The sequence below is a fragment of the Mus caroli genome, unplaced genomic scaffold, assembly GCF_978045245.1.
Source record: "Mus caroli unplaced genomic scaffold, Mus_caroli_1 scaffold_6, whole genome shotgun sequence".
Taxonomy (NCBI): domain Eukaryota; kingdom Metazoa; phylum Chordata; class Mammalia; order Rodentia; family Muridae; genus Mus; species Mus caroli.
In genome coordinates this window covers 41,125,298-41,196,552 of record NW_028227261.1, presented here as the reverse complement: position 1 = coordinate 41,196,552, position 71,255 = coordinate 41,125,298, and the positions used below count along the sequence as shown (strand labels likewise).

The window sequence follows — 71,255 nt, the reverse complement described above, 5'->3', positions numbered from 1 at the left end:
GACCACCTTCATCTCGTTCATGGCAAACTGCTACCCAATGCAATTCCTGCAACAAACAACACGGAGAAGCATCAAGCTGTTAGCTAACCAAAGTGACAGAGGTTAGTGTTCTTAGAGGCCCACAAAAAACAATGACAAGTTTGGACACACAAGGGCTGGTTGATTTGTTGATGTGGGCTTTAAAAACACAAATCTTAGGAGGATGGTAAAAAGCCCCAGTGGGTAGCTTCACATTGGGAGCTCTGGCTTGCAGTCTCTCACAGAATGAAACAGCTGTCCCGGCGGAAGCCACAGAGCTTCTGAGGCAGCCCCCTTTTCGGGCTCCAGACATCCGGGCACCTTCCCGGCCAGAGAACAGGCATCTGCCCACCCCAGGAGGAATTTGCCTCAGCATCAGCGGGAGACATCTTTGTTCGGGTACTCCACCAAAAGTAGTCTGCACAGGTGAGAGTGTGGACTACAGAAGCTAACAGCTTCTGTGACAGGCCAAAGCAACACACCTTCTGGGACAGGTCCTGTTTTGCGCCTTCATCTTTGGCCAGGAGGAAGGTCCGAATGCCAGATATGGTGTGCACCTTCCCTGTAAGAGGAGAGCTTGCGTGCAGAGAGTGCTCTGACCATTGAAACTCAGAGAAGAGAGCTAGTCTCTCAGGTCTGCTGATAGAGGCTAACAAAATCAGGAGAGGAACAATTTCTAACCAGAGACAATTATAACAACTAACTCCAGAGATTATCAGATGGCAAAAGGTAAATGTAAGAATCTTACTAACAGAAACCAAGACCACTCACCATCATCAGAACCCATCACTCCCACTTCACCCAATCCAGGGCACCCCAAGACACCCGAAAAGCTAGACCCGGATTTAAAGGCATATCTCATGATGATGGTAGAGGACATCAAGAAGGACTTTAATAACTCACTTAAAGAAATACAGGAGAACACTGATAAACAGGTAGAAGACCTTAAAGAGGAAGCACAAAATTCCCTTAAAGAATTGCAGGAAAACACAACAAAACAGGTGATGGAATTGAATAAAACCATCCAAGAAATAAAAAGGGAAGTAGACACAATAAAGAAAACCCAAAGTGAGGCAACGCTGGAGATAGAAACTCTAGGAAAGAAATCTGGAACCATAGATGCAAGCATCAGCAAAAGAATACAAGAGATGGAAGAGAGAGCCTCAGGTGCAGAAGATTCCATAGAAAACATCTGCACAACAGTCAAAGAAAATGCAAAATGCAAAAAGATCCTAACTCAAAACATCCAGGAAATACAGGACACAATGAGAAGACCAAACCTACAGAAAATAGTAGTAGATGAGAATGAAGATTTTCAACTCAAAGGACCAACAAATTCCACAAAATTATAGAAGAAAACTTCCCAAACCTAAAGAATGAGATGTCCATAAACATACAAGAAGCCTACAGAACTCCAAATAGACTGGACCAGAAAAGAAATTCCTCCCGACACATAATAATCAGAACAACAAATGCACTAAATAAAGATAGAATATTAAAAGCAGTAAGGGAAAAAGGTCAAGTAACATATAAAGGCAAGCCTATCAGAATTACACCAGATTTTTCATCAGAGATTATGAATGCCAGAAGAGCCTGGACAGATGTTATAAAGACACTAAGAGAACACAAATGCCAGCCCAGACTACTATACCTAGCCAAACTTTAAATTACCTTAGATGGAGAAACGAAAGTATTCCACGACAGAACCAAGTTCACACAATATCTTTCCACGAATCCAGCCCTTCAAAGGATAATAACAGAAAAAAATCCAATACAAGGTTGGAAACCATGTCCTAGAAAAAGCAAGAAGGTAATCCCTCAACAAACCTAAAAGAAGACAGCCACAAGAACAGAATGCCAAATTTAACAACTAGAATAGCAAGCAACAATTTCTTTTCCTTAATATCTCTTAATATCAATGGACTCAACTCCCCAATGAAAAGACATATACTAACAGACTAGCTACACAAACAGGACCCAATATTTTGCTGCTTACAAGAAACTCATCTCAGAGAAAAAGATAGACACTACCTCAGAATGAAAGTCTGGAAAACAATTTTCCAAGCAAATGGTCTGAAGAAACAATCTGGAGTAGCCATTCTAATATCAAATAAAATAGACTTCCAACCCAAAGTCATCAAAAAAGACAAGGAGGGGCACTTCATACTCATCAAAGGTAAAATCTTCCAAGGGGAAATCTCAATTCTGAATATCTATGCTAAAAATACAAGGGCAGCCCCATTCATTAAAGAAACTTTAGTAAAGCTCAAAGCACACATTGCACCTCACACAATAATAGTGGGAGACTTCAACACACTACTTTCACCAATGGACAGATCATGGAAACAGAAACTAGACAAGGACACAGTGAAACTAACAGAAGTTATAAAAAAAAATAGATCTAACAGATATCTACAGAACATTTCATCCTAAAACAAAAGGATATACCTTCTTCTCAGCACCTCATGGTACCTTCTCCAAAATTGACCACATAATTGGGCAAAAAACAAGCCTCAACATATACAAAAATATTGAAATTATCCCATGCATCCTATCAGATCAGCATGGATTAAGGCTGATCTTCAATAACAAAATAAATAAAAGAAAGACAACATTCACGTGGAAACTGAACAACACTCTTCTCAATGAAACCTTGGTAATGGAAGGAAAAAAGAAAGAAATTAAGGACATTTTGGAGTTTAATGAAAATGAAGCCACAACACACGCAAACTTATGGGACACAATGAAAGCATTTCTAAGAGGAAAACTCAGAGCTCTGAGTGCTTCCAAAAAGAAACTAGAGAGAGCACACACTAGCAGCTTGATAACACACCTAAAAGCTCTAGAAAAAAAGGAAGCAAATTCAACCAAGAGGAGTACACAGCAGGAAATAATCAAACTCAAGAGCAAAATCAACGAAGTGGAAATAAAAAGAACTATTCAAAGAATCAACCAAATGAGGAGCTGGTTCTTTGAGAAAATCAACAAGATGGATAAACCCTTAGCCAGACTCACTAGAGGGCACAGGGAAAGCATCCTAATTAACAAAATTAGAAATGAAAAGGGAAACATAACAACATATCTTGAAGAAATCCAAAACACCATCAGATCCTTCTACAAAAGGCTATTCTCAACAAAACTGGAGAACCTGGATGAAATGGACAAGTTTCTAGACAGATACCAGGTACCAAAGTTAAAGCAAGATCAGGTTAATGATCTAAACAGTCCTATATCCCCTAAAGAAATAGAAGTAGTCATTAATAGTCTCCCAGCCAAAAAAAGCCCAGGACCAGAAGGGTTTGGTGCAGAGTTCTATCAGACCTTCAAAGAAGATCTAATCACAGTTCTTCACAAACAATTCCACAAAATAGAAACAGAAGATACTCTACCCAACTCATTCTATGAAGCCACAATTACTCTGATACCTAAACCACAAAAAGACCCAACAAAGATAGAGAACTTCAGACCAATTTCACTTATGAATATCGATGCAAAAATACTCAATAAAATTCTCGCTAACCAAATCCAAGAACACATCAAAACAATCATCCATCCTGACCAAGTAGGATTTATCCCAGGGATGCAGGGATGGTTCAATATACGGAAATCTGTGGAGAGACGTGCCATGAGCAATCACCTTTGTAAGATGGCGCTGGCTTCTGCTGTGCCTAACTAGTAAAAAAGCATTGTGCGTAAGTGCAAGAGTGAACTCACGCCTGGCCACTGCCCATCTTGGGGTGTAGTAACGAGGTGATGGGCAAGTAACAAATCAGGAGCTGACATGCCACATCAGGTGCTGAAACGCCACGCTGAGGGCTATATAAGCAGCACCATTTTCCGGGGTCTGGGTCTTCCCTCCTTAAGAAGCAATAAAGCTTGCCGCAGAAGAATCCGGTTGTCTGAGTGTGTTCTTGCAGGCAAGAATGATAGCTTGGGACAAGTGGTGCTGAGAAACCCGGGAACTGCATACCATCACTGGTGCAAGGGAGATCCCCCATTTGCGGCGCCAGTTCAGAACTGTGGGACACATAAGGCTCTGTAAGGTATGTTCGGTCTTGAAATTTCTCCAGTGTTAGAGGCCTTTTTGTATGTTTTCACAGGGCTCATTCTTTTTCTTTTGATCACATACTGCTTCCACCGCTGGAACTGCTTACTGGTTCTCAGTCGCGGTCAGGCACGGTTAGATAACAGGGCAGCGAGCAGTATGGGAACTTCCCACTCCGTAGTGACTGCCTTACGGTCAGTCTTGAGGCAGTGTGGCCTAAAAATCGCCACAAAGACTATAGAGGGCTTTGTTAAAGAGATAGATCGCATAGCACCGTGGTATGCGTGCTCAGGGTCATTAACTATCGCCTCTTGGGAGAAACTGAAAGGAGATCTAGTTAGGGAACAGCAGAACGGCAAACTTAAAGCAGGGACCATGCCATTGTGGAAAATGGTAAGATCGTGCTTAACAGATGAGGATTGTCAGCAAGTGGTTGAGGCGGGGCAGAGGATACTGGAGGAGGTTCAAGACAGTCTATCAGAGACAGAGCGGGGAGAGAGATTAAGAGTTGAAACGAAACAAGATGCACCGAAGAATAAAGGCCTTTCCACGGGCCTTGAGCCTGAGGAAAAGAGAAATATGGGGGAAAATGCCCTGGGAGAGCTTAGAAAAAGGGATGGAAAGGAAGAGAAGAAGAGAGATCGAGCTGGGGAGGCACATAAGGGAATGAGCCTCTATCCGCCATTAGACGAGTTCAAGGCACTAGCTGTTAGTAGTTCAGAATCGGATAAGGAACTTAGCTCCTCTGAGGAAACAGACTTAGAGGAAGAAGCAGCTCGCTATGAGGGAGAAACATACCAGCCAGATGAAGGACGAGCTAATCAGTCACAGAATAAGACAGAAGCAGCTAGCGACAACTGTCAGTTCGCTGCACGGTCTCTGGGCCCTCAACCTCTGGGTCCTAGTGCACCTCCGCCCTATGTGCAGAGGTATAATTCACCTCTGCCCTATGTGCAGAGGTATCATTCAGACTCATTCATTCCAAAAGAGGAACAGAGAAAAGTGCAGCAAGCATTTCCAGTCTTTGAAGGTGCTGATGGCAGACGCGTTTATGCTCCGGTGGAGTATATACAGATTAAAGAACTTGCGGAGTCAGTCTGTAACTATGGAGTCAACGCCAATTTTACTATAGCACAAGTTGAAAGGCTTGCTACTCTGGCAATGACCCCAGGCGATTGGATGACTGTAGTGAAAGCTGCAGCTCCTAACATGGGAATGTATCTAGAATGAAAAGCTTTGTGGCAAGACTCCTGCCAAGCACAGGCAAGGGCCAATGCCACTGTTGAAGGGGAGCAAAGAACATGGACTTTTGAGTTACTTACAGGTCAGGGACAACCCAGACAAATTACCATTGGGGAGCATACGCCCAGATCTCAGCCGCCGTTGTTAAGGCATGGAAGGCACTCTCTAGGAAGGGAGAGGCAAGTAGACATTTGACAAAGATTACTCGGGGTGCCCAGGAGTCGTTCTCAGATTTTGTGGCTAGAATGACAGAAGCGGCAGGGAGAATTTTGGGAGACCCAGAGACAGCTATGCCTTTAATTGAACAGTTGGTCTATGAACAGGCTACGCAGGAATGCAGGGCAGCTATTACGCCTAGAAAAAGCAAGGGATTGCAGGACTGGTTAAAGGTTTGCCGTGAGCTTAGAGGGCCGCTCATTAATGCCGGTTTAGCAGCTGCCATTCTACAAGGGCAAAAACACCCTGACACGGCTGAGCTCAAACTCTGCTATAATTGTGGCAAACCAGGACACTTAAAAAAGGACTGTAGAGCCCTTGTCAAAAGGAGAGCACCAGGACTGTGTACTAAGTGTGGAAAAGGGTATCATTGGGTCAGAGATTGTCGCTCAGTCAAAGACATCCGAGGCAGGCCCCTGCAGCCAGAATTTCCTCAAGTAGTAGAGAATGAGGCCATTTCAAAAAATGTGTATCAGAGCCCAGATCTCAGGGCCCCAAAATATATGGGATCCTGGCAGGCAAAAGGTGGACCCCACAGTCCACAGGGCAACAGAAGGATCAGCTGGATTGGACCTCCATGCCACCACCCGATTCATTCTGATGCCCCAAATGGGGGTGCAGCCCATTCCTACTGACTACAAAGGGCCTTTGCCATCTGGAAGTGTCGGCCTAATACTGGGCCGGGCCTCCCTTACCTTGCAAGGCCTTATTGTTCACCCTAGAGTCGTAGATCAAGATTATGAAGGGGAACTTCAAGTTCTCTGTTCCTGTCCTCAGGGTGTCCTTTCTATTTCACAAGGGGATAGAATAATTATCAGTTAATAATTTTGCCAAGCCTACATGGCTGTTTTCCTTCCTCTGGTGTCCCTCGAGCTGCCAGAGGGATTGGTTCTACTGGAAATGATTCTGCTTACTTAATAATGCCTCTTGACTCCAGGCCATCCTTAGAATTAGTTATAGAAGGGAAACAATTTAAAGGGATTTTAGACACAGGAGCAGATAAAAGTATCATCTCTTCCCACTGGTGGCCAAAAGCTTGGCCCGTTACTCAGTCATCACATTCTTTGCAAGGGTTAGGTTATCAGTCCTGCCCCACTATTAGCTCCCGTTCTTTGAGCTGGCAAGCTCCTGAAGGTCAAATGGGATGATTCACTTCCTTTGTTTTACCACTCCCAGTAAATCTCTGGGGGAGAGACATTTTACAGGCACTAGGAATGACCTTGACTAATGAATACTCACCACAAGCTGTTCAAATGATGAAGAAAATGGGCTGTAAAGAAGGAAGGGGATTAGGGAAAGGAGAGCAGGGTAGACTGGAACCTATCCCTTAAGAAGGTAATAATGGGAGACAAGGTTTGGGTTTTTCCTAGGGGCCGTTGAGGGCTCCATGCCCATACCATGGCTTACAGAGGAAGCTGTATGGGTTCCTCAATGGCCTCTCTCCTTTGAAAAATTAGAAGCAGCCACAAAACTGATTTCTGAACAGCTATGCTTGGGTCATTTACAGCCCTCTACCTCACCCTGGAATACACCTATTTTCGTAATTAAGAAAAAATCTGGCAAATGGCGCTTATTACATGATCTTAGAGCAATTAATGCACAAATGTGCCTGTTTGGGCCAGTTCAACGAGGGCTACCATTGCTTTCTGCCTTACCCAAAAATTGGGAAATTATAATTATAGATATTAAAGATTGTTTTTTCTCTATACCTTTATGCCCTCAAGATAGGCAAAGATTTGCATTTACCATCCCAGCCATTAATCATTTAGAGCCTAATCAAAGATACCAATGGAAGGTCCTACCTCAAGGGATGGCGAATAGCCTCACCATGTGTCAACTGTATGTGCAATTGGCACTTAAGTCACTTAGAGAGCATTTTCCATCATTACTTTTGATAATTTATATGGATGACATTTTGATTTGCCATAAAAATTCACAGTTATTGCAAGATGCATACCCTATATAAATAAAAATGTTAGGGCAATGGGGATTGCAGGTGGCCACCGAAAAGGTGCAAGTTGCTCGAAGGGAAGCCTCCCTAGGGTCACTCATTTATCCTGACAAAATTGTTCCTCAAAAATTAGAGATTCGCAAAGATCAACTACATACCTTGAATGATTTCCAAAAATTGCTGGGAGATATTAATTGGCTAAGACCATTTTTGAAAATTCCCTCAGCGGAATTAAAGCCCTTATTTGATATATTAGAGGGAGATACCCACATCTCCTCCCACAGAGCACTTACCCCAGCTGCATGTTAAGCTTTACAAACTGTAGAAAAGGCCTTACAAGTTGCTCAATTACAACGCATTGACGAGTCGAAGTCATTTGAATTGTGCGTATTAAAAACTGCACAGTTACCAACAGCAGTCTTGTGGCAAAATAGACCCTTATTGTGGGTTCACCCTAATGCTTCCCCTGCAAAAATCATTGAGTGGTATCCTAATGCAGTTGCTCAACTTGCACTTCAGGGGATAAAAGCAGCCACTACTCATTTTGGGAAAGAACCTCACATGCTAATTGTGCCTTATACCTCTGCTCAAGTTCAAACCCTGGCAGCAACAACTAAAGATTGGGCAGTCTTGGTTGCCTCCTATTCAGGACAAATTGATAATCATTATCCAAAACATCCAATTTTACAGTTTGCCTTAAGCCAAGCCATAGTCTTTCCAGTAATGACAGCCAAACACCCACTTGCGGATGGGGTGGTGGTATATACAGATGGATCCAAATCTGGAATAGGTGCATATGTAGTAAATGGCCAAGTAACATCTAAACAATATAATGAGACATCACCCCAGGTTGTAGAGTGTTTGGTGCTTCTGGAGGTCCTTGAAACTTTCCCAGGACCACTCAATATTGTATGTGATTCCTTATATGTGGTTAATGCAGTCAATACTCTTGAAGTTGCTGGTTTAATTAGACCCTCTAGCAAGCTCGTTCACATTTTTCAGCAAATTCAGTCAACCCTGTTACATAGAAAACATCTTGTGTATATTACTCATGTCAGGGCTCATTCTGGCCTTCCTGGCCCCATGTCTCATGGAAATGACTTAGCAGACAAAGCTACTAGAATCGTGGCTGCTGCTCTGTCCTCACAGGCAGAGGCTGCAAGGGAGTTTCATAAACGCTTCCACGTGACGGCTGAAACTTTACACCACCATTTCACTTTAACCAGGAAAGAAGCTCGTGACATTGTCACCCAATGTCAAAATTGTTGTCAATTTTTGCCTACTCCTCATGTAGGGGTTAACCCCCCAAGGCATCAGGCCATTACAGGTCTGGCAAATGAATGTCACTCATATTTCCTCCTTTGGAAGAAATCAATATTTACATGTTTCCATTGACACCTGCTCTGGTGTTATGTTTGCTACACCTTTAACAGGTGAGAAAGCCTCTCATGTTATACAGCACTGTTTAGAAGCGTGGAGTGCTTGGGGCAAGCCCACAATCCTTAAAACTGATAATGGGCCAGCATATACCTCTACTAAATTTCAGCAATTTTGTCATCAAATGGATGTCACTCACATGACTGGCCTTCCTTATAATCCTCAAGGACAAGGCATTGTGGAACGTGCCCACCGTGCACTCAAGTCTTATTTTATAAAACAAAAAGGGGGAGTTGATGAGACTCTGCCCTCAGTGCCAAGAGTAGCCGTATCCATGGCACTCTTCACACTTAATTTTCTGAATCTTGACGAGCAAGGTCGCTCTGCAGCTGATTGACATAGCTCAGACCTGATTGACCAAAAGAAATGGTGAAATGGAAGGATGTCTTATATCTGGTCTGTGGAAAGGCCCAGATCCTATTTTAATAAGATCCAGGGGAGCTGTCTGTGTTTTTCCACAGAGTGAAGACAACCCATTTTGGCTGCCGGAATGACTCACCCACAAGTTATTAATCAAGGATGGTATGGAAGATGCTGACCTCCCGAGGACTGCTCCTGATGCTGAACAAGTTCAATGCTGAACTTGTCTCAGGTTCCTAGTATAATGGGTGAACAGAGATGGGCCATTCTCTCGGCTTTCCCTAAACCAATGCCAGTTCGCCATGATGCTATAGTTTTTCCAAAATTCTTTACTACTAATAAAACAGTGGATTTACCATATCTACCCTATGATCCCACCCGAGCACCATTAGGAGAAAATCGCTTTTTATTAGAACAGGGTTCTTTATGTTTTCAAATTAAGGGACCAGGAAAATGTATCAACCTCACAGCCCAAGCCTTGGGGATGTTTAATGAGCAGCGAGGAGGCTGAGTGACCACAACCCAAGATACTTCCAATGCAGATATAACCATTACAAATCGGACCTTCAGGCAGGAGGCAATTTGGGTTAATGGTACATTTCTACCACCTAACTTTTCATACAAAGAACGTCCCCACCAACCAAGAATAGCCCCCCATTGTAGCTTGGAAGATGAAGGACTTGGTCTGATTGTCAATCCTCCATAACTCGTTGGGCAGATCAGAGTAAAACCTTTTCCTTTTCTCCCAACATGATGGTTGACCCAGAAAAGGAATTTGCTATGAGACAGGGACTTTTCCTACAGGACTTTAGAATGCATCCCTTTCACAAGTGGGTGCTCTGTGGAGTCAATGGCAGTTGTACAGAACTCAATCCTTTGATCTTTATCCAGGAAGGATCAGTTGGGAAGGCCTCTTTCTGATGGATAGACCGGATATAATAATTCCAGTGTAGAGATCACTGGGTTCAATAAAACTTTGGTAAGCCAGATTAATTATCCACCTACCCCAGTCTGTGTTTACCCCCCTTTCTTGTTTATCCTTTCAAATGATTCATTTGAAGTCTGTTCCAATGAATCTTGTTGGACTTCTCAATGTTGGGATGTAACAAAGGACACCCGTGCAATGGTGGCCTGGATCCCACGTTGGATCCCTGTTCCGGTGAAAACGCCCTCCACCTTATCCCTGTTTCGACAAAAAAGAGATTTTGGCATTGCTGCTGCCATGATCATAGCAATTTCAGCCAGTGCAGCTGCTGCTACAGCTGCAGGGTACACTATGACTAGGACAGTCCAAGCAGGCACAAAATTAAATCAGCTTTCAGTCGATCTGACTGATGCCATCAATGTCCAAACTTCTGCTAGTGCCCAGTTGAAGGGAGGGCTGATGACTTTGAATCAGCACCTTGATCTGGTTGAGGAACAGATAGGCGTCCTATACCAGATGGACCAGTTGGGTTGTGAAAGAAAATTGGGTGCCCTGTGTATTACCAGTGTCCAATATGAAAATTTTACTCGTGCAGCTAATCTGTCTAGACAGCTCTCCTTGTATCTTGTAGGAAATTGGTCCGAGGGGTTCGATGAGACTCTTGAGGCCCTGAGGGCAGCAGTTTTAAGGATCAACTCAACATGAGTGGACCTGTCATTGACAGAGGGCCTCTCCTCCTGGATTTCATCTGCATTTTCTTATTTTAAGAAATGGGTGGGGGTAGGTTTATTTGGTACTGCCATCTGTGGTGGACTTGTGTTCATGCTCTGGTTGGTTTGCAAGCTCAGAGCCCAACAAACATATGACAAGGTTGTGATAGCTCAAGCACTTGCTGCCATAGAGCAAGGGGCCTCCCCTGAAATTTGACTATCTATGCTCAAGAATTAGTGGGCATTTGTCATTTTTTGGCTGGCCTCTTTTTTAGAGTTCGCCCTAGGTCATTTAGTAGTTACTGTCACATAGCACTGCGGTATCCAGGGACGGGCAACTTTCCTCATGTACAGATCAACCTAAGACACAGTGCCCGGTGGCGATAGGGTTACCCTATGACAGGAAAGGCTGTGACATTAGAGGAATGGCCTAAGACAGGAGCCACAGCAGATGGACATAATTACACAGACCTAGTCCAGCCTCATTTAAATAAAACAAAAAGGGGGAGATGTGGAGAGCCGTGCCGTGAGCAATCGCCATTATAAGATGGCTCTGGCTTCTGCTGTGCCTAACAAGTAAACAAGCATTGTGCGCAAGTGTGAGAGTGAACTCACGCCTAGTCACTGCCCATCTCGGGGCGTAGTAATGAGGTGATGGGCAAGCAACAAATCGGGAGCTGACATGCCACATCAGGTGATGAAACGCCACACTAAGGGCTATATAAGCAGCACCATTTTCTGGGGTCTGGGTCTTCCCTCCTTAAGAAGCAATAAAGCTTGCTGCATAAGAATCCGTTGTCAAGTGTGTTCTTGCCAGCGAGAACTATAGCTCAGGACAGAAATCAATCAACATAATCCATTATATAAACAAACTCAAAGTAAAAAACCACATGATCATCTCGTTAGATGCAGAGAAAGCTTTTGACAAAATCCAACACCCATTCATTATAAAAACTCTTGGAAAGATCAGGAATTCAAGGCCCATACCTAAACATGATAAAAAAAAAAAATCTACAGCAAACCAGTAACCAACATCAAAGTAAATGTTGAGAAGCTGGAAGCAATCCCACTAAAATCAGGGACTAGACAAGGCTGCCCACTTTCTCCCTACATATTCAACATAGTTGAACATATCCCCAGGAGAACAAGGGGATAGAAATTGGAAAAGATGAAGTCAAAATATCACTTTTTGCAGATGATATGATAGTATATATAAGTGACCCTAAAAATTCCACCAGAGAACTCCTAACCTGATAAACAGCTTTGGTGAAGTAGCTGGATATAAAATTAACTCAAACAAGACAATGGCCTTTCTATACACAAAGAATAAACAGGCTGAGAAAAAAATAGGGAATCAACAAATTTCCCAATAGTCAAAAATAATATAAAATACCTTGGCGAGACTCTAACTAAGGAAGTGAAAGATCTGTATGATAAGAACTTCAAGTCTCTGAAAAAAAAATTAAAGAAGATCTCAGAAGATGGAAAGATCTCCCATGCTCATGGACTGGCAGAATCAATATAGTAAAAATGGCTATCTTGCCAAAAGTAATCTACAGATTCAATGCAATCCCCATCAAAATTCCAACTCAATTCTTCAACGAATTAGAAAGAGCAATCTCCAAATTCATCTGGAATAACAAAAAACCTAGGATAGCAAAAACTCTTCTCAAGGATAAAAGTACCTCTGGTGGAATCACCATGCCTGACCTAAAGCTCTACTACAGAGCAATTGTGATCAAAACTGCATAGTACTGGTATAATGACAGACAAGTATACCAATGGAATAGAATTGAAGACCCAGAAATGAACCCACACACCTATGGTCACTTGATCTTCGACAAGGGTGCTAAAACCATCCAGTGGAAGAAAGACAGCATATAAACAAATGGTGCTGGCACAACTGGTTGTTATCATGTAGAAGAATGTGAATTGATCCATTCCTATCTCCTTGTACTAAGGTCAAATCTAAGTGGATCAAGGAACTTCACATAAAACCAGAGACACTGAAACTTATAGAGGAGAAAGTGGGGAAAAGCCTCAAAGACATGGGCACAGGGGAAAAATTCCTGAATAGAACAGCAGTGGCTTGTGCTGGAAGATCGAGGATTGACCAATGGGACCTCATGAAACTGCAAAACTTCTGCAAGGCAAAAGACACTGTCAATAAGACAAAAAGGCCACCAACAGATTGGGAAAGGATCTTTACCTATATTAAATCCGATAGAGGACTAATATCCAATATATATAAAGAACTCAAGAGGGTGGACTCCAGAAAATCAAATGACCCCATTAAAAAATGGGGCTCAGAGCTAAACAAAGAATTCTCACCTGAGAAATAACGAATGGCTGAGAAACACCTAAAAAAATGTTCAACATCCTTAATCATCAGAGAAATGCAAATCAAAACAACCCTGAGATTCCATCTCACACCAGTCAAAATGGCTAAGATCAAAAATTCAGGTGACAGCAGATGCTGGCAAGCATGTGGAGAAAGAGGAACACTCCTCCATTGTTGGTGGGATTGCAAGCTTGTACAACCACTCTGGAAATCAGTCTGGCGGTTCCTTAGAAAATTAGACATAGTACTACCGGAGGATCCAGCAATCCCTCTCCTGGGCATATATCCAGAAGATGTCCCAACGGGTAAGAAGGGCACATGCTCCAGTATGTTCATAGCAGCCTTATTTATAATAGCCAGAATCTGGAAAGAACCCAGATGCCCCTCAACAGAGGAATGGATACAGAAAATGTGATACATTTACCCAATGGAGTACTACTCAGCTATTAAAAAGAATGAATTTTTGAAATTCCTAGGCAAATGGATGAACCTGGAGGGCATCATCCTAAGTGAGGTAACACAATCAAGAAGGAACTCACACAATATGTACTCACTGATAAGTGGATATTAGTCCAAAACTTAGGATACCATAGATAGAAGATACAATTTGCTAAATGCATGAAACTCAAGAAGAATGAAGACCAAAGTGTGGACACTGTGCCCCTTCTTAGAATTGGGAACAAAACACCCATGGAAGGAGTTCCAGAGACAAAGTTTGGAGCTGTGACGAAAGGATGGATCATCTAGAGACTGCCATATCCAGGGATCCATCCCATAATCAGCTTCCAAACGCTGACACCATTGCATACACTAGCAAGATTTTGCTGAAAGGACCCAGATAGAGCTGTCTCTTGTTAGACTATGCCGAGGCCTAGCAAACACAGAAGTGGATGCTCACAGTCAGCTAGAGGATGGATCACAGGGCTCCCAATGGAGGAGCTAGAGAAAGTACCCAAGGAGCTAAAGAGACCTGCAACCCTATAGGTGGTACAACATTATGAACTAACCAGTACCCCAGAGCTCTTGACTCTAGCTGCATTTGTATCAAAAGATGGCCTAGTCTGCCATCACTGGAAAGAGAGGCCCATTGGACACACAAACTTTATATGCCCCAGTACAGGGGAACGCCAGGGCCAAAAAAAAAAAAAAAAAAAAATGGGAATGGGTGGGTAGGGAAATGGGGGAGAGGGGGAAGGGTATGGAGGACTTTTGGGATAGCATTGGAAATGTAATTGAGGAAAATATGTAATAAAATATATTTAAAAATTCAGGTGACAGCAGATGCTGGTGAGGTTGTGGAGAAAGAGGAACACTCATCCATTGTAGGTGGGATTGCAAGCTTGTACAACCACTCTGGAAATCAGTCTGGTGGTTCCTCAGAAAATTGGACATAGTACTACCGGAGGATCCCGCAATACCGCTCCTGGGCACATATCCAGAAGATGTCCCAACCGGTAAGAAGGACACATGCTCCAGTATGTTCATAGCAGCCTTATTTATAATAGCCAGAATCTGGAAAGAACCCAGGTGCCCCTCAACAGAGGAATGGATACAAAAAATGTGGTACATTTACACAATGGAGTACTACTCAGCTATTAAAAAGAATGAATTTATGAAATTCCTAGGCAAATGGTTGGACCTGGAGGGCATCATCCTGAGTGAGGTAACACAATCACAAAAGAACTCAAATGATATGTACTCACTAAAAAGTGGATATTAGCCCAGAAACTTAGTATACCTAAGATATAAGAGACAATTTGTAAAACACATGAAACTGAAGAAGAACGAAGACCAAAGTGTGGACACTTTGCCCCTTCTTAGAATTGGAAACAATCACCCATGGAAGGAGTTACAGAGACAAAATTTGGAGCTGAGACAAAAGGATGGACCATCTAGAGACTGCCATATCCAGGGATCCATCCCATAATCAGCCTCCAAACGATGACACCATTGCATATACTAGCAAGCGTTTGCTGAAAGGACCCTGATATATCTGTCTCTTGTGAGACTATGCCGGGGCCTAGCAAACACAGAAGTGGATGCTCACAGTCAGCTATTGGATGGATCACAAGGCCCCCAATGGAGGAACTAGAGAAAGTACCCAAGGAGCTAAAGAGATCTGCAACCCTGTAGGTGCAACAACATTATGAACTAACCAGTACCTCGGAGCTCTTGACTCTAGCCGCATATGTATCAAAAGATGGCCTAGTCGCCCATCACTGGAAAGAGAGGCCCATTGGACATGCAAACTTTATATGCCCCAGTACATGGGAACGCCAGGGCCAAAAAATCAGAATGGGTGGGTAGGGAAGTAGGGGGGAGGGTATGGGGGACTTTTGGGATAGCATTGGAAATGTAATTGAGGAAAATACGTAATTATATATATATATATATATGTATATATATACATCATATACATCATATACATCATATACATATACATATACATATACATATACATATACATATACATATACATATACATATACATATACATATACATATACATATACATATACATATACATATACATATACAGAAAGAAAAAATAAAAGAATGGGAAATGAATGTAGAAGTTGCCAGAACTTTTGGACTAAGGCACTTCTAAGGGGAAAGTTTATAACTGTGAGTGCTTACATTTAAAATAAATGAAAAATCTCAGATATTTTACATATTGAGAATTGAGATTCATCTTGGAAGATTTTACCTTTGATGAGTATGTAGTGCCCCTCCTTGTCTTTTTTGATAACTTTGGGTTGGAAATCGATTTTATTCAATAATAGAATGGCTACTCCAGCTTGTTTCTTCGGACCATTTGCTTGGAAAATTGTTTCCCAGCCTTTTACTTTTAGGTAGTGTCTGTCTTTGTCTCTGAGGTGGATTTCCTGTATGGAGCAAAATGTTGGGTCCTCTTTATGTAGCCAGTCTGTTAGTCTATGCCTTTTTATTGGGGAATTGAGTCCACTGATATTAAGAGATATTAAGGAAAAGTAATTGGTGCTTCCTGTTATTGTTGTTGTTAGAGTTGGGATTCTGTTCTTGTAGCTGTCTTGTTTTAGGTTCATTGAAGGGTTACTTTCTTCCTTTTTCTAGGGCATAATTTCCATCCTTCTGTTGGAGTTTTCCCTTTATTATCCTTTGAAGGGCTGGAAACGTGGAAAGATATTGTGTGAATTTGGTTTTGTCATAGAATACCTTGGTTTCTCCACCTATGGTAATTGAGAGTTTTGCAGGGTATAGTAACCTAGGCTGGCATTTGTGTTCTCTTGGGGTCTCTATAACATTTGTCCAGGATCTTCTGGCTTTCATAGCCTCTGGTGAGAAGCCTGGTGTAATTCTAATAGGTCTGCCTTTATCCGTTACTTGATCTTTTCCCCTTGCTTCTTTTAATATTCTGTCTTTATTTAGTGCATTTGTTGTTCTTATTATTATGTGTCCGAAGGAACTTCTTTCTCGTCCAGTCTATTTGGAGTTCTGTAGGATTCTTGTATGTTCATGGGCATCTCTTTCTTAAGGTATGGGAAGTTTTCTTCTATAATGTTGTTGAAGATATTTGCTGGCCTTTTAAGTTGAAAATCTTCATTCTCATCTACTCCTATTACCAGTAGGTTTGATCTTCTCATTGTGTCCTGGATTTCCTGGATGTTTTGAGTTAGGATCTTTTTAGATTTTGCATTTTCTTTGATTGTTGCATCCATGTTCCCTATGGAATGTTCTGCACCTAAGATTCTCTCTTACTTCTCTTGCATTCTGTTGCTGATGTTCACATCAATGGTTCCTGATTTCTTTCCTAGGGTTCCTAGCTCCAGAGTTATCTCCCTTTGGGTTTTCTTTATTGCTTCTACTTCCATTTTTAGATCTTGGATAGTTTTGTTCAATTCCATCACCTGTTTAGTTGTGTTTTCCTGTAATTCTTTAAGGGATTTTTGTGTTTCCTCTTTAAGGATTTCCACCTGTTTAGTAGTGTTTTCCTGTAATTCTTGAAGGACTTCTACCTGTTTATCAGTGTTCTCCTGTATTACTTTAAGTGAGTTATTAATGCCCTTCTTAAAATCCTCTACCACAATCATGAGATATAATTTTAAATCCAAGCCTTACTTTTCAGATGTGCTTTGGGCTGTGGTAGGCATACTTGGTTCTGATGATGCCCAGTGGTCTTGGTTTCTGTTAGTAAGATTCTTAGGTTTGCCTTTTGCCACCTGTTAATCTCTAGTATTAGATGTTTTAGCTGTCTCTGGCTGGAGATTGTTCCTCCTGTGATTCTGTCAGCTTCTGTCAGCACTCCTGGGAGCCAACTCTCTCCTGAGTCCCAATGGTCAGAGCTCTCTGTGCAGGCAAGATCTCCTCTTGCAGGAAAGGCACCAAGAAGTCTGGAGCACAGATCCACCTCCTGTGTCCTGGGGTCAGAGCCTTCCTTGGAGGCCAACTATCCTCTGGCAAGGAAGGTGCCCAAGGATCTGGTCTCAGCTGTGCCTCCTGGCTGAAGATGAAGGCCTGAAGGGACCCTATCCAAGAAGCTCTGCTGCTTCTGCTGCCCAAGTGCTCTCCTAAGTAGATTGGTCTCAGTGATCCTAAGATCCTGGGTGTGCTAGGGCACCTGCAGATGGATAGTCCTCTGGGGACCTTGGGACCCTCCAGTGGGTTCGTGCCAAAGACATCGCTGGGCTGGCCCCAACGGAAATCTATCCCAGCCTCTGGTCGGGCATGGTTCCTTTGTCCCTGTTTCCACTGGCACAAGAACCTCCTGGATTTTTTGGAACTGCTGTTGTGTTCCACTGACCAGTGATCCCAAGATCCTTGGGTGTGCTAGAGGCCTGCAGTGGGGAGAGTCCTCTGGGGACCTTGGGACCCTCTGCCAGGTTCCCACCGAAGATTGACTTGTACATTTCCAAATCACTCATGAAAATCATTGAGAAGACAACACAGCCAGCATCTAGTCACAGGCTGACCATACACCTTACATGAGCTCCCTGGAAACTTTGTGCCAACACAGATCATCTCTGACAGCTTCTGCTCTGTTGAATATTAAGGGAAACATGAAATGGTTTCTGAGAAGTTCATGGGCTGACATATGGACCAGAGGCTCAGCCTAACCACCATCTTCATTACATCCATAGCTAGCCACAAAGTCCCAAAAATAGACTGCCTTTGTTAGAATCTAGGCTGTACCTCTAACCAGAGAGGTGATCCTGTGAAAACAAATAATTTATTATATGTAGTATTTTACAAGGAAGTATGTGAAACTTTTTATTCAGTACTTGATCCTGTAATTTACTTACTCAATAAATGTGCAGTCTGACCACACCATGGGCCTAACTAAAAGTTGGTTTTTTTTTTTCACTTTCTTTTTTTTTTTCATCTTTTTGATGATTTTATACATTAGTACTGTACTTATATCATTTCCATACGTCCTGTTCCCTATTCAACTCCTCCCATGTCCCCTCTCACAGGCTCTGTCAAATTCAAGATATTCTTTCATTATATATTTGGTATGTAGATTCATTTAGGGCTGATGACTTGACCTACAAGGTTACCATCTTTGGATAAAACTAATTTTCCCCTATTCATTTGTTGCCTAAGGCTCTTTACCAGGGGATGAAATCTTGTGACATTTTCTCCATCATTGTTTGCATAGTAACTGATTAAGCAGGACTTATTTAGGTAACTACATTGTTGATATTTCACAGCTACAACTCCCCTGCCAAGTCTAAAAGACTTTGTATCCACAGGTTTCATGGTCTTCTGACTTTTACAATCTTTTCACTACCACATCTATGACGGACCCTAAGCCTCAGGTAAGCTTGTGTTGCAGATGCACTAACTGTCACTGAGCACCCTGAGCTCACTTATTCTCTGCCCTTTGACCAGAGAATCTGCCTGCTGTGAGGAGCTAGAGAAGTAGGAAAAAGAGGAGGAGGAAGAGGAAGATGTTGTTTATCTAATGAGGGATGAGAGTGACATTTGTAGGTGGGTATAAGATTAACTATTTAGAATACAGTTACAAATTATATGGGTTTAGGAAAATGGAAGTAATAAGTTCTCTCCAAAGATAACACCAAAAGACTTGCTAACATGGAAGGAGGAAAGCTCCTAATGACATGCATAGGCATACAGGAAGCTAAGGAATACTGAGAGCAGGGGAAATGGTCTTCTCCAGGGAAGACTACATTTGATTATCCAACAACAAATAGTAACCTCCCAAAACAAACAAGTAACATTATATAAACTGAACAAGTTGTATTTCTGTATTAGGCACACACACACACACACACACACAGTTAAAAACCACAGAAAAAAAGAAGCCATGAGCTTGAAAGAAAGTAATAGAATTTTTGGGAAGGAGGAAAGGAAAGGGGGAAAGTGTAAATTATAATTTCAAAAAATAAAAATAGACTATGTTTATGAGAAAAAGTTCTAAAAAGAACAAATAAAAAGGGCAAGAAGATACTGTCAAAGTGTTCAACATTGCTAATTTGAGATATCATCTTATGCCAGATAGAATAACTAAGATAAATGGAAACAACTGTCAACAAATTCTAGCAAAGATATAAAGAAAAGGGTCAACCCCTGACAGGTTGACTATGTTCCAGCGAATGGCCACACACACAGGAGTATATATGTATAGCACAAACTGGACTTGATTGGTTTAGGGTCACAAGAAGAAGACAAGGAATTCAGTCTATAGGGAAATGGAGTAGACATCTAGGAGGAACTGTGAGAGCATGAATGTAATCAAAACATGTTGTATAACATTTTCAAAGATTCTTAACAGTAACTGACTAACAGATTTAAATTCCAAAATTCTTTACAATATGTTCGTTCATATTAGGGGTGAAAAAATGGGTTCTTGGGTAAAGAAGGGAAAGGCCACAGTCTAAAAGTCCTAGGTCAGAGGAGAAGAGTACAATGTGGATAGAAAAAGTAGGCATGAAACTAGGGTAAAGTTCACTGAGATTGAGTGTAAGTTATTCCATTCCCCTTTGCTCTAGTTTTTGACAGAGCATAGGATTTGGGAGAAAAAGAAAAGACCTTTGGCCCTAGGAGTTGAGAAATAAATCCCTTGTTATTAGAAAAGCAGAGGAGAAGCCTTTGAGAGCATGTCAGCAAATTCTGGGGGAAGCTGCCTTCTAGTCCAATAGGGAAGGTTACAATACCACCATGGACTCTCAATGGTTGTTTTCCTTTGAACAATATGAACAATATCACTTGGACTCTCTGTTATCAGTTTCTTATCACTGAAATAAGGGCAAAGCTACACACAGTCATAGTGTTTGAAGGTAATAACAATATTTATACAGAGCCCATAAAGAGGGAAAAGGAGCACATAAAATCTACTGTTAAAGTTCCCCAAATGAGATCAAGCTGTAGGGAATGTATATGTCTTGGTGTCCAGCAGTTTCTGTTTGAACCACAGGCACCTAAAATATTTGCCCTTAGAAAAGCGCAAGCCCACTTTGCAGCACTGTCAGGTAATCTTATCCCTGCAGCAATAACTCAGGCCACCACTCAAGCTTCTATTGCACAACACTGTCTTGAGGTCCACCCTTCACCCAGCATCCCATGATGAATCCTGCCAGCACCAATAAACCTCCTAAATTTCCACAAAGCATACATGCATCTCTGAGTATCTCAGCTTGCCAAGGCCCTAGGAAACAGCTGAGAGACCCTTCCCCCAATCAAAAGCTCTCAGGGTAATTGGGCAGCCTACCCTGATCAATTCAGTGAGTGAAGTCCCCTATGAAGATCATGTGCAGTCAATGAACAGTATCTGGTCTCCTACCTGAGACTACTATGTATACCTCAGTCCAGGCATGATGCTGAGACTATGATGAGGATTAGCAAAACCCTGAATAAATGGACTCTTGAGTGAATGTGTGCTGTTGACACAAGTGTGACCTTATCAAGGACCCTACATTCAAACCCATGGGAAAACGGTACAGCTTTACTACCTGGTGTGAGGGTGATAGGGATAGCAAAGCTTTATGTAGATGTTGATAGTGTGTGCAGAAAGTGTCCACCATAGCCTTCTCCCCATGGAGAGCCTGAGGAACTCTCCCCCATAGAAACTGCACCTACCATGGTTAACTAACCCTACCCCCTTGATTCATATGCGCAAAAACCCCTCCTCTCTGTGTAAATAAACACAGTGAGCCTGGGGAGAAAAGCTTCAGCCTCTCCATCAGAGACCCCAGTCCACTCAAGCCCAGCTCTTTCTGGATGTCTGTTTTCTTGTATGTATGTGTTTGTCATTCCCTCATTCCCTTGCCACTCCAGTCAGGTCTGTCCTGTACAAGGTTGCCATCAAGAACAGCAAAGCTCGACATGATGACTTTAAGGAAACCTGACAAGATACGGAAGAATACACACTTCTTTAACAACAAAACAAACAAAAAGTATCACTTGAACGAGAAACTCAGAAAAAGAAATACATATCATAAAAGAGAAGCCACAGAGGATTTAATAAATCAACTAAAGATACAGTTGAGTTGCAGTAACAGATTATATCCCACAGAAGGAAGAATCCTGAGTTTAAAGACAGGCTTTTGAGATAACCCAGATATAAAAAAAGAAAAAGAAAAGAAAAAAAAAGGAAAACGAAGAGAAAGAAATAGGGAAAAGGCAAAAACTAAAGTCTATAAGACCAACAAGATACGATTAAGTGAAAAATGATGACATTATAGGAGTTACCAAATGAAAAGAAACCTGTTTCATGAGGGTTGATGGCTGGGTGGTGAGAGGCACTTGCTACCAAGTTTCATCTGGACCAAGACCTGAGTTCCATCTCTAGAACCTACATATTAGGAGAAAACTGAGTCCTGTAAATTGTCCTCTGACCTCCACACATATGCCATTCATGTGGCACAGGCATACAAGTATATCATAGGTAAAAACATAATCAAATAAAGCTGTAGTAGTTTGAATATGCTTGGCCCAGGGAATGGCACTTTTTGGAGGTGTGGCCTTGTTGCAAGAACTGTGCCACTGTGGACATGCTCTTTATGACCCTCATCCTACCTTCCTGGAAGCCAGTGTTCTTCTATTTGCCTTCAGAACAAGATGTTGAACTCTCAGCTCCTCCTGTACTATGCCTGCCCAGATGCTGCCATATTCCCTCCTTGATGATAATGGACTGAACCTATTAAATTTTGTTCTTGTAAGAGTTGCCTTGGTCATGGTATTTGTTCACAGCTGTAAAGCCCTAAATAAGAAAAGCTATTTAGCTAAATAATAGCTGAAAGCTTTCCAGTAGTTATTGAGAAATACATGGGCACCCAAGTAAAGTAAATCAAAGGGCCCCATTTAGATTCAATTGATTTGGTCCTGTTGAAGACACACTATATAAAAGCTCTCACAAGTCCAAGACAAGAAATTCCAAAACCAAGAGAAGTATGCCAAGTCCTATATTAGCAAAGCCTTGGTAAACTAACAGTAGAGTCTACAGCAGAAACTTTTCAAACATGGATTAAACTCTCCAAGTAAAAGAGTTAAGTTGGCTGAATGGATTTTTTTAATGAAATTGAACGGTAGGCTTCTACAGAAAAAAAAAAAAAAATCTCACAAGAAGGTGCTGAGGAATGGAAAGAAACCCATTAGCCCCCCCAAAGCAAAACAAGCACAAGAGCCCTTGGCATCCCCAGGCATGGACTGCCCATGAGACTAACCTACCTAGATGGATAAGAGCAGCAGTGCCTAGATGTTCTCCAGTCTGAATCCACAACCACTCACCATCCATTTGTCATGGACAATTCAAAAGAAACTATTAGATACTGGATCTGCCATGGAAACCCAAGTACCTCACAAAAACAACAAATAAAGCTATGGGGCTTGAGAAAGAGCCAGTTTGTGAGGACCCCAATATCACACAGCACTTCAACAAGATATTTATTTTTATATGACAACCTTGTTTGATGTTTAATAATTTAATAAAACTTTGCAAGAAAAGATTAAAAATAAGTGGATGAATATTTAAGGAAATTATAATTGTTCGGCTTTATTTATGCATGCAGTACCCAGGTGTTGAAATATCACACTGCATCCATAAGTGTAGACAGCAAATAAAATGAAAAGGAAAATAAAAGGGAAACAAGTCAATGTTCTTGACTGGCACAAGGAGAGGAAAGTGGGCACAGGAAGGCACTGGCAGCTGGAAAAAATAAATGTTGTCTCTGATTCCCAAGGTTAATGATTCCTGTTATTTATATTTAACCAACTGAACTTTGAGATCAAGATTGATCAGCCTCACCCATCTCCCTCCCACAGGTAGGCGGGCAATCCTTACAGGATTTAAGCAGGAGGTAGAAAGGATTAGTGAGAGTGAGGACAGCAACAGAGGAGTGGCTGAACTATGAGTGTCTCTGCTCTAAGCCCGACCCGATTTGCAGGCAGCCTCTCTGGATTCCTCCAAGTGGCCTCTGTGATTGGTCTGCTCCTGCTGCTGGTGAAAGCTGTCCAGTTCTACCTGCACAGGAAATGGCTACTCAAGGCTTTCCAGCAGTTCCCATCACCTCCTTTTCACTGGTTCTTTGGGCATAAGGTATGAAGGAAAGGGAAGGATGGGTGGGAGAGCAGGGAACTTGGGTATCTCAGACCAGCCATCAAATTCACAGGGAAAAGCCTGATATATAAAGAATCCAAGTGTCTCATAAGATGCCCAGCTCAGGCTGAGGCATGTCATCCTAACAATAGTGTTACTATCTGGCTGTTGCTCAACTCTATACTGATAGTCTTGCACTTTGAAAGCTTTGGTTGGTCCTACCTAGTCTCCTCCTCTTCTGGCTGAGTATCTTTAATATCTCTACTGTTCTCAAACAACTTTTATGTAGTTCCTTGACAAGTTACTTATGGCTATTCTCTCCCAAGCTCTGGGCTTGCCTGGGAAAGCAGACATCAGAGAGATGGAAACCTTGCCTACAGGAATTCTCGGTGTAACAATGGTGGACATCTTAGAAATTATCAGGCACAGGAAGTATTCACACTGCTGGGAGGATTGAGAGCCTACCCAGACTAGAATTTTCAGGATAGGTGAATTACAAATTGAAATCCCACAATCATGGCACATTAAAAGGAAAGGGTGGGTAGGACCCTCATATGAAAACACAAATGTTAGTATTTCCACAGGGCCATTTAGCTCCTCTTCCTCTTTCCACACACCCTGCAATATAAGCTACTTGGATTTAAGCACAGCATCACTTTCTTGCACACAGGGTTCATCTCAAGAGCCTGGCGCAGGTGTATGAAATTACCCAAAAAGGCAACTGGGAAGGGACAGTACTGACCCATTGCACTATCACCCCAGAAAATAAAGTACAGAGCCAAATAGGAGGATACATGGAAAGGTGCACAACAAAGGATTGTGCAATAGAAAGACATAGGTGTTCTGTGCCGATCTGAGGATCTGACACTGTGATTCATCTGAGGAACACAGGTCCATCCAATAGGACTCTCAAATCCAGCTCAGGACCCGTACACATATAGCAAAGCTATGAGTGATAGCACACATACTTCATCGAACTGCCCCACCTTCCTGGCAACTTCAGAAAAAAACAGAGCTATGTTCCTGTTCTTGCTCTACACTTGTCTCCAGTCCAAAAACTAAACAAGAGTTCTACTACCTTACCATTCCTTCATCAGCAGTTCAAAGGCGAACAAGAACTACAGGAAATTGTGTCATGCATAGAGAACTTCCCAAGTGCCTTTCCTTGCTGGTTCTGGGGGAGCAACGCCTACTTAACTGTCTATGACCCTGACTACATGAAAGTGATTCTGGGGCGATCAGGTGAGCATGACATGCTGTTGTGAAGAGATAAGCACTTTCCTCTTTGTTACTTGCCCTGTCAAATTCTGGTAGAGTATGACCCTACACACTCTACCATTCTCTCAGGCTACAACCTAGCATGTGGCCAACAACACACAGTACTGAAAACCAAATCCCTTAGCCTAATGTCTTTATCTTTCTTTGTTATTTAATCAAAGTAAGATGGTAAGTATTGCTAATTGTTCCAGGTTTGAAATCTCTAATTGTTTCCTGCCAGGACTCATAGGATAACTAAGCCACCACACACATACAGACACACACACACACACACACACACACACACAAATCCTCCCTTCCTAAGCCTGACTGTAGGACAGAGCTTGAGGGTGTTATGAGAAAATGGACAGTGACATTAGACAGTTTACCAACGGACAGTTTCTATGGGTATCATAGAAACCCATGGCTTCAACCACAGTTACCTTGGGGCTGCCTTATTTATCCCTTTTCTTGTTAAATCATTGTTTCCCTTTCAGATCCAAAGGCTAATGGTATCTACAGATTGCTAGCTCCTTGGATTGGTATGTATGTCGAAATTTGGAATGTGGTCTACTCCTAATTAGATTTTTCAAGTGTTGTGTCTCTGGTTCACAGAGAATGAAATGTGACAGACTACCACTGTCATGGTCTACCCCCAAAGATCTACTTCTGACCCTTCACTTCTCTAAACAGTCCTATATGAACATCAGTTTGATCAACCTTCCTCTTTGGCAATTTTTATGCCACAGCTGTCATAATCATAGCATGTGACACTAGCTGGGAAATTCACGTTCTGGGCTGTACTGTTCTTCAGAGTTGTCTCTACCAGTTCCACTACGTAGCTCCTTGACCCAAATTATCTAATTGTCTCTCTGATTTGTTTTTTGGTTTTATGGTTTTTGGTTTTATGGTTTTTTTAGGTTTTTTTGGTTTTTCAAGAAGGGTTTCTCTGTAGAGCGCTGGGTATCCTAGAACTCACTCTGTCGACCAGGATCGCCCTGAACTCAGAAATCCATGTGCCTCTGCCTCCCAAGTGCTGGGATAAAGGCATGTGCCACCACTGCCCGACTGGTCTCTCTGGCTTGATCCCACATATACACACACCTCTCTCTGGCCCAGGGTATGGTTTACTCTTGTTGAATGGACAGCCATGGTTCCAGCACCGGAGGATGCTAACCCCAGCCTTCCACTATGACATTCTGAAACCCTATGTGAAAAACATGGCTGACTCCATTCGATTGATGCTAGTGAGTTCATTTCACTTAATTCTCCTCTACTCCCCTCAGCTCTGCTGTCCTTTCTACATCAGCTGCTTCTTCTGCTACTACTACTCCCACAGCTGCCAGAGCTGCTGCTGCTTCTCCTCCTAATCCTCCTACTCCTCCTCCTTCTTTCTTTTCTTCTTACTGCTTAAATTCTCCTCTCTCTTTCTCTCTCAATCTCTCTCTTCACCTACTCAGTGTATACATCAACAAGCTTCATATATGTATATATATTCTACTGTGAATACAGGTTATTCAAATATAGTTGGAAAAGAAAATTTCCAGGTAGTAGGATATGGTCATACTTGCTCATTGCCCAAGGCAAAGAGCATCAGGGTGCTCTTCTGCCTCTTCAAATCTTGAACTTCAGAGACTTCTCAGGATAATACTTAGTTGTGGTTTCCCTTGGGTCTCAGTGCTTCTTTCTGCACATACTTGAGTGACTCATCAGGGAGACTCCAGATCCACATTGTCATAACCAAACCTACCATACCAAAACTTTTAACAGCACTCTGGATTAAGATTGTTTTAGTTAATTGAAGCTAGCTTGCAGTTCAAAAAGTTAGTCCATTACCATCACAGTAGAAAGCAAGGTAGAACATAGGCATACATGATATGCTGGAGAGGTAGCTGAGAATTCTACATCCTGATCCAAAGGCAGCAGAAAGAGCGTGAGACATTAGGTGTGCCTTGAGCATCTGAGTTCTCAAAGCCTACCTCCAATGACCACTTCCTCCAACAAAGCCACACATACTTTAACAAGGCCACACCTCCTAATGGAACATAGGGGACCATTTTCATTCAAACTACCAACCATATTCCACTCCCTGAATCCCCCCACCCCGCCCCATAGGCTTGTAGTCATATCCTAATGCAGGAATATATTCAGTCCAATTTCAAAATTCCCCATAGTCTATCATAGCACTGTTCCAAAGTCCAAAGTCTAAGAGACTCATGCAGTCTAACTTTAATCGCCTGTAAAATCAAAATGAAAAGGCATATCACATACTCCTGACATGTATAGGATATACTTTACAATTTCAAACAAGAGAAAAGGGAACATGGTAAAGAAATACTGAACCAGAGGAAGACTGAAAACAAGTTGTTAAAATCCAATATCTGCATTTGAATATCTTATGTCAAAGTGATCTTGAAATCTCCAACTTCATTCAGTGTTGTTGGCTTGTTCAACTCCCTGTTAGCAGCCCTGCTCAGCAGATAGCCCACAGCTCTAACATCTCCACAATCTTGGGGTTCTAAGGCAGTTGAGGCTTCACCTTCACAGATTCACACAATAGCCTCTTTAGTTCTCTATATAAGGACACACACAACATATGCCGGGCCTCAGCAGCTTTCGTTAGTTATAGAGGGAAATTCCATAAACACTTTCTTCTTTCCTTGACTCTAAAGACAGAACCATGTGGCCATACTGCTAAGTTCTAATGCTTGATAGGCCTGGTCATGGGCCCCTCATTCAATTACATTTTCACCAGCTGGTTTTGATGGTTTCCTTTACTGCCTAAGCTTGGCTGTCCTAAAACTCAATCTGTATACCAGGCTGGTCTCAAACTTAGACATTCATCAACCTCTGCATTCTGAATTCTTGGATCAAAGGTATGCACCTCCAGACCTGGCCCTAGGCTTTTCTTTAATTCTTTTCACCTTTCTTTAATGTCTTTTTACAAAATGAAAGTTTATCTGGGTGAGGTTCGGGTGTGAGGTCGCCACTTCTTTTTCCACTTAGCATCAAGCTTTCTTTAATCTGTTTATCCCCTTCAACACAGGCTTTAGCTACATTTCAACTTTCTGGTGCCTCCTTTCTCCTCAAAGTATACATTTTGTATTTTTTTTTCTTGCTCAGTTTGCTCCTTTTCATTATAGATCTACATAAGGGTGAATACTAATAACCATATGACAGAATTCATACTAAGCTATTTTAAGATATCCTTTACCAATTACCAATGCGATTAATCCAAAACTCTTCACTTTAGCCTTAGGCAGACTTTTTGAACAAAGGGAAAAAAGCAGCCACATTCTTTGTCAAAATATCACAATAACAGTCCCAAGTCCCTATACTAAAATTCTTCTCCTCTGAAACCTCTTGAGCCAGGACCCCACAATTCAAATATTTCTCAGCACCACTGTCCTTCTACTAGAATATGACACATTAAACCCCACTTAAAGCATTCAACTGCTTTCAAATTTCCAAAGAAAATATTACTCCAAACAAAGCATGGTCAGGTCTATCATAGCAATACCCTACTCCTGGTACCAACTTCTGTCTTAATTGGGGTCACATTGCTGTGAAGAGATACCAGAAAACATTTAATTGGGGTCAGCTTACAGTCTAGAGTTTTAGTCCATTGTCATCATGGGAAGCATGGTGGCACACAGGCATACATGATGCCAGAGTGGTAGCTGAGAGTTCTACATCAGATCCAAAAGCAGCAGGAAAAGAGTGAAACACTGGGCATAACTTGAGCATCTGAGAACACAAAGCCTGCCCCTCAGAGACCACCTCCTCCAACAAGACCACAACTACTCCAACAAGTCCACACCTCCTAATAGTGCCACTCCCTTTGGTCCTATGGAGGCTATTTTCATTCAAACAACCACAATTAGTCAATTGTTATCAGCAAGCTTTTGAAGAATACATAGTAACTGGAAATGCTATCCTGGCTCCTTGGGATTTTTATGTTCTATACATAGAAGTCCTACCATTATCTCAGGCTGAGTTCTGCTTTCCATACACTGATGTATCAGCTTTTTTGTTCCCTAAAAACATCTTTGTTTATCAGATAAGACATCTTAAATTGTAAACATGTAAAACTTGCTTCCTTTCTTATGAGTTTCTATATTTAATTTTGAAGAAATTTACAAAAATATAAGTGTCCTTTCACAGAGATTTGTTTTGCAATCTGTAAAATATCTGTTATCTAAGTTGAAGGACTTAGAACACAACATCTTAAAATATAGGGAAAGAATTCAGTCAATTGAACACATGTCTTCTGGAGAAATTAAGTCAATGTTTCTCTCCCACTGCAGGACAAATGGGAACGGCTGGCAAGTCAGGAATCCTCAATAGAGATTTTTCAACACATCTCCTTAATGACCCTAGACACTGTCATGAAGTGTGCCTTCAGCCACAAGGGCAGTGTTCAGGTGGATGGGTGAGTGACAAGCCTTGAACTTCAGGGCCTTTGTCTTACCAACTGATATGGACTTCTCTGTGATGCATGTGGGACATCTAGGATACTCAATAAAGAGTATTACCCCAGGCTCCATTCAATCTCTAACAAAATCCAATCTTAACTCAAACATAGACCACTGATCCCTAGCTGGGGAGAATGCCTAGACACTCATGCCACCTTTTACTGACTTGAAAATTACAAGGGCCGCAAACTTTATATGCCCCAGTACAGGGGAAGGCCAGGGACAAAAAGTGGGAGTGGGTGGGTAGGGGAGTGGGGGGAGGGTATGAGGGACTTTTGGGATAGCATTGGAAATGTAAATGAGGAAAATACCTAATTAAAAAAATTGCACCCTAAAAAAAAAGAAAAAATTACAAGGGTTATAAGACACAGTGTGTTCCTCAATGTTGTCTGTTCCTACCATATAGAAATCTCCCAGAGTCCATTCTATCTGCAAGTTAAATCTCTCTACAGTCAAATCTGTTCTTTATCTTCTTTTTCAGAAATTACAAGACTTACCTCCAGGCCATTGGGGACTTGCATAACCTATTTCACTCCCGTGTGAGGAATATCTTTCATCAGAATGATACCATCTACAGACTTTCTTCCAATGGCCACTTGGCCAAACAAGCTTGTCAACTTGCCCATGATCACACAGGTTCTGTTTGCACATTCTGTCTCCCTCATTTCCTAGGATCAGCTCAAAGGGATTATTGATGATTTCTGAGGCACATCCAGACCCTTCAGTGCACTCCCCTTTAGGACCTGGATCACATATATGCTTGATACTTTTGCACTGACAGTGTTGGGAGTTGGAACATCAGAATTCTAGGTACTCCATGAGTGTCATCATATTGATAATGTGTAGTGAGACTTTACCCAGCAAGTAAAGCAGAGCTGCCATTGCCCATGGTGCTAAAAAAGGTCTGACCTACATCAATGTCATCAGTCCTCTAATACTGCCCACTCCTTTTTCGCTGACCTATATAGAGCACATAGCTTCAGGCAAGGAGACACATGAAGCTACATGGGACTACTATAGCTCTCAGTCTGTGTGATAATTGATGTTCTGGAATAGATGGAGTGATCAAGCTGAGAAAGGATCAGCTGCAAAATGAGGGAGAGCTAGAAAATATCAAGAAGAAGAGACGTTTGGATTTTCTGGATATCCTCTTATTTGCCAGAGTGAGTATATTCAGCAAAATCCTGAGAGTCTTCCTGGGAACACACAAGAAACAAGCATAGCTCTGACAATGCCTGTTGCTTCCCTGAGATGGAGAATGGGGACAGCATGTCTGACAAGGACCTCCGTGCTGAGGTGGACACATTCATGTTTGAGGGCCATGACACCACAGCCAGTGGAGTCTCCTGGATCTTCTATGCTCTGGCCACACACCCTGAGCACCAACAGAGATGCAGAGAGGAAGTTCAGAGCCTTCTGGGGGATGGATCCTCTATCACCTGGTAAGAGTTCAAGAAGTAGAAATGCCCTTATTCTTTGGGTAGGAAGAAGCCCCTGGTCTCCAGTCTACCTGACCTTAAGGATGGACTTTATTTCAGGGATCACCTAGACCAGATTCCTTATACCACAATGTGCATCAAGGAGGCCCTAAGGCTCTACCCACCTGTCCCAGGCATTGTCAGAGAACTCAGTACATCTGTCACCTTCCCTGATGGACGCTCTTTACCCAAAGGTATGAATTTCCCAAGCCCTTCATTCCAGAAATAATGGATGGTCAGTAGTCTATGTCCTTCACCAGTTCTGAATCTCTGAGTGCCTGCTTCCTTTTCAGTAAATAAATGCTTCTTACTTATAAAGTACAATAATATCCTTAAATTACCTACTGTACAGTTAAATGATCTCCCTTTCGGCTGCTTTGCATGAATAACATTGCAAGCATCTCTTCTTGTATCCGCAAATATTCATTCTTCATTTGAATCTATGGTCTCACCATGGTGCATCCTTTCTAATTTGGGAACAGTGACATTCTTCAATTTTTATACTCGAGACTCAATTCCAGATGCCAACACCATATAATTCAAGGCTACACTTATTCTTCAGATGTCCTCACTGTCACATGTGGGTTTTCATGTTGGGGCTGAAAACACAGGCATATGTTTGTACATACATTTGGGAACCAGAGGTTCAACGTTAGTTTTCATTCCACAAGCACTGTCCAGGAATCTTGCACAGGCCTGCAAGTCACCTATTAGGATAGGTTGGCCAGTGAGTTGAAGGAACCTGCCTATCCCCACATCACCATCATGGGGATAATGAGCATGTGCCACCACACAAAGCATTTTTTTAATTAGATATTTTCTTTATTTACATTTCAAATGTTATTCCATTTCCTAGTTTACACTCCAAAAATCCCCTCTCCCTTTCCCCATCCCGCTGCTCCCGAACCCACCCACTCCCATTCCTGGTACTGACATTCCTCTATACTGGGGCATAGAGCCTTCATAGGACCTAGAGCCTCTCCTTTTATTGATGACTGACTAGGCCACCATCTGCTACATATATAGCTAGAGATACAAGTTGCACCATGTGTTTTCTTTGATTGGTGGTATAGTTCCAAGGAGCTCTGGGGTACTGGTTAGTTCATATTGATGTTCCTCCTATGGGGCTTCAGTCCCTTTCAGCTCCCTAGGTATTTCTCTGGCTCCTTTATTGGGGAATTTGCTCTCCATCCAATGGATGACTGTGAGCATCCATTTCTGTATTTGCCTGGCACTGGCAGAGCCTCGCAGGAGACAGCTATATCAGATTCCTCTCAGCAGGCTCTTGTTGGCATCTGCCTAGGGATTGGATTTGGTAGTTGTTTATGTGGTGGAACCCCAAGTGGGGAAGTCCCTGGATGATTGATCCTTCAGGATCTGCTCTGAACTTTGTCTCTGTAACTCCTTCCATGGGTATTTTGTTCCCCATTCTAAGAAGGAACAAAGTATCCACACTTTGGTCTTCCTACTTCTTGACATTCATGCAAAAACAGCTTTTTTATATGGGTTCTGCATATCGAGCTTAGGTCTTTCTCTCAATCCCCAATAGTCACATATTTTTATCATCCTCAACATTTGATATAATATGTAGACTTTTTTATAAAGAACTACTATTTATATAGAGACGAGTAAATACAATGTGACTCTAGACTCTTGCCGAATTCAAATTATTGGTTACTCTCCATAACCTGATGGTTTGATGTCACCAAACACAGAAAATGACCTGATGCCCAACTAGCAACCCTAATTCTTTACCCAAATAGTGAATACATGTTTTTGTAAAAGCTTATTTCACTAATAGTTTTACATTATACATGCATAGAACACACACACAAACACACACACACACAAAGAGCAGGAGGGACTTTTTCAAATAAAAAGAGCAAATAAGACGAATTTAAACAAAATAGACTGAGTTTTTTTCTTGCAGAACTCCTTGGAATCTTCAATTTGTCTATCTGGATGTCTGTGAAGGAAAGAATGAAGGAGTTTCCTCACTCCCTGATGACTGACTTCTTTGTCTCTAGCATATGATAGAAGTGGAACCCCACAGCTGTTTTCTGCTGACCTTTTGCAGTGGTGTAGTATTTGTTCCCTGCCAAACACATACAGCTATTTAAGTTCCAGAGTCACACATTAATGGAGTGGGGAGGGTGAAAGCTTTTGTTAATTTATGTTGATCTTGGTGGTGCTGTAAATTTTACAGAAAGATTCTTGTTTGCTAAGCATGTGCTCTATGACTGACCTACTTATCTCAACTTGAGATGGATAAACTTAGCTTGACTATGTTTAGAGGTAGATCCACTAGGTAGTGGATAGATTAGATTAGGGTTTGTCCCACATGTTCTATATAATGGCTTTAGAAAGAGAAAGAGACCTTGAAGAGATATATACCTGTCCTCACCACGATAATATGCAACCAAGGAGAGGGAACTGTTTGAACTTTCAACTCCAAATCTGTGAGATAAATAAGCTTCTTTTCTTTACAAAGTTGTGTGTGTGTGTGTGTGTGTGTGTGTGTGTGTGTGTGTGTGTGTGTAAATTCTTATCAAAGAAACCTTTGAATATGTTATTTTTACTTTATCTCTACTATTCACTAGGGTGTACAAGATAAAGAATCAGATAGGGTCTAGGAAGATGTGTTTCTTTTATGAGACAAAGTAAGTGAAAGAGATCAATGAATCCCATGTGAGTCATATGTGATCCTGTCTCTGAGAAGCACTAGGGTTGACAGCAAAGATAAACTGATCAGAATATACAAGACTCCTGCAATGTCAGGAAAGTAACCCTTGTCTCAGCTCATCATGTCAAAACCCTAGGACTGCCATATCCTGCTTTGGTGATATGTAACCCCTCCCTGAAACTTTAGTAACTTACATGAAAAACCAGACTAAATCAACTCAAGGTCAGTATTTAATATATATCTTTAGTGGAAATTCTTCATCAAATTTAGGTTCTAATGTCATTTATTCCCAAAACTCAGTTTCATCTTTCTTGCCTCTCTCTCTTACACTCCAATTTTTTATATTACTCACTTGTGCCTCAATTTCTTTACCAACTCATGCACATGTGCAGAAAGTGATGTTCTATAGCACCCAAGTATCTTGTGCAGGCATATCATCCCTTGCTATCTCAGGAACCAAGGAATTACCCCTGGGTGTAACCCATCTTCTCTCATATTCGTATCTGCCCCTACAGGTGTGCAGGTCACACTCTCCATTTATGGTCTCCACCACAACCCGAAGGTGTGGCCAAACCCAGAGGTAGGAGACCCCCAAGGAGGGCAGAGAAGTTGGTCTCAAGACCAATAAATACCTCCTATTGTTCCCACCTCTGGGCATATTGTCCCCTTGTGGGTTGCAATTGACCTCTACCTGTTCTGACTGAGGAGCTGTCTCCCTGCAGGTGTTTGATCCTTCCAGGTTTGCACCAGACTCTCCCCGACACAGCCACTCATTCCTGCCCTTCTCAGGAGGAGCCAGGTGAGATCCTGTGTATGCTGATGGAATATACTGTGGAGAATATTTGCAGTATACCTTGTTTTTGGTCTCCTGCATATATGACATCTCCAAGTATATCCTGATTGGTGGCTATGGAAGAGGGAGGAGCTTCTTGAGGATGTGTCTGTGCACTAAAGGAGGGTAGCACTTCAGGACACACTATGAAGACATTAATCCATTGGTCAAACAAACTTATGTCAGTGGATGCCACACACTTGCATGTGTTCTGATATTATCCCCACCTTAAAGGCAGTACTTTACATTGATTGATTGTTTGTTTGTTTCTTTGTTTGTTTGTTTGTTTTTTAAGTGATTTTAACTTTAGGTGTCCAGCTTGTCAAATTTTAGGGCTCTTAAAAAGCTTGTCTTTTCCACACCTAGACCTGGGCCATCACCATTCCTGGGTAATTATTTATTCTGGAATCATTGTGCAAGTAATTCATTTGCTTGCATGTCTGCCTGCCAATGACATGCAAGCAACTGTCCAATGAGATACGTGAAGTGTTACAGTGGGTCATTTGAAGTAAGGTTCATACCAGGATATGCTGATCCCACCTTTGCACTCTTTCCCAACACAGTTCTTGAATCAAAGTTAATGCTCACATCTCTCTTGCTGTTGCACATAGGCCAAAACTTGGCAGAAAATGTATAGTCTTCAAATTTACACTTAGAGGATATGTAGTCTAACTTCAGACAAAAGGCATTAAAAAGGAGGAGAGTAGTCTGCTTTTAAGTAAATCCTCTGTTTTACATATAACATAGAATTTTTTGAGGTTTCTAGTGAGTGAAATAAAACACACTCTTGAAATAGCTACTGAATTGGACAAAGACTTTCTGATGGCTTCTAGGTAAATTGTCCCTTGGGACCCGACTCACTGTAAACTTTCAAATGTGGTACAGAAGAAGGGTCTCATGGATTCATAAAGTGGCAAATCAGCTTTCACAGAACAGGCTATAAGTAAATTGTTCTTTCATGCACGGGCTATGCACACACACTTGATGTACTTCAGGATTGAATGATCTGCTCGCCACTCACTGCAAGCCATGTCTCTGCCACTAGAAGCCAAGATTGTATTGGCCAACTCAGATTAAGTTGGAATGAACCATGCTGCTGCTGGTGCTTTCTAAGACAGAGTCTCAGGCTTGTCTGGAGCTCATGGTCTCTCTCCCTCTACTTCCCAACTACTGGAATTCAGTCACAGGCTCCCCCAGCTTGCTTTGCTCAGAAGTTTTCAAATTTTTATTGTATTTCACTCTATTTTTTTCATTCCTTAAATTTAAATAAATTAAATATTAAGAACCAAGGAAAATAATTATTTTAAATGTAAAATAAAGTTTAAACCACTCCTATGTGTCGGGTGCTTTGCTACATAAAAACATAGGAATAGTGATACTATCCCTTCCTGCCTCTAAGAGTTCAAAACTGTCATCTACAAAGACAAATATATCTGTAATTAAAATATATTCACCCTCCATTCTTTCACTTGCCCACTTAGCAGTTTGCAGAACATTCCATGTTCCTGCCATCATCCCATGCCCTGATTGTGGCATGCCCTTGTATATGGCACAGATGGTACCATAGGTACTTAGAAGAACAGGAACAATCATCAAAAAAATAAGAGCCAGCTGCCCATTGACCTGAGCTTTGGAAATATGAAGCCTAGGGGTGGGGTGGGGGAGTGGAGGTGGGAGAGACATGTTCAAACACCTCAACAGCTTGATCTTAAGTAGGAAGTGGGATAGGCAGGAAAGAGATGAGAGCAGCAGCCAGAAGAGGATATAGCTGCAGTTAGGCATTTGTTGTTTTGCTTTGGATTGTTTAATTTTCTTTTTACTTATTCACTTTATATCCCACTCACTGACTCCCTTCCAGTGACCCCTCGTATAATCTTCCCCTTTCCCCCTTGCCCCTTCCCCTCACCTCTGTGTAGGTAGGGGTCCCCCTGAGTATCCCCCCTCAACTCTAGCACTTCAAATCTCTCTGAAACTAGGCACTTCCTCTCTCATTCAAGCCAGACAAATCAGCCCAGCTAGAAGAACACATCTCACATAGAGGCAACAGGGAAGCTCAACAAGAAGGAAGGCCCAAATAACAGAGCTCAAATTTTACTTAGAAGAGGGAATAAAATAGTCATAAGAAGCAAATGGAGGGAGGGAACTGGGTGGGAGTATGGGGAAGGGAAAAGAGGTTCATGATCAGGTGTGGGGAAGGACTAGCCATCAGGAAAGATGGCTAGTTGAACATGAAAATGAATGGATATTTGCAACTGACTTGGGTGGGGAGGTAGGAGCATCTCCAGGATGACACAGAGAACTGGGATAATGGGAAGAGCCTAAGAATCAATGGGAATGACCTTATCTGTGACTCACTACACTGGGGATATGTAACCTGAAGAGGCAACTAGGCACTGAACACAGCCTTACATGGTGGAGGTATAGAAGGTCAGCATGGAAGGAGTATCAGGGAGAGCAAATAAGTCCAGGAAATAAAACTGAAGAAGGAATGGTGAACATTTCTGAAGCAGAATTAGAAGGCTATAGATGCTGATGGATTAAAGGGGTGGGATACCCTAAGTAGGAGGCAGATGGGGTAGCCACTTGAAGATCCTCAACACAGTCTTCCTGTAGGAACTTTTCTACTGATAATCTGATTCCACTCTGTGGAAGCTACGTGAGAGATCTCACTGAATGGAGTAAGCTAAGCAATGATTAACATATTAAATTATCTATAAGTTTGACCTATAGTCCTTAAAATACTAGCCTAACAGATTTCATACCACTAAAAGAAGTAGGGTCAAAGTGGCCTTGAAAAATGTTGAGGCTATGTCAAAAATTCAGGAGAGCCAAGACCTAGGGTGAAAGTATGTATGACCTGTAGTTACAGCTGTTAGACTGTAGGCCCTGAATGTTGTTCTGGGCTGTTTCAAGGGTCAGCCCTTAAAAGAGGTGAGAGGCTAATGAGTTGTATTGTACCTTTCTGACCCAGGAACTGCATTGGGAAACAATTTGCTATGAGTGAGCTGAAGGTGATTGTGGCCCTGACACTGCTCCGCTTCGAGCTACTGCCAGATCCTACCAGGGTTCCCGAGCCCTTAGCACGAATTGTGCTAAAGTCCAAAAATGGGATCTACCTACATCTCAAGAAGCTCCACTGATTCTGGTAAGAACAAGGACAGACTCTATAAACATGCTGCCTGACATCTTGATCTCTCACTCTCTCTGCTCATCTTTCTTCACACCTATTTGTTCCCTGCCTCCTGTGCTCTCTCTCTCTCTCTCTCTCTCTCTCTCTCTCTCTCTCTCTCTCTCTCTCTCTCTCTTACACACACACACACACACACACACACACACACACACACACACACCTTGCTCTAGATTCCCCATTTGTCTTTCTGTCTCCAGATACCCACATCTGACTGTGCACCTGATCATGAACCTCCTCTCTCCTCCAGCCTTCTCTTCTTGCCTCTTCACCTCCCACCATCTTATTTTTCCCTACATGACTTCTCCATTTTACCAATAATAAATTGTCACAATTTAGTGATCTGAAATAATTGAAAGTTATTATCTTACAGTTGTGGAGCTCCAATGTCTGAGAAGAGTTTCACTGGCAGAAAGCTAAGTTGTTGGTGTGACCAACCTTTTTCAGAAGAGTACTCCAGAGAGTCCTCTCCTCCTCTGTTCAGTATAGATCATCATTCCTCGGCACTGGAATATTCCCCTGCTTCAAAGCCAGCACCCACCTCATCCCCTCTCTTCTAATGTCCTTCCCTTTTACAAATGCTTATGACATCATCAAGACCCCTAAAAACTCCAAGATAGTTTTCCCATCTAAATGTATCTTATTCGATCTAACCTACTAAGTCCCTTTTGAATTATGAGGAATTATTCAATTTGTACCATGGGCTCCAAAACTCAATGCCTGAACATCATTGTGAAGCCATTATTCAGCCTAGTATCTAAATCTCCCCTGCATAGTCTCTCTCTTCCTGACTGTTCCTCACACAAGTTTCTCCATCTTCCCTCCTTTCTTCAATAAAGTTCCCAGTGCCATGCACAGCATTTGTCTTCTCTTGATGGATCTGAACACAGGTTCCCATGTTGCTTGAAACTGTTCCTGGATCAGGATCCATGATGAGTTCTCTGCTTTCCCTGATATGCCATGTTCTGCTTCCTGGGGCGGGCTTCTTGTGCAGCCACTGATGCAACCAGGACTCCTTCCTATTCTCCTTACCTACCAGCATGCTGAGCTAGTACAGGCTGATTCTTAGGAAGTCTGGAGAGGCCAGACTGGATACTCAGCACCTGACCAAGAGACACATGATGGTTATGACTGGACAATCACCACCCACTTGATAAATGTTGAAATATTACTACATGTGTTAGAGAACTGTGGGTTAAAATGGGGTCCTGCATCCAGCCCACTACAGAGCTTGGACTGCTCATGGAGGCAGACATGGGGAGTTTGACTTCACACACCCCACACAACCACTGGGTGGGCATTGGGCTGTGAGAAGCTGCAGAAACACAACTCCAGGAGTGGGGAAGCACAGTCTGGGGTCCCCAAAGAACTGCCATTAGCTTGCTCATAGGTCGTCAGGCCACACAGAGGCTAGGGACAGCAGGTTCTAGCTCTTGGACATGGCAAACACTTCTGGGTGCTCAGAAAGAGCTGAGAACAGAGTGTGGGCCTGTGGGGATGATCCTGGCCTGAAAGGGAAAAGGGCAAGGGGAAGCACTCCAGCTGGGTCACAGGAACGAGAGTCCTTGGTTTGTCCAGCGGTGGCTTGGTTGGTGGAAGCTATGTCTGAGAGCACAGGGAGGCCTCAGGAAGATTAGATGCATGCTCTTTAGAGGAAGACCTGCTCTGTTGCTCCAGCACAGAGGATCCCAATGAGATGATCCTGGCCTGAAAGGGAAAAGGGCAAGGGGAAGCACTCCAGCTGGGTCACAGGAACGAGAGTCCTTGATTTGTCCAGCGGTGGCTTGGTTGGTGGAAGCTATGTCTGAGAGCACAGGGAGGCCTCAGGAAGATTAGATGCATGCTCTTTAGAGGAAGACCTGCTCTGTTGCTCCAGCACAGAGGATCCCAATGAGAAGAGGCAGGTCATACTTTTAAAGCATTTACTGTCATGAAGGCAGGGGAGCTAAGAGGGTAGTAGAGGCAGAGAAAGGCAGAGAGAGGGAGAAAGTAGAGAAGCCATGCCACATGAAGAGAGGGGGAGGGAATGTGAAGAGAGGGAGAGCAAGAGGGGAGAGAGAGAGGCAAGAGTAAGAGAATAAGAGAGTAAGAGAGGGAGGAGGGGGCAAGCAGCCCCTTTTATAGCAGACCAGGTCTACCTGGCTGTTGCCAGGTAACTGTGGAGGTTGAGTCCAGACAAACAACAGGGGCTTGGGGCATTGCCCTACATGACTGATGGCCACAGAATTGTGGAGAACTGGAGCCTCAAGTCAGGAGCCTGGTGTCTGGGGGCGTGGGCAACTTTCTTCTGTCCTTTGCAGAGTTATCTGCTGGGTCTCTGGAATTTAAACCTAGCTCAAACAGGAAACAGGCTGCCTTCATGGTCCCACAGAGAACCGTTTATCTGTGTGCTAGGAAAAAGGGGCAAGTTAGTTGCATTAAGGCTTATAGCTAATAGGCACAATATAATGGGACCTTTACAACCCAGCTTCTAGTGGCTTTAGAGGAGTTATAAAGTATCTTACGGCAGATCTTCCAAGCTATGGCCTTCTTCCAATCAGAAAAGAATTGGTATTAGGAAAGGTATATGGCACATTTCCCAAGATGCCCTAGAACAGTAGTTCTCAACCTTCCTAGTGCTTTGACCTTTTAATACAGTTCCTCATGTTGTGGTGACCCCTCCCCAGCCATAAAATAAATTCATTGCTACTTTATAAATGTAATTTTGCTACTGTAATGAATCATAATATAAAAACTGTGTTTTCTGATTAGTGTTGGTGGACCCTGTAAAGGGGTCATTCCTATCAAAGGGGATGTGGCACACATGTGAAGAACCATTGCCCTAAAACCTTTACCAAGTCTCAGGGATAGAGTTCCTGGCTCCTATTTCTGATCCTAGCTTCTGGTGCCCTCTTTCCATATGGGGCTAATTCTAAGATTTGATCCTCCTAGTGTAGTGACCTTAGACCTTGACCCCTAGTGACATAGGTACCCATAGCCATCAAGAAGCTGTTTCAGGAACTGCTAAGGCAGTACCTCTAAATCATATGTAGGCCCCAACCTGAACTTCACCTCAGAAGTACTTTGCATCTTCATTCCTTGCCTTATAGAAACGAGTTCCCTTTTTCCTGGGAAGCCCCCCCTTTAATGTTATTGTATCACCTTCCCAAGATATACTGTGATTGCCCAAAGCCCTATGTAACTGTGAAACACCAACACCTAGAAGTACCACAGAGACACATCCCAAGAAAGACATCATGCCAGTAAAAACATCTTCCATATTCTTTGACTTCGGTGGTGGGTGTTTGCTTTTTAAAGTATTATTTATTTTGTACATATTTAGTTTAAGCAATTTTCCTTATGTCTATTATATCCCAAATGCCCACTGAGATGGCTAAATGAATGCAGTTATGAGAAATAAATGAAGTTGCTCAAGGCAGCCAAACATTCAGCAAATGTTTGTGGAGTGAAGGAATGAGTTTGAGAGCCCAGGCATTGAATAATTCCACACACATGTTTACAAGAGAATGTCTTCCAGGATACTCTCAATGTGCATGCTTTTATCTCCCAAGCCCCCCAAAGGCAGGGATCCACAATGACTCCATACCCTTGCTCTCCTAAGACCTACTTTCCAGACCCAGGGCCCAGTGGCCTCAGGTAGAGGTGGATGCCATTTTTGGAGCGCAAGATCAGCTGGGGAACCTTAATGGGGATCTTTGAGGGATCTGGGGAGAATTCAAAGCGCAGCAAACAGAGGGCTGTGACCACCTTCATCTCGTTCATGGCAAACTGCTGACCAATGCAATTCCTGCAACAAACAACACAGAGAAGCATCAAGCTGTTGGCTAACCAGAATGACAGAGTTTAGTGTTCTTAGAGGCCCACAAAAAACAATAACGAGTTTTGGACACACAATAGCTGGTAGATTTGTTGATGTGGGCTTTAAAAACACAAATCTTAGGAGCATGGTAAAAAGCCCCAGTGGGTAGCTTCACATTGGGAGCTCTGGCTTGCAGTATCTCAAAGAATGAAAACAGCTGCCCCCCCTATTTCCTAGGAACAGGAAAAAAATACCAAAAGGGCCCCCTTGTTACAGAGCATTCCGAGATGATGCCATACACACACACACACACACACACACACACACACACACACACACACACACACTGATGGCCTCTACTTTTCCTCTCCAATCATGAGGGCCTGGGAATGTTGTCTCTCTACCTACCTGGGCCCTGCAGAAAAAGGCATGAAGGCAAAGGGATGCCGTCCTGTCATATTCTCAGGAGAAAAGCGCAGTGGGTCAAAGACCTAAGGAGATAAATAGGGCTTTCTTAAGTACTCACCAAATCCTGGCAGAGGGTAACCCATACCCTGTCTAACCTCCAGGCCCAGAGACACTGTACCTCTGGGTCAGGCCACACAGCACTGTTCCTATGGAGGGCATAGATGTGCAGAGAGATCAGGCTGCCTGTAAGCAAAATGAGGTCTAATATCAAGGGATCATGAAGCAGCCAAACCACCTCATTAGGCCTAAGTCCCCTAATGTCCCCTTATCTTGGACACCAACCTTTGCCTGTTTGTTCACTGCCAGTGACACTGATCTCTTGGTCACACTCAAAGTAATTTAGTAAGCAGTAGCAGCTCCAATATCCCAGGAAGTTATTGTGCTATTAGTAATAAGAGATACAATCCATTTGATGCTTACTATGTCAGGCTCAGATCTGAACACTTATGAAGCCATAACACAGAACTGGACATGTACGTGCATTGTGTCATAGTGTATGCGAATCATCTCCCTGAACTTGTCAAGGCCACAAAAGTACCACAGTAGAATAATTTAATATAGTTTTAAACATAAGAAAAAAGAGAAGGAGACAATTTTCAGGCTACAAGAACTCCTCCTAGGGCCTGTCACTATTACTGAAGCTGTGGAATGCTCACTAATATATATGTATAGGTATACTTATACCTATTCCTATATATATACATTTACATGTGTATACACACACACATATATATAGATATAGATATATAGATATATGTATATCCTCTTGTTATTTCAATCCACAGAAAAATAAATCCATATAACTACCCTGAAACCTAAAAGAAAAATAAACTTTATATTCTTTTTATAGAAGAGGGAGTTGGAGAGATGGAGGTTTGGGGGCAGAGGCAAGTTTACTCATACTCTGTGAGCCTGGTGCTTGGGGCCCAGGGCCCTGCACACAAAGCCTAAGCTCTCTTCACATGGTGTTAAGATGGTCCAGTGATACAGATAATACTTTCATTCCACCCTCACTGTTCCCAGCAACCTACCTGCAGGTAGAGAGCGGCCATCCACAAAAGTTACTGGCTTGCTGAGCTGGCGGTACACTTGAGGTACAGGTGGGTAGAGGCGGAAGCACTCTTTGATGCACATGGTCAGGTAGGTCATCTTGGCCAGATCATCCCTGCCAGCAACACAGGACACTTAGGAACTGGAAGCAGTGTGGTCCCAGGAGAGGGTAGGCCCCATCAACAACTTCACCACTATACTGTTTTCATTTCCTATCACTACCATACTTCCAACAGAGGAGTCACAGAGGCTCCAAGTGCCTAAGTGTAATGTCACACTGGGTGGTCATGTAGACCTAGCAATCTGGAAGGAGAAGGCACAGGATCCTAGAGACATTTGTGCACCCAACCCTCAAAGGCAAGGCCACTTTTGTGTCATACAGGGCCTTAACAAGTAGCACAAGAACATTTCTTTAATTTCTGCTTGGCTTCCCTGTGGGCCTGGAATGGAAAAAGGTAGCCTGATAATTTTTAGTTGAATGTTCCAACCAATTTCCATGAGTGGATAAAGATAAACTCAAATAAATACTCCTTTGGCTACCAGGAAGCTCAAACCCAAATATGAGATGTAACCATCAGAACTATATAATATCTTCTTAGAGAGCCTCAAATTCCAAATCACTCAACTCATAATCGTGACTTTTCATTTCTTGTCCTATTTAATTAAATAAGCGTCCTTGATGCTGCTTGGGATTCTGGATAAAACTAAGTGAAAATAAAATATGCATTAATCTCTGCCTCAGACTATCTACATCATTATTTAGCCAAGAATGTACAGCTCTCTTCACCTGAGGTTTAACCTTCCTTAAAGTCAATTCAAGCCCCTTTCCTTCTCACCCCTCTACCCTCAACATCCAGACAACTCGAAGTTACTCTCCTACAATGTGAGTCTGACTGTCTGAAATCTCCCACAAGAGGAACAAACTGGCTCCTCCTCTCCTCTTCTCCCTTGCAATGTGCTCCAGATAGTACTTTGTTCATGGCTGGACCCCTTGGAAGGTTTCCAACATTCAATAAATAAACTTCAATTATGGAGACTCCATCCTTCACATCTCTGACGCTGGAATTACAGATCAGTCCTCCTTAGAAGAACAGAAACTCCTGATGCCGATAGGCCAATTTCTGTATTCCTACTATGTGTCCTGTACAGTGCTGGAGCCACATCAGGAACTCAGTGGGAGGCGGTGACTGTCAGGCTACAAAGGTCTACAAAAAGGAAGCAGCAAGAGTGGTCTGGGTGCGACTCCCAGACCACTCTGAAAGAAAAGTTGTTTCTGCTAGTGTCACATTTAGGACTTCAGGCTTGAGCTGAGAAACAAAGAAGGGGGAGCCACATATAAGTTTTTAAGTATTGGTATTTGGAAATTAGTCTCCTTCGCCATGAAAAGAAATGTGGCATCTGGGGGCTATGTGCTGGCATCCAGAGGTAGGAGACAGGTAGCAGGCAGCAAGGGATTAGCCTTCTCAGCTGTCTTCTCACCTTCATCTCCTGCTTCCCCCTCTTTCTCAGCCGTCTCTACTCTATCCAAAAACCCAGTGTGGATTCATATTCTGTCATTATGAAATTCAGCTTCTGTTGACAACTTAATGTGACACTGAAAAAACCCCATTTGGGGGAGAATGAACTGGGGCAGGAGAGTATATATATATATAGTTAACCCCTAAGACAGCTATACAACAACAATAAGAAACAACTGCTGCCAACATCACCTCCCCTCTGGAATAGCTGTGTGTTATCTTTTGTAGGCACTGGCAGAGCGGGTACAAGCTGTGCCTGGACTGAGCAAGATGGGCCAAGCTCATGCTCAGATCACTCACCACTGGAAGGAGTCCCGGTCCCCTAGGATCTCACGGGCCTCCTCCCTACATCGCTGCTGGTGCATAGGATAAAGGGCCATGCAGTAGAGAAACCAAGAGATACCACTAGTGGTGGTGTCATGGCCTTCGAACATGAATGTGTCCACTTCAGCCCGGAGGTCTGCATCTGACAACTTGATCCCACTTTCATCCTGAAAGAAGGTACAATGAGAGTTAGGGATGAGAAGAATGCCCAACAGTAGCTGTTGGATACAAATCTGAGGAAGCATAAGAAAGCTATCACAAAAGGCCCCCACACGCTCCCCCACCCACTCCCCCACCCACCCACTCCCACTTCTTGGCCCTGTCATTCCCCTGTACTGAGGCATATAAAGTTTGCACGACCAATGGGCCTCTCTTTCCACTGATGGACGACTAGGCCATCTTCTGATTAATGTGCAGCTAGAGACACGAGCTCCAGAGGGGTACTGGTTAGTTCATATTGTTGTTCCACCTATAGGATTGCAGATCCCTTTAGCTCCACGGTTACTTTCTCTAGCTCCTCCATTGGGAGCCCTGTGATCCATCCAATAGCTGATTGTGAGCATCCACTTCTGTGTTTGCTAGGCCCCAGCATAGTCTCACAAGAGACAGCTCTATCTGGGTCCTTTCAGCAAAATCTTGCTAGTGTATGCAATGGTGTCACTGTTTGGAAGCTGATTATGGGATGGATGCCCGGATATGGCAGTCTCTAGATGGCCCATCCTTTCATCACAGCTCCAAACTTTGTCTCTGGAACTCCTTCCATGGCTGTTTTGCTCCCAATTCTAAGAAGGAGCAAAGTGTCCACACTTTGGTCTTCATTCTTCTTGAGTTTCATGCGTTTAACAAATTGTATCTTATATCTTGGGTATCCTAAGTTTCTGGGCTAATATCAACTTATCAGTGAGTACATATTGTGTGAGTTCCTTTGTGATTGGATTATCTCACTCAGGATGATGCCCTCCAGGTCCAACCATTTCCCTAGGAATTTCATAAATTCATTCTTTTTAATAGCTGAGTAGTACTCCATTGTGTAAATGTACCACATTTTCTGTATCCATTCCTCTGTTGAGGGGCATGTGGGTTGTTTCCAGCTTCTGGCTATTATAAATAGGGCTGCTATGAACATAGTGGAGCATGTGTCCTTCTTACCAGTTGGGACATCTTCTGGATATATGCCCAGGAGAGGAATTGTGGGATCCTCCTGTAGTACTAAGACCAATTTTCAGAGGAACCACCAGACTGATTTCCAGAGTGGTTGTACAAGCTTGCAATCCCACCAACAATGGAGGAGAGTTCCTCTTTTCTCCACATCCTCGCCAGCATCTGCTGTCACCTGAGTTTTTGATCTTAGCCATTCTGACTGGTGTGAGGTGGAATATTTTGATTTGGATTTCCCTGAGGATTAACGATGTTGAACATATTCTCAGGTGCTTCTCAGCCATTCGGTATTCCTCAGGTAAGAATTCTTTGTTTAGCTCTGAGCCCCATTTTTAATGGGGTTATTTGGTTTTCTGGAGTCCACCTTCTTGAGTTCCTTATATATATTGGATATTAGTCCCCTATCTGATTTAGGATAGGTAAAGATCCTTTCCCAACATGTTGGTGGTCTTTTTGTCTTATTGATGGCGTCTTTTGCCTTGCAGAATCTTTGCAAGTTTATGAGGTTCCATTTATCGATTCTCTATCTTACAGTATAAGCCATTGCTGTTCTATTCAGGAATTTTTCCCCTGTACCCATATCTTCAAGGCTTTTCCATACTTTCTCCTCTATAAGTTTCGTGCCTCTGGTTTTATGTGAAGTTCCTTGATCCACTTAGATTTGACATCAGTACAAAGACATAGGAATGGATCAATTCACATTCTTCTATATGGTAACCACCAGTTGTGCCAGCACCATTTGTTGAAAATATTGTCTTTTTTCCACTGGATGGTTTTAGCTCCCTTGTCAAAGATCAAGTGACCATAGGTGTGTGGGTTCATCTCTAGGTCTTCAATTCTATTCCATTGATCTACTTGTCTGTCCCTATACCAGTACCATGCCGTTTTTATCAAAATTGCTCTCTAGTACAGCTTTAGGTCAGGTATGGTGATTCACCAGAGGTTCTTTTATCCTTGAGAAGAGTTTTTGCAATCCTGGCTTTTTTGTTATTCCAGAAGAATCTGCCAATTGCCCTTTCTAATTCGTTGAAGAATTGAGTTGGAATTTTGATGGGGATTGCATTGAATCTGTAGATTGCTTTTGGCAAGATAGCCATTTTTACAATGTTGATCCTGCCAATCCATGAGCATGGGAGATCTTTCCATCTTCTGAGATCTTTTTTAATTTCTCTCTTCAGAGACTTGAAGTTCTTATCATACAGATCTTTCACTTCCTTAGTTAGAGTCATGCCAAGGTATTTTATATTATGTGTGACTATTGAGAAGGGTGTTGTTTCCCTAATTTCTTTCTCAGCCTGTTTATCCTTTGTGTACAGAAAGGCCATTGACTTGTTTGAGTTAATTTTATAACCAGCTTCATTGAAGCTGTTTATCAGGTTTAGGTATTCTCTGGTGGAATTTATAGGGTCACTTATATATACTATCATATCATACTTATATATACTATCAAAGTGATATTTTGACTTCTTCCTTTCCAATTTGTATCCCCTTGATCTCCTTTTGCTGTCTAATTGCTCTGGCTAGGACTTCAAGTACAATGTTAAATAGGTAGGGAGAAAGTGGGCAGCCTTATCTAGTCCCTGATTTTAGTGGGATTGCTTCAAGCTTCTCACCATTTACTCTGATGTTGGCTACTGGTTTGCTGTAGATTGCTTTTATCATGTCTAGGTATGGGCCTTGAATTCCTGATCTTTCCAAGACTTTTATCATGAATGGGGATTGGATCTTGTCAAATGATTTCTCTGCATCTAACGAGATGATCATGACGTTTTTATCTTTGAGTTTGTTTATATACTGGATTACGTTGAAGGATTTCCGTATATTGAACCGTCCCTGCATCCCTGGGATGAAACCTACTTGGTCAGGATGGATGATTTTTTTGATGTGTTCTTGGATTTGGTTAGTGAGAACTTTATTGAGCATTTTTGCATCGATATTCATAAGGGAAATTGGTCTGGAGTTCTCTATCTTTGTTGGATCTTTTTGTGGTTTAGGTATCAGAGTAATTGTGGCTTCATAGAATGCATTGGGTAGAGTACCTTCTGTTTCTATTTTGTGGAATAGTTTGTGAAGAACTGGGATTAGATCTTCTTTGAAGGTCTGATAGAACTCTGCAATAAACCCATCTGGTCCTGGGCATTTTTTTGGTTGGGAGATTATTATGACCAATTCTGTTTCTTTAGGGGATACAGGACTGTTTAGATCATTAACCTGATCTTGATTTAACTTTTGTACCTGGTATCTGTGTAGAAACTTGTCCATTTCATCCAGGTTTTCCAGTTTTGTTGAGAATAACCTTTTGTAGAAGGATCTGATGGTGTTTTGGATTTCTTCAGGATCTGTTGTTATATCTCCCTTTTTATTTCTGATTTTGTTAATTAGGATGCTTTCCCTGTGCCCTCTAGTGAGTCTGGCTAAGGATTAATCTATCTTGTTGATTTTCTCAAAGAACCAGCTCCTCCTTTGGTTGATTCTTTGAATATTTCTTCTTGTTTCCACTTGGTTGATTTCGCCCTGAGTTTGATTATTTCCTGCCATCTACTCCTCTTGGTTGAATTTGCTTCCTTTTGTTCTAGAGCTTCTGGTGTGTTGTCAAGCTGCTAATGTGTGCTCTCTCTTCTTTCTTTTTGGAGGCACTCAGAGCTATGAGTTTTCCTCTTAGAAATGCTTTCATTGTGTCCCATAAGTTTGGGTATGTTGTGGCTTCATTTTCATTAAACTCCAAAAAGTCCTTAATTTCTTTCTTTATTCCTTCCTTGACCAAGATATCATTGAGAAGAGTGTTGTTCAATTTCCACGTGAATGTCGGCTTTCTATTATTTATTTTTAATTGAAGATCAGCCTTAGTCCATGGTGATCTGATAGGATGCACGGGACAATTTCAATATTTTTGTATATGTTGAGGCTTGTTTTATGACCAATTATGTGGTCAATTTTGGAGAAGTTACCATGAGGTGCTGAGAAAAAGGTATATCCTTTTGTTTTAGGATAAAATGTTCTGTGGATATCTGTTAAGTCCATTTGTTTCATAACTTCTGTTAGTTTCACTGTGTCCCTGTTTAGTTTCTGTTTCCATGATCTGTCCATTGGTCAAAGTGGTGTGTTGAAGTCTCCCACTATTATTGTGTGAGGTGCAATGTGTGCTTTGAGCTTTACTAAAGTTTCTTTAATAAATATGGCTGTCCTTGTATTTGGAGCATAGATATTCAGAATTGAGAGTTCCTCTTGGAAGATTTTATCTTTGATGCGTATGAAGTTCCCCTCCTTGTCTTTTTTGATGACTTTAGTTTGGAAGTCGATTTTATTAGATATCAGAATGGCTACTCAAGCTTGTTTTTTCACATCATTTGCTTGGAAAATTGTTTTCCAGCCTTTCATTCTGAGGTAGTGTCTATTTTTTCCCTAAGATGAGTTTCCTGTAAGCACCAAAATGTTGGGTCCTGTTTGTGTAGCCAGTCTGTTAGTCTATGTCTTTTTATTGGGGAGTTGAGTCCATTGATATTAAGAGATAGTAAGGAAAAGAAATTGTTGCTTTCTTTTATTTTTGTTGTTAAAGTTGGCATTCTGTTCTTGTGGCTGTCTTCTTTTAGATTTGTTGAGGGATTACCTTCTTGCTTTTTCTAGGACATGGTTTCCGTCCTTGTATTGGTTTTTTTCTGCTATTATCCTTTGAAGGGCAGGATTTGTGGAAGGATAATGTGTGAACTTGATTCTGTCATGGAATACTTTGGTTTCTCCATCTAAGGTAATTGAAAGTTTGGCTGGGTATAGTAGCCTGGGCTGGCATTTGTGTTCTCTTAGTGTCTGTATAATATCTGTCCAGGCTCTTCTGGCTTTCATAGTCTCTGGTGAAAAATCTGGTGTAATTCTGATAGGCTTGCCTTTATATGTTACTTGACCTTTTTCCCTTACTGCTTTTAATATTCTATCTTTATTTAGTGCATTTGTTGTTCTGATTATTATGTGTCAGGAGGAATTTCTTTTCTGGTCCAGTGTATTTGGAGTTCTGTAGGCTTCTTGTATTTTCATGGGCATCTCTTTCTTTAGGTATGGGGAGTTTTCTTCTATAATTTTGTTGAAGATATTTGCTGTTCCTTTGAGTTGAAAATCTTTATTCTCATCTACTCCTATTATCTGTAGGTTTGGTCTTCTCATTGTGTCCTGGATTTCCTGGATGTTTTGAGTTAGGATCTTTTTGCATTTGTATTTTCTTTGATTGTTGTGCCGATGTTCTCTATGGAATCTTCTGCACCTGAGATTCTCTCTTCCATCTCTTGTATTCTGTTTCTGATGCTTGCACCTATGGTTCCAGATTTCTTTCCTAGGGTTTCTATCTCCAGCTTTGCCTCACTTTGGGTTTTCTTTATTGTGTCTACCTTCCTTTTTAGGTCTTGTATGGTTTTATTCAATTCCATCGCCTGTTTTGTTGTGTTTTCCTGCAATTCTTTAAGGGATTTTTGTGTTTCCTCTTTAAGGTCTTCTACCTGTTTAGCAGTGTTCTCCTGAATTTCTTTAAGTGAGTTATTAAAGTCCTTCTTGATGTCCTCTACCATCATCATGAGATATGCTTTTAAATCTGGGTTGGGGTGCCCTGGACTGGGTGAAGTGGGAATGCTGTGTTCTGATGATTGTGAGTAGTCTTGGTTTCTGTTAGTAAGATTCTTATGTTTACCTTTTGCCATCTGGTAATCTCTGGAGTTAGTTGTTATAGTTGTCTCTGGTTAGTGATTGTTCCTCTGGTGATTCTGTTAGCCTCTATGAGCCGACCTGGGAGACTAGCTCTCTCCTCTGAGTTTCAGTGGTCAGAGCCCTCTCTGCAGGCAAGCTCTCCTCTTACAGGGAAGGTGCACAGATATCTGGCTTTCAGACCTCCATCCTAGCCGAAGATGAGGCCCAAAACAGGACTTGTCCCAGAAGCTGTGTTGCTTTGGCCTGTCACAGAAGCTGTTAGCTTCTGTAGTCCACACTCTCACCTGTGCAGACTACTTTTGTCAGAGTCCTAGATCCAAGATGGCTCCCACTGATGCTGAGGCAAAGTCCTCCCAGGCCAGGCCAACACCTATCCTCTGGCTGGAAAGGTGCCTGGATGTCTGGAGCCCGAGAAGGGGGCTGCCTCAGAAGCTCTGTGGCTCCTGCCTGTCCCAGAAGCTTTTAGCATCGGGAGTGAACACTCTCACCTGTGCAGACTACTTTTGGCGGACTCATGGAACCAAGATGGCTCCCACCGATGCTGAGGCCATACCAGGTCTTTCTTAACTCTGCACAGGAATTAACTCAGGTTCGGCACGAAGTTTTGTGGAATCAAAGAAGGAGGTGAGGGAGGACAGAAAAGAGAGAGGAACTAGGGAGGCAGAAAAGATAGGGGGAAGGAGAGAGGGTGGAAGGGAAAGAGAAAGGAAGGGAAAAGGGAAGGAAGGAAGGAGGGGAGGGGAGGGGAGGGAAGGGAAGGAAGGAAGGAAGGAAGGAAGGAAGGAAGGAAGGAAGGGAGGGAGGGAGGGAGGGAGGGGAGGGGGGGAGGGGAGGGGAGGGGAGGGGAGGGGAGGGGAGGGGAGGGGAGGGGAGGGGAGGGGAGGGGAGGGAGGGAGGGAGGGAGGAGGGAAGGAAGGAAGGAAGGGAGGGAGGGAGGGAGGGAGGGAGGGGAGGGGAGGGGAGGGGAGGGGAGGGAGGGAGGAGGGAGGGAAGGAAGGAAGGAAGGAAGGAAGGAAGGAAGGAAGGAAAGAAGGAAGGAAGGGAGGGAGGGGAGGGGAGGGGAGGGGAGGGGAGGGGAGGGGAGGGGAGGGGAGGGGAGGGGGGAGGGGAGGGGAGGGGAGGGGAGGGGAGGAGGGAGGGGAGGGGAGGGAGAGAAGGAAGGAAGGAAGGAAGGAAGGAAGGAAGGAAGGAAGGAAGGAAGGAAGGAAGGAAAAGAGGGAATTGGTGAGTCTTGCCTCTGAGGTTCTGCAATGCCAAGATTGTTAGGAACCTTAGAAAACTCTGTAAGATGCTTCCATGTGATCCAGACTGCCAGTTCCCTAATGTCACAGCCCAGCCACACACATGCTGCACATTTTACCTTTGTTGATTTGTGCCATGGGTAAGCAATACATTATACTTGCTGGGCAGGGACACTGCTTCAGGAAGAGAGCCTAAAGACCTCCCTGGGAGCAGCTGTCAGACAGGGTGGGCTATGTTCACTCACCCGGGCACCCAGGAGAATGTCCAGGAAGTCCAGGTGTCTCCGCTCCTGAAGCTTTTTCTGCTCCTTCTCATCCTGCAGGGCTGCCTTCCGCTGCCTGATGACATGATCTGGACCAAAAGCATAAGTGCCGTCACTGCCTATACTGGCCCTGCATCAAGAAGGGTTCAGAGGATCCCAGAGGAATAACAAAGGCTTCCTAGCTGGGGTGGAGGGATGAAGGAAGGCTTGAGGGAAAGGCCTACCTGTATGGTCATGGGCTATCTGGCAGGCCCGCAAGAAGCGGCGGCCATGTGGTGTGAGCCAGTAAATGAAGTCATTATGGTACTGGAAGGAGTCGATGCGCTGCTGCATCAGCAGTGTGAGGTCACTAACTGCCAGGTAGTAGCTGTTGTCACTATACAGAAGAGAGTGGAGGGAGGGGCAGAGGCCTGAGCAGCTTTCTTTTAGGAATCCCTATCAACAGTACTTCCTGTTCCTCTTCTTGCCTCCTTAAGCCTCCTCACTAACAAAAGTGTCTCCCACCATGAGTAGGCTCTGGACATATCAAGGCAGGACACATCTCCTCTCCAAGCAGAGACCAGGAGCCCTTCCACCTTTCTTATCTGTGGGTCTTAGATAGAGGTGCTCCTGACCTGTGGCCTAGGCCGCTGTCTCCTTTGCCAAAGGTGCACTTCATAAGGGTGTCCAGTGCCATGTGGCCCACGTCACAGAAGATGTCAAAGCTCTTATTCTCACTAGCCTTTTTCTCCCACTTGTCCTGGAATCCAGAAAGAGAGAAGAGTAATGTGGGAAGGAGTTAGGCTGCCTGGCCAGAGAAGCAGTGAGGTTAAGTACAAATCTTTCCTGCTCCATCCTCTCCTCCAAATCCAGTCCCCAAATCTTATTCCCAGATGTGTAGCAGACTCCCTGCTGTGGTCTCTCCTCACTCTCCCCAGTTTCCAAGGAACTAAGCATGTCCTGATGGAATACCCTGATAAGACTATAAGGCCTCCTGTAGACCCTCTCACTTCTCCTAGCCCATCTCTTTCCCTAAGTGTCATCTCCCAATACCTAGAAACAAGTTTTACTGGGAATCTGTCCTCTATGGAAATATCTATCAAGATTGAGAAAAAGTCCCTACTAGGTAACACACATCTACCACACCATCTTAATTACCAGAAAGAGCAAAAGAAACCAAGGACCAAAAAACCCATACAACAAAGAGAAGACCAGGTATCAGCACCTAGAATTTCAATCTTCACAAAGTAAGATACCCAGATGCCAGCATAAAAACAAAATCAATAACAGCCAGGACATGTCCTGACTAGGCCAGCTACCTTACCACAGAGAATTGCAACCTACCTGAAGCACAAGATAAAGACCTTAAAATAGCCTTAAAGAGAAAACGAATAATTCCCTTAAAGAATTTTATGAAAGCACAAACAAACAATGGGAGAAAACAAACAGAACAGCCCATGTTCTGTAAGTAAAAATAGAATAAATAAAGAAACCTAAACCATGGAAAATCTGGAAATCGAACAGGAACCTCAGAGGCAACACTCACCAACAGAATACAAGAATGGAAGAAGAGATCTTAGTCATTTGAGACAAAATTGAAGAAATGGATACCTCAGACCAAAAAAAAAAATAAAAAGTTACATCTAAAAGACTCCTGGCACAAAACATCTATGAAACCTGGGGCACTATGAAAAGACCAAATCTAATAGGAATAGGAATAGAGAAAGGAGAAGAAATGCAGGGCAAAGACACAGAAAATATTTTAGAAGAAAATTTCTCTAACCTTATAAAGAAGACACTTATAACGATACAAAAAGGATATAGAGATCAAATGGATTAACCAGAAAAGAAATTCCCTTGGCACATAATCAAAATGCTGTATTACAGAACAAAAAAATACTAACAGCTGCAAGTGGAAAAGACTAAGTAATTAATAAAGGCAGACCTGTTAGAATAACACTAGATATCTTAGTGAAGACTCTAAAAGCCAAATGGACTTGGATAGATGTTTTATATACTCTAAGGGACCACAAATGCCATCCCAGACTACTGAACCCAGCAAATCTTTCAATCATGCTAGATAAAGAAAATAGGATCCTGTGATAAAAAAAAAAAATAAGCAACATATATTTACAAATCCAGCCCCATGGAAAGGATACTCCAATCTAAAGATGCTAATTACACCAAAAAAAAACACAAGGAATAAATAATCCCAGACCAGAAAAATCGAAAAGAGGGAGGGTGAGAAGTACATACACACATACACTCACAACAACAACAACAACAAAAATAGCAGGTATCAACAAACACTGTTCATTTATATCTCCAAAAGTCACTGGACTACATTGCCCAATAAAAAAGACAAAGACTATTATAATGGATCTGTAAACAGGAGTCATCCTTCTATTATATCCATAAAAAAACACACCTCAATATTAAGGGTAGTATCACCTCAAGGTAAAAAGATGGAAAAAGATATTCTAAGAAAATGGACCCAAGAAACAAGCCAATTTTTAATATCTGGCAAAACAGACTTTGGTGCAAAACTAAACAGAAGAGATAGCAAAGTACACTACATACTTATCAAAGAAAAAATCCACTATGAAGACATTTCAAAAACCAGGGCACATAAGCTTGTAAACACAAAAATACACCTTAAATCATATAGTTGGAGACTTCAATACCACACTCTCACTAATAGACAGATCATTCAGACAAAAACGAAACCTACAAATGCTGGAGTTGACTGGAGTTGCAAGTCAAATGGATCTAGTACATGTTTCCAGAACATTTCAACCAAACACAAAAATATATTTCTTTGCAGCACCTCATGAAACATTCTCCAAAATTGATCATAGACTCAGACACAAGGCAAGTCTCAATGGATACAGGAGAATTGAAATAACACCCTGCATCTTCTCTGACCACCACAGACTAAAGCTGGATGTCAACAACAGAAAGCTTACAAACTCATAGAAACTGGACAACACACTGCTGAATGAAAAGTGGGCCATGATAGAAAGTAGAGACTTGAATGAATTCTGGAATTGAATATAAAATTCTAGACTAGAAGGAAAATGAATTCAGAATATACCTGAAATATGGGACACAATGAAGGCCATTCAAAGAGGCAAGTTCATAGCACTAAGTGCAGACATTTTTTTAAAATGAATAGATTTCATACTATACATACACTATATACTATACATATACTATTTCATACTTAACAGCATACATCAAAGTTCTAGGATGAAACAAAGAATTACATTCAAAAGGAGTAAAAGGGATCCAGGCATGGTGGCACACACCTTTAATCCTAGTACTTGGGAGGCAGAGGCAGGCGGATTTCTGAGTTCAAGGCCAGCCTGGTCTACAGAGTAAGTTCCAGGACAGCCAGGGCTATACAGAGAAACCATGTCTCGAAAAAAAAAAAAAAAAAACAAAACAAAACAACAACAACAACAAAACCAGTAAAAGGCAGGAAATAGTCAAATTCATGGCTGAAATCAACAAAATAGAAATAAATAAACAAAAAACAGCAAGAATTAATGAAACAGAGTTGGCTCTTTGAGAAAATCAGTAAGATTTGAAAAGCCCTTACAACAGTGGTTCTCAACCTTCGTAATGTTTTGACCCTTTAATACGGTTCTTCATGTTTGGTTGACCCCAACCATAAAATTATTTCATTGATACTTCATAACTCTAATTTTTCTACCATTATGATTTGTAATGTAAATGTCTGATACACAACCTCTGTGAACAGGTTGTTTGATTCCCAAAAGTGTGGCAGCCCACAGGTTGAAAAGTTGCCTTATCCAAATTAACAAAAGGCAAAGAGAGAACATCTAAACGAACAGTATTAGAGATGAAGGGGGCATAACAACAGACACCAAGGAAATTCAGGGAATCCTGAGGACATACTATAAAAACCTGTAATCTGCCAGACTGGAAAATCTAAGAGACATAGATAATTTTCTCAGTACATACCATTTGCCAAAGTTAAAAATCAAGATCAAATAAGAAATTTAAATAGACCTATAATCCCTGGTAATAGAAGCAGTCACTAAAAGTCTACCAACCAAAACAAAAAAAAAGCCCAGAGCCTGACTTTTTAGTGCAGAATTCTACCAGATTTTTGAAGAAAAGTTAATAAATATCAATACTCCTCAAGTTATTGCACAAAATAGAAACAGAAGGAATATCGCCCCATTCTTCTGGCTAAAAGTCCCTAAGTGAGACCTGACATTGCTCTCAGTGATGAGGGTCTAAACAGGTGTGAAAATGTAAATGAATTTGGAAATGGAAAGTATTTTTTGATACTCTGAAAAACATAGGCTACCTTCAAACTCTCCAGTAGGGTACTTAGGGTACTTATGGTGGCTTCCCAGAACCAAATTCTGTAATCAAAAAGAATCAGGTCTCCTGGCAGAGACAAGCCCCAAGCTACCTCAATGCTTGGATGCCTCCACAGCATACAGCAGAGAGAGGGAGGCAAAGCAGGCCTTTGGCACCATTGCTACAGGTATAGGGATGACAGGGCCTCAGGGACTCTCTCCCCAAGAGAGCACCACTTGCCTTCACCCAGGGCAAATGGGGATGGGGATGGGGCTAGTCTGGCAGCCCACAGTGCTAGGAGCCTGCCACTGGGAGGGAACTCACCAGCATCACACGTGTGGACTCAGCAAATATGGCCACATAGGGCTTCAGCACATCATAATGGAAGCCAGGTGTGAGCAGCTTGCGGTGCTGGAACCATTTTGGCCCTTCCAGAACCAGGAGGCCTTTTCCTGAGAAGGGAGGAGAGATGGAGGCTGTGGAGTCCAGACAATCCTACTCTACCCCTGAGAGCTGAGATCAATCACAGCCTCTGACACTCCCAAGCCTGGAACACTACATGGATGGGGGACAGGCACTACAAGACCCAGCAGAGACTCTGGTCCCCACCCCAGTCTGCTAGTATCCAACATGGAGAAGGTAGCAGATCTTAACTAAGTCAATAGTCTAGGATTGTTGCCTCCCTATTAACCAGCCCTTTCATAGCTCCCAGGAAATTGCCATTGGCTTTGGTTTTGGTTTTGTTGTTTTGTTTTTTAAAGGAAGTTGGGAGACATATGTGACCTTGGGTTAAGAAGGCACAGTGAACTCTAGAGAGATGTGTCAAGAATCCTTAATGCTCTTACACAAGACCTGGCTCAGTTCCCAGCACATACACAATACCTCCCAACCACATTTTAGTCCATTTCTCAGGCATTCAACCTGCCTCCACAGCTACCTATCCATAAGTGCCCTACATCCACAGACACATACACACAAATAAATAGAAGTTTAAAAAGAATAAGGCCAAGTATGGTATTACACACCATTAATCCCAGCACTCAGGAGTCAGAATCAGGTGGATCTTTGTGAGTTCAAAGCCAGTCTGTTCTACATAGGCCAACTAAGGCAACATAGTGAGACCCTGTCTCAAAATTAAGTAATTAATCAATCAAATAAAAGAAGATGACTCAATGGCTCACACTATCATCAACATCAGTCCACATACTAACAGCTAAACTTGACCCATCTTCCCTGCCCAGCCTCATCTACTAATAGAAGTCTGCATTCTACTCAAGTCTCTCAGATACCTTGCAGCCTCCATGGCCCTACTATTATTAGACCTTTTCTCAGACCCTTCTTCTGGAAAGCACCGCCATTATAATATCCTACAGGATCAACTCTAGGGTTGGCCCCTCGAGGAAGCCACTCTTCAAGCACACATTGCCTTGCCTCTGCTTGGGAGGAAAAGGGAATGTCCAGCAAGGATATCCCCTGACAGGTAGAAGGTCTTTTATTGCTCCCCCACCTCCCCACAGAGACACTAAGCTTAGGACAGGCAGGCCAATGGAGGGGTGACCACTGTGGCAGGGCAGGATTCTGGTCACTTAGCTCAAGGGAGGGAGGAGAAGACACAGAAAGATAGACGCTTACTTACCGATCCACTGGAGGAAGAAGTCATAAACATATGCAGCCTTCGGGTCTGCAGGACAAGGAGACATCAATCAAGGAGAAATAGGACATTCTCAAATGAGGCATAGTGATAAATTAGGTAGGGATGTGGTCATTCTTTTCCTAGAGTCTAGACACAAGTCCGGACCTCTCCCAACTTCATCCCTAGGGCCATTATTCCCAGGAAACCCCACCCTCTCTCCAGGGCACCTTACCCCCTCGGCTGTATACAGCTTTAGCATAGTCAGGCTCATAGATGTTCAGGAAAACAACAAATTGTCCAAGCCAGAGTGGGTGGGCATAGGGGAACTGTTCGGTCCAAGTTACCACCTTGTCCAGGCCTCCTGTCTTCTGGATCTGAAACAATAACAGAAGACAAAGACCACACATGAGCCCAGAACTCCCTACAGACTCCAGGTTTCTGGGCAGAGAAGGAAGGATACTGTCCAGACCCCCGGAATCTACTTCCATCCTCCTGTTTCATGTACATTTCTAATACCCTCTCCAGTCCCAGAGCTGCTGCTCTAAATCCAGGAATCCTTGTCTCACCCAAACCACTCCCCTCCAAGACCCAGGAGATTATCCTACCACCAGCTGTGCCTTCTCTGCAGGTCTGGCCCATGTTCTACAGAGTTTGCTGTAATCTCCCTGCAGAATCATCTTTCTGAATCCTCAATTCCACCCAAAAGGTTGCATTATGCGTGCAATGGCAAGGAGCAAAAATGATAAAAAAATCATCTTTACCTATAGATAAAAGGAACACGCTTGCCACCTTCCTCCTTTCTGGCTGGCATCCCTGAACTTCTCCCTCCTGCCCTGTCTCTCTTCTTTTCTGCATGCACTTGAAGTGACCGAGGTAATACCATCTTGTTCTGACTTCATTTTGTATCTACTTAGATAATTCTCAACACTCTTCCCTCCCAATAGCCATGTGTGTCTTGGCAACACATTTCTGTGACTCCAAATATGACCCAGATGTATTAACCAAAATAATTGTCACGTTATGTCTAAATAACTAAATAATATTACAAGTTTACTCTGACCCTTATCTAGCATTGATGTAATTGTGGGTTTTGTCTTTAGAAGTGCTGTACCCCTGAATTTTGGCACCAAGAAGCTCTGAAGCATTAACCTAATATTGGTTGCCACTCAAAGTAAAGAACTCTGATACTCTTAATTGGATTAATTACTCTTAATTAATTACTTAATTTGATTAAATCTTCTTAATTGGATACTCTTGAATGTGTTGTTCCGAAGCTTGGAGTTCCTTACATTCTGCTCCTGTCTTTCCCAGCTCCAGGCAGCATTCCTGTGCCCATCTGTAGCAACCCAACCACAGACATGAGAACTTGGCCTCAGTCACAGACTGCCATGGCCTCCCTAGAGACAGCCTTCTCCTATGAGCCTTGATTGTCCCCAGGAGCCCATAAGAGTGAAGACAGCTCTCAGCATCTGGACCCATTTTGCAGCTGCAATCCCTCAAAATGACTGCTGAGACATTGCTCTTCTATGGGTCATGTGGTTGCTGGCAAACTTCTCTGAGTTATACAACAAATGCCTCAGATTCATCCTCTAGTGCCCTAACCATGGCTGCCACTATCAGATCTTGGACAGATTGTTTTCTCAGAAAGGAAGGAAACAGGAAAACAGGGCATAAAGATAAGTCACTGCACCCAGCTCCAGAGCATCCTGCCCCCACCCCTTCATTTGCACCAGTGTTAAACCCAGCAGCAGTGAGCAATGGGAAGGACTTGCTCTCCAATAGTCTGAGTAAGTTACACTTCAGGAATCAGATCAGAATGGGACGTCAATGAAGCTTCATTGAACCATGACCTCTTCATAAGTGGGAACAGTGCATTCAAAGGCCAACGGAACTATCTCAAGAGATAGAGCTGACCAGAAATCGTGACTGAGCTTCCTTCCTGTCAACAAATCCACTCAGGCCATTCCCTAATGGATCTAAAGATCAGTTGGGCAGTGTCCAAGGAACAAGTTCCCTGCTTCTCCAGTGTGAGGCAGCTACAGTGCTCTTGGGGACTGCTTGAGAATAAAATTTATCTGCGTGGGGAGATGGCTCAGTAGGGAGAAGCACTTGCTTCCCAGGCATGAAGGCCTGAATTTGAACTCCAGCCCTCTACTTAAAAGACAGACATGGTGGTTAGCATCTGTAAGCCAAGGGTGAGATAGAAAGATGGAGGGAGGGGCTTGCTGACCTGCCAGTGTTTCCAAAATGGAGAGCTCCAGGTTTAGTAAGAAATCTTCTCTAAAAAAGTGAGATATTCATAGGAATGAACATGGGAACCCCAATGGAGGAGGTGTGGGAAGGAGTGTAGGAACTAAAGGGGTTTGCAACCCCATGGGAGGAACAAGAATATCAACCAACCAGACCCCCCACACACACAGAACTCCCAGGAACTAAACCATCAATCAAAGAATACACATGGAGGGACCCATGGCTCCAGCTGTATATGTGGCAGAGGATGGCCTTGTCTGGCATCAAAAGGAGGGGAAGCCCTGGGTCCTGAGAAGGCTTGATGCCACTGTGTAGGGCACAGGGACAGGAGTGGGGTGGGGAGTACCCTCATGGAGGCAGGAAGAGGGAGTGGAGTGGAGGGTTTTCAGGGGTGGAAACTGGGAGGGAGACAACATTAGAAATGTAAATAAACAAAATAACCAATAAAAAATGAAATACTGATCAGCGGTTAAGAGCTATACCGCTCTTGTGAAACACCCAGCTCCCAGCACCCACAGGGGTCTGCCTATAACCTCCTGCAATCTAACTCCTGGGAATTTGACACCCTCTTCTAAACTCTGACAGCACTTAAACTCACATGTGCACATCCCCACACTACACCCACATGCACACCAACACACACTTAGGCAGTTTAATTCTTAAAAGTCTTTTCTAAGAGACTGGATTGTTGGCTCTGCAGTTAAAAGTACTGCCTGCTCTTACAGAGGATCTAGGTTCTGTTCCCATCATCCACATAGTGGCTCACAACCATTTGCAAGGTCCAGGGTCCCTGAGACCCTCTTCTGGCCTCTGTGAGCACCAGACACACATGTGATACACTGGTGTATATGAAGAAAAAACCCATATAAATAAAATGAAGTGAGTTTTCTAATCTTCTCAAAAAATGAATATGTAAGGTAGAGAGCCATAGAAGACATCCAATATCTGGTTTACACACACACACATACACACGATCATCTACGTTTGAGACAGAGGTGAATGGTTAGAAACACCAACAACTGGGGGTAGAAGACAGGGACTCCTCTTCCACAACATGCTAGGTCCCAACACAAGAGCTCAGGTATCTCCAGTATGATACCTAAACTCCTTCTCAGTTCAGTTATTTTTGGACTGTCCAGATTCTTAACAAGATCTCTCAGTCCCTGAACTGAATGGCACCTGCCAGGAACCCTTCCTATGAGTCTGTGTGGTGCCCTCTGAGGCCACTCAGGGAAGTCTTGTGGGGATCACCTTAGTAGCTCTCCTTCTGGGCGGGCTATCCCTTGGTGTTCTTGTGTGTCTAGTGTCAGTCATCCTGACCCTTTAGGTACTCTTCCTACCACATACAAGACAATTAGGGCCCAGAATGCATGAGGAGTCCCTAGTTCAGCTTTGACTTGAATCCTGAACCAATATGTGTCCTTAAGTGGACACCTTAACCCCTTTGAATTTCAACTTCCCCATCTTTTCTCACGCTAGGGAAACAAATCCACATTCTGCCCTTCACATTCTCAGGTTGAGGTGTGAATCCAACCATGCAGAGGTGCCAAGTCCTGGAGGAATGCAATGGCACTGTGCCTGTGGTTGGTTCCCTAGGAAACTTTTATAGCCCTCAAGATCAGCCTCCCACTCCAATCTTAGCATGGTCTCCTGGTGTCGAGCCAATGCCCTTCAGATAGTTATACTGGCATGAAGAAGCTGAAGCTAGGCTGTGTTTCAGGCTCTCTGTGTACTTTCAAGATAGAACACCTGGAAAGAAGAGAGCAGACAGCTCTGGCACGGAATTGTGAGAGAATGGACTATATGCTATTAAAGCCCATTGCTTGAGGACTAACTTCCCCAATCCTGAGGAAAGCAGGTAAGCACAAAGGGGGCACAGAGAAAGGGGAATTAAAAGTCCTCCCAAATGCCTCTCATGCTCTTTTAGAATGTGACCTCACCCTTCCACACTTGGCAGAGACCCTCCCAAGTCATCCTGATCCCTCACCTCCCTTCCCCACCACTCTCCATCTTCTGTGGACCTCTCACCCTACAATCTATCCTTTTGTGCTCATTCATTCAGGCATGCCTGTACTATCCCAAGTTTTGTGCTGTATCCTGAGGGCATGAGAATAAATCAGACCAAGTCCGCCACTCTCCAAAAGTCTCAAACTAGTAGAAAAGCTGTAAGATGCTAAAATTAAAAGAATGGAGCAGAAGTGGACCCCTGGGGAAGCACCTTCATCCTCCTGGGAGCAGAGAAGGCTCTAGTGTCTGTTTTCTCTCACCCAAGACATCCTCCTCCCACGCATAGTGTTCAATGGTACAGGTAAGTTCATAGGTTATCCCCAACAAGTAAGGGGCAAAAATCAGATTAGAGACCAAATTCATTTCCAGTGTCAATTCCCCAGATGGAAGAAGAAAGAGGTAGAAAGAATGACACCCGCTTTTGAGACTTCATCTCTGACATCCATGCCTGGGCTCCCAAACCTGCCTGTAGCTCAAAGCACTCCAGAAGACTTAGTCTCGGGGTCCTAGTTCCAATCTAAGATGTTAGTCTCCAGATGTTTGGGGAGGTGTGTGGAGGATCTGTTCCTCCTGCCTGATTCCAAACCCTTATCTTGTGTTCAGAAGGTCTGGATCCCCAAGACAAGAGGAGTTCCTGAGACTGGATGCTAAGGTGAACCCCTCCTGAGCTGCCTTAACAGGCGACCCAACCAGGATCTGAACCTGGGGAAATGCCAGAGTTCCTCAGCCAGACAAAGGAGAGAGAAAAGGTACCTCCCAGCTTTGGGGGTACCACCCTCTCAGACACGTTGGGATGCATCAGAAGACAGCACTTTCCTCTGTTTTTACTTTGAATGTCCTCCTGCATAGAGAAGGACACTTCGTGACTGCCTAGTTGTCGGGTCGAACTTTGAGGATTTAATTTCTCCCGGGTGTGATCTATCAACAAGCCTCCACACCGACTTGCATTCTGTGCCTCAAAATAATGGGCCGGGTGTGGTGGCGCACGCCTTTGATCCCAGCACTCGAGTGAGTTCCAGGACAGCCAGGGCTACACAGAGAAACCCTGTCTCAAAAAACCGAAAACCAAATAAATAAATAAATAAATAAATAAATGAATGAATAAATAATGGGAACGCATCTCAGGCCTTCTTAAGCTGCCACTTTGAAATGTTGCATTGCTTCTGAAGCCAGCTTGAAAGTCAGGGGTGGGAAAGCTGACTAGGAGCCGTGGTTCCAGGCCTCACCCTCTTGTCTAAATTGATGACCTCCCTTCCCAGCCCCCTCCCGGGGGGATTAGAGCCAACTCCCCCATAGCCCCACATACCTCAAGGGCATCTCCCATATCCCCACATACCTCAAGGGCATGACCAAAAAGCCAGTGCGTGGGGGGGCCTGGGAAGCTGTCCAAAGCCCTGGCCAGTTTCTGCCTCTGAAACAGCAGGCTGAAGAGCTTGAGGACAGTTACCATCAGGATCACTACAGAAGCCCACAGGCCGAGGCGGGAAAGGCTCGGAGAGAGGAAGCTGAGTGCCATGGCTAAACTCGCAGGACCCAGGCTCCAACTGCCTCCAGCTGCACCCCCTGGATTGTCTTATACTCTGGATATAGGCACTGAGCCAGTCCCCACCCCCTTTGCCACACCCAACAACTAGCAGCAGCTCAAACTGGGCCGAGTGCCATAGGGCGAAAATAGCTGCCTCAAAGCTCATAGGCACCAAAGGATATAGTATGATTAACTGCTATCAAAATGTAGCTTCATAGAAACCAGACCTAATAGAAACCAGATCATGAACATCCCACCTTGGTCTCTTGGAGCAGAGAACAGGGGGCACTTCTCTGTGTGATCACTAGAATAACAACTGCCTTTCTGTTTTATCGTGTATGTTCAAGGGACTTTATACACACTATCTCACTTAAACTCCCCAAAGAGGTCATAGGTCCTCATCCTTTATCTGTGTTCCAGATAAAATCATCTGTGCTTTCTCATTAGACAGCTGCCACCGTCCCCGTGATGTGGACCCATGACAGAAATGGTACTTTTGCCTGTTTTATAATGTTCCATGTCCCCTTTTTGAGAGATCCCCAGAAGGATAGGAGGAAAATGAACTATACCCAAAAGCACAGTACAATCTGGACAGGAATGTAGAATATACTTTCAAGATGATGAGGATTAATCATCAGATCCCTTTGGAATTGATGGAACCACTCAGGCCCAGTGATGAGTAGAGAAATACTCAGTTTCCCAGAAAGGCTGTGATTGCTCTGAAATGCCACAGCCAAGGGTTTTCTGTTGAAGGACCCACCTTGCCAGGAAATGCCTGCTGTTTCTCCCTCCAAAAGAGAATTGTACCATTCATGGCAACCACAGAGCACACTTACCACCAATGTTCGGGTAAAGGCCTTTGATGTAAGTCTCCTTTCAGAAGGGTAGATGGGGTCGTAAAGCATGAAACATGATCTGGCATGGCATGCATAAATTAACAACAAGAAGGGACAAGAACACTGTTCCCACAAACTGGTAGGACCTGCACTTGCTAGATATAACATTGGCAAACGGAACTGTGCCCCAAGCTCTTTCTTTTTCCACTTTCCAGCCTCCTACTGGTGTGCCCCATAGTCATCCAAATCAGAAAGGAAGCAGTGAGGACCTAAAGGAGGGTCAATCTGTGGGAGTCAGATTTTCAGCAATGACAGAAAGACAAAGACTGAGTATTGTACAGAGGTGACAGGGCCAAACCAGCACACAGATGGGCTTGGAACTCCAACAGCAGGTCCTGACTCAGAAAATGGTGAGTTGGTGAGTTGTCAACCTGGCTTTGTAGTCCCTTCTGGCAGAGGAGACCTGGAAGATAGCATAGCAGACCCACCCACAGGCCGAGAAACAAGAGATAATATGATGAAAGGAATTCTGAAAGCTCCTTCTTCATTGGTTTATCCCCCTTCTGAAAAATCCATATCCATCCCAATGAAAATGCAGTTCACCCAGGTCAGAGAATTAGGGACCATGATAAGCTCTCTGCTGAGTTTTCACATTTTTAGAGTGAATTTGTATATGGCATGCTGACCCCCAGGAAGTGTGATAAAGGACCTAAGGGAGCTTCTCTGAAGCTTCCATCCACTGGGATTAGCCTAGCTCTCCAGGCTACCATAGAAAACACTTGCTGTGGAAAGAAGTTTGGAGATAAGGCACCAGCCAGTAGTATGCTGTAATGGGCTGCAACTGGGACTCAATGGCAGATTACACATCTTCTCTCAACGTTCAGTTCAATGACATCACACTAGCAGCTAGGAACTGACCATTGTAGGAGCATTAACATCACAGAAATTGCAAATATTACCATGGCTTTCTCCCCTAGGAAACCAGCTATTAAATGTTTCCCAACATGCCATTGGCCCAGATCCCAGGTTTAAAGTATTGCTTATCCAGTGGCACTTGACTAAGAAACTATTATGACTCAGGCCTGCAGGGACACTGGAGGCCCCTTTATAGAGCCTCAAAAAGGACATTTGCAAATCTAGAATTGTCACTTGTCAGAGAAAGACTAAGGCTATAAACTCAGGGAAAGGAAGGTACCAGAGGGAAAGCCACTGCCTTTATCCAGTAGCTCTTCTTCTCCAGGAAGCCCCCCTCCAGTGCCTTTCTGTCCTAAAAACACCGATTCTAGCCTTGATTGGCACTCTTCTTGACTGTGTGCACTTTTTTCTTTCAAATGCTTTCAATCTGTCACATTCCGGAGACCAAGTGTGCCTTTCCCTTGCTTTGCACAGAACAGAAAGGCACTCAGTGGGGTGACAACCATATTCATGAAACAACCTCAAAAAGCTGCACTGTGATGTAGAAGTGGAGACCACAGGGTCACCAGCCACTCACAACATGATCATGTTTTGTGTGGTGTGGTGTATGTGCGTGTGTGTGTGTGTGTGTGTGTGTGTGTGTCTGTGTGTCTGTGTGTGTGTGTATGTGTGTGTCTGTGTCTGTGTGTGTCTGTCTGTGTCTGTGTGTGTGTCTGTGTCTGTGTGGTATGTCTGTGTGTGTCTGTGTGTGTGTGTGTGTCTGTGTGTGTGTGTCTGTGTGTGTGTGTCTATGTGTGTGTGTGTCTGTGTGTGTCTGTGTGTCTGTCTGTGTCTGTGTGTGTCTGTCTGTGTCTGTGTGTGTGTCTGTGTGTGTCTCTGTGTGTGTCTCTGTGTGTGTGTGTCTGTGTGTGTGTCTGTGTGTGTGTGTCTGTGTGTGTGTGTCTGTGTGTGTCTGTGTGTGTCTGTGTGTGTCTGTGTGTATGTGTGTCTGTGTGTGTGTCTGTGTGTGTGTGTCTGTGTGTGTGTGTCTGTCTGTGTGTGTGTCTGTGTGTGTCTGTGTGTGTCTGTGTGTGTCTGTGTGTGTGTGTGTGTGTGTGTGTAGATAGCAGAGGTTAATGTTCGGTGTTTTCCACCATTGCTTTCCATCCTTTTTTTTTTTTTTTTTTTTTTTTTTTTGACAAAGTCTCTCCTGAACGTGGAGCTCACTTGTTTTGCTAGACTACCTAGGCAGCAAATCCAGGGTTATTCTGTCTCTGCCTCCCCAGAGCTAGGATTACAGGTGTGCACCATCAAGCCTGGATTATTTCATAAGAGATCTGGGAATATAAAAAATAAAAATTAAGAAAAGCAGATTCTTAGTCTTCAAATCCAATCTATTTTTCATGATTGCTACTTTTCATTGAGTCTGAGTAACAAGATATCAGAGATGAAAAATGGCTCCTATTCTGGGTTAAGTTTCCTCAAAAGACTTCTATAATCCCTGCTGCCTCTAGAAATCATGTTGCCACCCACGAGCTGCTGCCAGCTGCTAGTGCAGAGAAGCTTTGTCTGCGGTGATAGCAATGACTACAGACTCATAACTAAAAAAAAAAAAAAAAGTCCAGACATGAAGCTATGGAAGAAAGTCCTTAATTTTTTTTAATAATGATGCCGAACTATAGCTCTTCACTGCTGATGGTTTCTGGTGGGGGTTGGGGGAGTCGGCTCAGTTATCTTTAAAGGGGACTGGCCACTGGGAGTTTGAGCATGCTCCAATGAGTATATATAGGAAGCACAAATTGGACTTGGTGGAGTCTGGGGAAGAGGGGCACAATGGTGGGAGGGTGGACCTGGGAGAAATAGAAAGCAAGTACAATCACAGTACATTGAAATGAAATTGCCAAATAATAAAAATAGTGTGTTGGGGAACAACAACAACATCAACAACAGCAAACCTTTCAATAAAATCAGCATAGTTTATTATTTTGTCAGATAGGTTGTTGTTTTAGGGTTTTTGTTTTGTTTTGTTTGTTTGTTGTTTTAACGATGGGATTGATTTGCTGTTTACATTAGTTTACAAAAAATACGTTATATCCAATATATATAAATAACTCAAGAAGGTGGACTCCAGAAAGTCAAATAACCCCATTAAAAAATGGGGCTCAGAACTGAACAAAGAATTCTCACCTGAGGAATACCGAATGGCAGAGAAACACCTGAAAAAATGTTCAACATCCTTAATCATCAGGGAAATGCAAATCAAAACAACCCTGAGATTCCACCTCACACCAGTCAGAATGGCTAAGATCAAAAATTCAGGTGACAGCAGATGCTGGCGAGGATGTGGAGAAAGAGGAACACTCCTCCATTGTTGGTGGGATTACAAGCTTGTACAACCACTCTGGAAATCAGTCTGGCGGTTCCTCAGAAAATTGGACATAGTACTACCGGAGGATCCAGCAATACCTCTCCTGGGCATATATCCAGAAGATGTCCCAACCGGTAAAAAGGACACATGCTCCACTATGTTCATAGCAGCCCTATTTATAATAGCCAGAAGCTGGAAAGAACCCAGATGTCCCTCAACAGAGGAATGGATACAGAAATTATGGTACATTTACACAATGGAGTACTACTCAGCTATTAAAAAGAATGAATTTATGAAATTCCTAGCCAAATGGATGGACCTGGAGGGCATCATCTTGAGTGAAGTAACACAATCACAAAAGAACTCACACAATATGTATTCATTGATAAGTGGATATTAGCCCAAAACTTAGGATACCCAAGATATAAGATACAATTTGATAAACGCATGAAACTCAAGAAGAATGAAGACCAAAGTGTGGACACTGTGCCCCTTCTTAGAATTGGGAACAAAACACCCAGGGAAGGAGTTACAGAGACAAAGTTCGTAGCTGTGATGAAAGGATGGACCATTTAGAGACTGCTGTATCCAGGGATCCGTCCCATAATCAGCTTCTAAACGCTGACACCATTGCATACACTAGCAAGATTTTGCTGAAAGGACCCAAATATAGCTGTCTCTTGTGAGATGATGCCGGGGCCTAGCAAACACAGGAGTGGATGTTCACAGTCAGCTATTGGATGTATCACAGGGCTCCCAATGGAGAAGCTAGAGAAAGTACCCAAGGAGCTAAAGGGATCTGCAACCCTATTGTTGGAACAACATGATGTACTAACCAGAACCCCGGAGCTCTTGTCTCTAGCTGCATATGTATCGAAAGATGGCCTAGTCGGCCATCAATGGAAAGAGAGGCCCATTGGACTTGCAAACTTTATATACCCCAATATAGGGGAATGCCAGGGCCAAAAGAATGGGAATGGGTGGGTAGGGAAGTGGGGGGCGCTATGGGGGACTTTTGGGATAGCATTGGAAATGTAATTGAGGAAAATATGTAATAAAAATATTAAAAATCAAAAAAAAATACGTTATAAAAACTGGGACCAAAAATAGGCTCAGGTCTGGAAAGATGACTCAGCAGTTAAAAGCACTTGTTGCTATTCCAGAGGACTCAGATTTGGTTCTTAGCACCCACATGTTGGCTCACAACCATTTATAACTCCATTTTGGGAACTGACACTCTCTTCTGACCTCCACAGGAACCAGGCACACTTGCAAACATTCAAACCACAAAAATAAATAAATATAAAATAAACAAATAAAAATGTAGATTCTTAAAAGGGAACCAACTATTCTACAAGATCTATCTATCACTGAGTGTGTGTGTGTGTGTGTGTGTGTGTGTGTGTGTGTGTGTGTGTGTGTGAGTGTGTGTGTGTGTACTCCTCCTGACCAGGTAGGCTTAGGCAGTATTAAAAAGATAGCTGAGAGCTGAGCTGTTGCCCTCCCTCTCCTTTGCAGTCCTGAGCTTGCAGTCCCAGGTCTTGGTTGCTGCGTCCTTGGCTGGCGTCAGAAAAATGGCTACAAACTTTCTAGTGCGTGAGAAGATCTGGTTTGACAAGTTTAAATATGACAACACAGAAAGGAGAGTCTTCGAGCAGATGAATGGGCCTGTGATCTCTGGCTCTCTCCAGGAGAATGGTGCCTGCGTGATCCTCTGAGGCACTGCAAGAGCCAGAAAGAACAGCCAGAAATCCTTGGCTGGAAACTCAGGCCCTGAAGCCTCCAGGGGATCTGGTGGAGACCACAGTGAGATCATTGTGAGGATTGCCAGTCTGGAAGTGGAGAACCAGAACCTTCATGGCGTGGTACAAGATTTGCAGCAGGTCATTTCCAAGTTGGAGGCCCGGCTGAGCACTCTGGAGAAGAGTTCACCTATTCCCCAAGCCACAGCCCCACAGACCCAGCATGTCTCTCCTATGTGTCAAGTGGAGCCCCCAAATAAGAAAGGAGCCACACCAGCAGAGGATGATTAGGACAATGTCATTTACCTGTTCGGCAGTGGCGAGGAAGAAGAAAAGGAGGCTGACCGAATACAGGAGGAGCGGCTACACCAGTACACGGAGAAAAGGGCCAAGAAGCCCACACCTGTGGCCAAATCCTCCATCCTTTTGGATGTTAAACCTTGGGATGACGAGACTGACATAGCCCAGCTAGAGACTTGCGTGCATTCCATCCAATTGGACGGGCTGGTTTGGGGGGCCTCCAAGCTCCTTGCCCGTTGGCTATAGTATCCGGAAGCTGCAGATCCAGTGTGTGGTGGAGGATGACAAAGTGGGCAACAACTTACTCGGAGAGGAGATCACCAAGTTTGAGGAGCATGTGCAGAGTGTCGACATCACAACTTTCAACAAGATCTGAAAGTCTGAGAGTGTGTGGTTTCATGTGTGTGAGGACCTGCTGAGATTAAAGACTGATACTACGGGAAAGAAGAGAGAGAGAGAGAGAGACAGACAGACAGACAGACAGACAGACAGACAGACAGAGACAGAGACACAGAGACAGAAGAGACAAAAAGAAAAGAAAAGAAAAGAAAAGAAAAGAAAAGAAAAGAAAAGAAAAGAAAAGAAAAGAAAGAAAAGAAAAGAGAGAAAAGAGGAAAGAAGAGGAAAGAGGAAAGAGGAAAGAGGAAAGAGGAAAGAGGAAAGAGGAAAGAGGAAAGAGGAAAGAGGAAAGAGGAAAGAGGAAAGAGGAAAGAGGAAAGAGGAAAGAGGAAAGAGGAAAGAGGAAAGAGGAAAGGAAAAGAAAAGAAAAGAAAAGAAAAGAAAAGAAAAGAAAAGAAAAGAAAAGAAAAGAAAAGAAGAGAAAAGAAAAGAAAAGAAAAGAAAAGAAAGAAAAGAAAAGAGAGAAAAGAGGAAAGAAGAGGAAAGAGGAAAGAGGAAAGAGGAAAGAGGAAAGAGGAAAGAGGAAAGAGGAAAGAGGAAAGAGGAAAGAGGAAAGAGGAAAGAGGAAAGAGGAAAGAGGAAAGAGGAAAGAGGAAAGAGGAAAGAGGAAAGAGGAAAGAGGAAAGAGGAAAGAGGAAAGGAAAAGAAAAGAAAAGAAAAGAAAAGAAAAGAAAAGAAAAGAAAAGAAAAGAAAAGAAAAGAAGAGAAAAGAAAAGAAAAGAAAGATAGCTGAAAGTTTCCATTGCTGAAGACAACACTTACACAACTCATTCAACATGACAAATTA

At 43.0% G+C, this 71,255-nt stretch overlaps 2 protein-coding genes, 1 long non-coding RNA gene and 1 pseudogene across 5 annotated transcripts; 3 read left to right on the top strand and 1 right to left on the bottom strand.

The window, feature by feature from the left end:
- Window positions 1–23,550: 23,550 nt before the first annotated feature.
- LOC110292084 (cytochrome P450 4A10) lies at window positions 23,551–38,546 on the top strand. Of its 3 annotated transcripts, none has more exons than XM_085839076.1 (13): window positions 23,551–23,779; window positions 24,880–25,021; window positions 25,534–25,578; window positions 26,156–26,283; window positions 29,344–29,468; window positions 29,993–30,147; window positions 30,568–30,674; window positions 30,763–30,953; window positions 31,050–31,183; window positions 34,188–34,252; window positions 34,395–34,471; window positions 37,476–37,649; window positions 38,065–38,546. In XM_085839076.1, the coding sequence occupies exons 1-12, from the start codon at window positions 23,591–23,593 to the stop codon at window positions 37,642–37,644; spliced, it is 1,527 nt and encodes a 508-aa protein (XP_085695202.1). In that variant the 5' UTR covers window positions 23,551–23,590; the 3' UTR covers window positions 37,645–37,649; window positions 38,065–38,546. The 3 variants fall into 3 exon arrangements, 2 of the variants coding, with proteins under 2 accessions (XP_085695202.1, XP_085695201.1); XM_085839075.1 differs by having other exon boundaries at window positions 24,877–25,021; XR_015047325.1 differs by lacking the exons at window positions 37,476–37,649; window positions 38,065–38,546 and having other exon boundaries at window positions 24,877–25,021; window positions 32,920–34,252; window positions 34,395–34,428.
- A 2,619-nt stretch (window positions 38,547–41,165) lies between these two features.
- On the bottom strand, window positions 41,166–63,950 carry Cyp4b1 (cytochrome P450 family 4 subfamily B member 1). Its single transcript, XM_021159621.3, has 12 exons — window positions 63,741–63,950; window positions 58,380–58,521; window positions 58,151–58,195; window positions 56,839–56,966; window positions 52,815–52,939; window positions 52,425–52,576; window positions 52,183–52,289; window positions 44,826–45,016; window positions 42,990–43,123; window positions 42,077–42,141; window positions 41,899–41,981; window positions 41,166–41,478 (listed from the first exon to the last, which is right to left on the bottom strand). Exons 1-12 carry the CDS (start codon window positions 63,918–63,920, stop codon window positions 41,295–41,297), a joined length of 1,536 nt encoding a protein of 511 aa, XP_021015280.1. The 5' UTR covers window positions 63,921–63,950; the 3' UTR covers window positions 41,166–41,294.
- LOC147004229 (uncharacterized) lies at window positions 62,088–63,152 on the top strand. Its single transcript, XR_015047327.1, has 3 exons — window positions 62,088–62,255; window positions 62,460–62,705; window positions 63,011–63,152. It is a non-coding gene; the product is annotated as an uncharacterized LOC147004229 (long non-coding RNA).
- A 5,582-nt stretch (window positions 63,951–69,532) lies between the features above and the next one.
- Window positions 69,533–70,445, top strand: LOC110293621 (elongation factor 1-delta-like; annotated as a pseudogene).
- The last annotated feature ends 810 nt before the right edge of the window (window positions 70,446–71,255 follow it).

What these genes read in the sequence shown, in the direction of transcription:
- LOC110292084 (XM_085839075.1), top strand. Translation starts at nt 23,591, where the DNA reads ATGAGTGTCTCTGCTCTAAGCCCGACCCGATTTGCAGGCAGCCTCTCT. An exon ending in ATATCCTCTTATTTGCCAGA is followed by an intron (nt 30,675 to 30,762) that starts GTGAGTATATTC and finishes TGCTTCCCTGAG; the next exon opens with ATGGAGAATGGGGACAGCAT. An exon ending in CCCTTCTCAGGAGGAGCCAG is followed by an intron (nt 34,472 to 37,475) that starts GTGAGATCCTGT and finishes TTTCTGACCCAG; the next exon opens with GAACTGCATTGGGAAACAAT.
- Cyp4b1 (XM_021159621.3), bottom strand. Translation starts at nt 63,920, where the DNA reads ATGGCACTCAGCTTCCTCTCTCCGAGCCTTTCCCGCCTCGGCCTGTGG. An exon ending in AGCTGTATACAGCCGAGGGG is followed by an intron (nt 58,196 to 58,379) that starts GTAAGGTGCCCT and finishes CTTGTCCTGCAG; the next exon opens with ACCCGAAGGCTGCATATGTT. An exon ending in AGTCCACACGTGTGATGCTG is followed by an intron (nt 52,940 to 56,838) that starts GTGAGTTCCCTC and finishes TCTGGATTCCAG; the next exon opens with GACAAGTGGGAGAAAAAGGC.